Source organism: Hippoglossus stenolepis, chromosome 6 (assembly GCF_022539355.2).
Source record: "Hippoglossus stenolepis isolate QCI-W04-F060 chromosome 6, HSTE1.2, whole genome shotgun sequence".
NCBI classification, from domain to species: domain Eukaryota; kingdom Metazoa; phylum Chordata; class Actinopteri; order Pleuronectiformes; family Pleuronectidae; genus Hippoglossus; species Hippoglossus stenolepis.
The window spans coordinates 19,654,179-19,726,267 of NC_061488.1; the positions used below are offsets into that span (position 1 = coordinate 19,654,179).

Consider the following 72,089-nt stretch of genomic DNA (forward strand, 5'->3'; position numbering starts at 1 on the left):
CTAATAAGTAGTGGTTGAAGTTTAGAATCAAATCATGACTTGGCATACGAGTACTTTACAGTATCATCTAGCTGACAAGTGGTTTGAGGATTCATGCTCTACATGGCACAATTCATCACTGATACAGCTGTATATTTTAAAAACATCCATGTCTCCTAAACCTTAATTTGAATCATTTGCATTGCAACCATTTTGTAGGAATGCTTGATTTTTACTTAAACATTATTTGTTGAGCATATTGAACAAGAATCACTTTCTCTGTTTTACAGCATACTAAAACTAATTCACCTCAAACCCTGGGTCCCTCACTAATTTCAAACATTCACATATAAATGAACATCTACGTTTAAGCCACTGACAAACCACTTCACACAATACAGATTAAGCGCCATATATCTCTCTTATGTGCGTAGCACATTTTCACACTGGCACAATGATAGCGATGCATTGTTCATCAATCAGCAACGAAATGGCCTCCCAGAATATATGAGGGGATGAACCAGTCAAGTAAGACAAAATATGCTTGAAATATTAAAGCTGAAAGTAGACATCACATAGATGATACCTAAGTGGAAGCAATTTCTTTCATTACATTTGATCGAAGCACAGTGTTCACAAATCTAATGAGGCCTGTTTGCATTAATTTATGTTTTACTGCCTACCTATGGCAGCAGCAGGCTATTATCTTTTAAAGATGGTTTTAATGCTCCTCATCGTTTCTCTCATTATTGTTGGTGTGACTGTTTATAATTTACAACGTCTTGAGCTTGTCAAGCTGAGGAGAGAGCAGCTTGTTTTGGACTTTTTCACTCTGAGGATAAAACCTTGGATCTCTGACGCGTAACTGACTATAGCTTGCTACAAGTGAGCTCGTCAAGCTGCTTGTGAGATCACCACTCTGAGATCAGGTATCTTGCATATATTACTAATCAGATGCACAGATGCAGTAGCAGGTAAATTAACAAATTACACTGCAAGTTGTGCACAGATAGTGTGTTTGACAGTCTGGCTGGTGACTGGAGCAGAGTTCGTAGTTAGCAGTGTAGCTCTGAGCTAGCAGTGAATTGTTTGTGCTGTTCAAACTGTTTGTAAACATGGCTACAACTAATCCAGACCCAAATCAAGTTCCTATTCTCTTACTGTTGGCCTGGAATATTGTGGAACCCATGTCGGTAAAATCTAGGACGCATCCAAAAAAAGTGTCTGATGCTCCACATATAAAAGAAACAGCCGACAGAAGAAGGATCACAGTCTAAAAACTACAGCAATCAATGGTGAAGACATACAAATTAATCATACATCGACAGTGTTTGTGTACTTACTCTCATAGCCAGATGGGGGAGACAAAAGTTCCACATTGCAGTTTCAAGTGTTTCTTATAGCTCTCATGTAGCAACACCTAGCATATTCTTTGCTCAGGTCTCCAGGGTCAAGGTCAGCCCTGTTTTGTACTTGCCCACCATCCACTGTGACTGTCAAACTGCCTGAACTGGAAAGCACCTCAAGTGTTGAAGCAATGAACCAATGTGCAAAGTATGGCAACATACTTTGTTGATCAGCGATCTCCAGAATGACAGGTGACAGGTTTGGGTTAAAATAGCTACATGGTTAAGGTTCGGGGATCTTTGTTGTCATGGTTACAATAGTGGTTAAAGAAGGATCGTGGTTGAAATCAAGAAATATTGACAATTGGAAAAAGGAAACAAATAGTGGTCTGTCCCGTTTAAGTGTTTGATGTTGTCCAATCTTTCCAAACCAATATCTTAGCTATACAAACTCTGTTGCTGTGTAACAACAATCAATCTTCCACTGTACATTTGTTACACTGGCAAGACAGTTTGACTGGATTTGAGATGGCTAAATAACGCCCATCCCCATTTTACTGCAAATTCCTTCTCCTTGACAAAAATGCACAAATCAGCTGTGCAGTATATCTGGGTATGTTTAATGCTGAGGCCGCACTTGCCAACCTGTGTACCTGTGGCCACTATCACAAAATCCAAAGGATAACAAGTTTGGTAAGACCACAGGCTAAGACACTGCTGCCTGGAGTCTGTCTCCATTTTCCTTGATGAGGATCCGTCTGATGAGTTAATATTGGATTCTTGAATGTATTCTGTGAGGATACAAGGGTCTGATACTAGCAGAAGAACACTCAAATGATCTTGTTCCTGTGGCAAACATAGGATGACACAACACCCATCATCCTCATTTGCTCTGTGCTGGGATGGTCAGGAATCTAAAGATGCCACGTTCTACAAATATCCTAAACTGAGAGATCTTCAACATCTTTGACTTTTTACTTGATATGCTAACCCAGGTTCTGTTACTGGATTGTATTGTTATATTATAACTCTGCAATCAATGAAGCACCACTTAGAACTCTGGGTTATTGTAACCAGTAGCAAGAACACTCTGTCTAGTAAGCAGTGCCATCTTTCGATATATAACACTGAAGGACCAAACACACGCATTAGTTAGCCTTTATCCTGCAAGTTTATCACGCAGTGACACTTTGGACTCCCTCTGTTAAAGAAGGATTTAATCTTGTGTTTCTCCAGCACAACAGCTTTTGCTGCCCAAACCAACTGGTAACCAGAGTTGAAGTTTCTCTCCTTCATGGCACAAAGTAGAAAATGTGTGGTAAGTTTGCTTCCACAGATGGAGCACAAGGAAACAGCCCCTTTCATTCAGGAAGAAGCAGGGTTTGTATGATCGTAATTAATTGAGGCACTAACACTAGTTATCTCCTAAACCTGGGTAGAGGCTGCCAATCACCTTTATCATGGCTGTTCAATTTCATGAGAAACAGAGCTTTGAGTTGGATAGTTTCGTGGTCTTCTCAGCCCTGCCTTCATTTGTCTCAGCTGGTCCACTCCACGCTGGACAACCACAGAGCTAATTGACTTTGACTGCGCTGTCTGGACTAGGTGGTGGCAGAGTCATTGAAAGGTGCAGGTCTGCAGCGGGAAATTAATCTCACCACACTGAGGTAACTCCCTTGCAGCTGTTGGCATGTGCCGTCCAGCCCATTGATCGGGTCCGTCTGTGCAGGCAGGGCTGGATAATTCTATTTAATGTATGAGGAGCGAAGGGGGCTCCAGGCTTGTCACAGTCAGTGTGGACTGATCCAACTGGCCTCATGCTAATGCGGCCTGGCAGGCCTCCCTGAGGAGAGAGCCGGCTTTAGGGAGCATGGAGGAGGACTCATTCTGCCTATGCCGATTCGTCAAACGGGAGGGGAGAACTTTATCTCCAGGTGATCCCAAAAACATTGAGTGAGAGAGAAGTAAAAGGCGAGACAGAAAGAAAACGACAACGCAGTGGTTGGAGGGATATGCATCTGATCAGAAGATGGAAAGGTTACATGGAAGATTAGAAGGCTGTTAAATGGAAAAACACTAACTGGCTACTTGGGGAAATTAACATTTATTGTTTCATCAATGGCATCAGCTGTGAATGTGTGTGTGAGGAACTGACTCTGTCCATGTTTGTTTGCCCCTTTGTCAAACACCATTGATTGCCTTTTGCATTTACCTTAAAGGTCAGAATGAGTGCAGTCAAAATATAAGGGCTGTTGGCTTGACCAGTTTCTGATTGCTGATTGGTTTAAAAAAGATGGATAACAAGATTGCAGCTGCTGTATGTATTAAAATCTCAATCTACACATTTGTAAATAAGGGCAGCATTGTTGCCTGGTGCAAGAAAGTTCCCGATACGAGTCGGTTTGGTGTAGAGTTTGCATGTTTTCCCCATGTTTGCATGGGTTTTCACTGGGTACTCCGTCTTCCTCCCACAGTCCAAAAACATGCATATTGAAGGGAATGTGATCGTAAACTCTAAATTGACCTTAGGTGTGAATGTGAGAGTGATTGTTTGTCTCTGTATGTTGGTCCTGTTATAGGCTGGAGACCAGTCCAGGGTGTACCCCGCCTCTCACCCCTCCACAATCCGAAAGGAATAGGCGGTATGGATAATGAATACATAGATGAATGAATGAGTGAACATTTGTGAATGTATAAATTCCAATCTCCCTACAAGCTCTCATGGGTTTTGTTGAATTATCTCTGTGAATGTAATATACAAGTGAAACATAAAACATACACGCTCAGATGTTTGTTCTCACATTAAGTCTACAAGCTCCGGCATCTTGCAACATATTTACCTTCACAGATTCTCCACTCAGCCTGCAAAACCATTGTGAAGGGAATACTAAACAAGGAGGGGTTGTGCTCACAAAGCTTTAATCAATGCTATTATTTATGGTTGACTGCTCTAGATAGGAAGAGAAGCTGGCTGAGGAGACATTTCACACTTTAATCAGCTAGAATAATAGCTTTTGCAGCACTTACGGCTCTCTCTACTCATATGTCACCGCTCATTTCGGAGCATTTCATCCAGACGGACCATGGTGCCAGTCTTATTTTTGTCAGTTGTCAAGGTGATAGTGCTTCGGAGCCAATAAACAGATCATAATGACCATAAAAAAATATTGACAATAACATCATATTAAACAAAGTGTTCCACATTTATTAAAGTGCTGATGTTCCACTGTCCACTGAATTAGACCCATGACGTGATGCTCCAAGCCAATTACAAATATAGTCAAATGAATGCACTGATACTGTGCTTTATCTGATTGTGCCACACATAGAGAACCATGACGTTTACTCGTAATTAGATTAATTGAATTATAATACGGTGATTTATGACTTGAGGGAACACCTATTGCTCAGGTTGTTTTACAACATACTTTCACGTCTGCAGGTGGTGCTCTGAGGGGGGGGGGCAGGAGACGGGGAGCAGGGAAGGAGCAATATTGCTATATTCATAGATCCCTGTCATGAAGGTGTGAAGTTACATTTAAGCCATTTTAAGGTCATAAGGGATTTTTTTTTTTAATTGAAAAACCCTTTAAATATATGAGTTTTCGTGGTTGTAAGAAGTTACTGGAGTGCAGCTTAAAAATGAGTAGAAACAAACACACACGGAGCTTGATTTCATATTCAAATCTTTTATTTTGTGCTGTTTGCCCTGATCACTGCCCTTCCCCCCTTCAACTCAGTCCAACAAACTCCCTATAGCACAAGCCCATGTTGTTTTACATTTTATTAATAGCAACATCAGAGTACTAAATGTACAGAGGACGAATCCAATGAGAATCGCATTTACAGTGCTTGCAAATACAGAGCTTAGTAGTACAAGAGTAACCAAATCAAAGTCACCTGGAAATCGAAACGTTTACCAATAACTACAAAAGGAAGAGATGTGGTTCATAAGACACAAAATAAAAGTTATACAACATTTAGCCGTCACAGAGACAGACTGGAGTCCTTTTCGTGGAGGTGTGTGTATGTGTGTGTGTGTGCGTGCGTGTAAGTGTTGTATATACTATAATCATAGGTCTTATACAAAAGTTAACAGAGGTACTCATTGATATATTAAACACAAATATAAAAAGTTTAAGAGTCACAAAGTACAAACTCTTCATTTTTATGGCGACAACATAACTCGAGTCGGTTCCTTCATGGTTGGTATGAATTGTGATTGTAAGTCAGCTTCAATGAACAAATCAATGTGTTCACATGTGAAAATCCCTCCCCTCAACACAAAGGAAAAAAAAAAATCTATAACACTTCCTGTAATGTAAAGTGAATGTATTTTTTACACCTCCGGTCATTTTAATTTTGATTAACTTTTAGAGAATGACCGGCCGACCAGCCGTGGATTGATATTTTCCTTGTTATCCCAAATCTCCTCGCAGTGTAGCACATATCTGTATCCTGATGGAATCGCATTGCATCGGAGGTCCTCTATGCAAATTGAATGCCGCCACAGCAGATTCGGGTCGCACAGCTAGTCACCATCTAGCAAGAGGGATTATGGGAGAATTGAAATGCCGCAAGCCAAGTGTTGTTTTTCCCCTTTTCAAGTCTTATGACCGTATTGATAAGCGCTGACAGCGACAGCGCCTTAGCTCTTGTGAATAGAAAAGTAAAAACATGACCCCAGTGGAGAGTCGGAGCCCTCCGCTTTAGATACAGTAAGCGCACAGTATGTGATTTATCTGAAATGATGAGGAGAGTGAGGAGCTACAGTTTTTTTTTTCTTCTGATGGCTGAAAGATGGATTAAGTAAGATACATATCAGTCTAGGAAGATAAACTTTGTCGTTTCCTCTGAGTTTAAACGTTTCATTGTCACATCTAATATTTTATTCTTGCCTTGTTGTTTGAGCAACCTACAGTATGGATTTATATTAATATCTTCACTGTGTAACCATAGGTGCCAGCTGTGAGACGCGTTTCTAGGTTAATCAGGCGCCTGTAGGCCATGATTAAACAGGGTCGATACACTGATTCCTCTCCCCTCATGCGAACGCTTCCGGTGATATGGAGAAAAAAAAAAAACGAAAAACAAACCTCGGCCTTGGAGATGTTCAGCCAGCATCTAATCCAAACAACACGTATGTCAATAAGTTCCACTCTGTATGTCTGACATGCCAACAGGAATCACAGCCTCTGCAAACGAGTGCGCAGCGCATCCTTCATCTTGACAGGAAAAGCCTCGCTGATTGATAGCTTGTTTGTGCTGAAGGGAGCATAGGTTTAGTGGGTTGCTGAAGAGACAGAAATGGCAGCCGCGAAATATTCATTCGTTGTGAAAAAGGCATATCAAGTCTTTGGTGTCTGTTTAAGACTTCCCTCCAAGCCCCCCCACCCCCCTGTCCCTGCTGCCTTCTCCTCCCGCGCTGCTCTCACATAATGTTTCCTGAATCAAATCTGACCAGCCAAGTGGAATCATTTTCCTCCCTCTTAGCTATATAATACACCACACTCATCAGGCATCCAGAAATATGAACTGAAAAGGCAAGAGAGCAGTAAGGCATTTCCTTACATATCACTTTGATTTCAGACAGAGGAAAAAAAAAAAAGGGAGAAGGCTGATGTGCGCCGATCTCTCCGAATAAATTGAAAAGCTGCAAATTACATTTTTCCTTGTCTGAATGTCCTTCAGGAATGCGTGGTGAATCGAGAGCTGCTCGCTAAAGGCATGTCCACCTTAATGAGAAATGCTAACAGTGCACACAAGGCAAACTGAAGTAAAACCCTAGAAACCCCACTGTATGAGACACAGAATGAAATTCCAACAAAAGGTTCAATGGTGTGATTTTCTAAGTTTCAAAGAATCAGAACTCCGTCTCACACAAACATCATCAGCTTGGTATCAAACCTAAATGATTTTCAATTGGGTGACATTGATATTTTACAATTATTGGGTACAGTGTTAATAGTGCAGAAACCAAAGGTACCTCCTTGTTGAAACACGACAGAAAGAATGTCACAAATGGTCAATAGCCTGATTTCAGGGGAGAGTTCAGGTGTAGAAGGGAACGACTGTACTTCATGATAGAGAGAACAAACCTCTCACAGTCTTCACTCTGAAAGCTTAAAATGATCATTCTGGTTTAATGCAACTTGGGTCTTGTTTTAACACTTAGCACTAAATGCCGTTCCTCATATTAATGATAAAATTGAACTCACTGAGTTAATTGCTGAGATCAAATTGCTAAGATGAAAGTCTGACGAGGCAAGATGAACAACACCAGCAGAGAAAATGAGGGGAAACAGTAAAATCCTTACACAAAGTATCTGTTGTATACATCCGTCACACTTTAAAGGATTAAGTTTGACTCAGCACACTTGCTGAGGTGGCACATACTGTAGGTGTGCGCTTGTGTTTTTACCCTGCCAGACTTCATTTTACCCACGTAGCTAGACTTCACTGTGGCTGAACTGTACGTGCTAACAATTAAAACGCTAATACGCCAATGTACTGTTTACCATGCTCAACATGTGGGTTTAGCCTTTTAGCATGACAGACAGGGGCTTGCTAATGATAATGGAGATATTTCAGTCTGCACCACAGTGGTGGATTGAACATCTGACAGACCAGCGCAGCCTACAGATTAACAATAAGGCCAAAGTCAAAATAAAGCAGAATCATCCTTTTCATCCTTTTGTCGAATGGCTTTCCACATCACTGCATTTCATCTGATCTTGGCGTTTTTGAAATAGGTCGATATATCAGTTGCATTAAAAATGAAAATGCAGACAAAGAGTAATTCACACACCGCCCTCCTTTTACAACTCACCATGTAGACGCCTCGCCCTGATTATTTCATATGCTCATAAATGCTAATATTAGTCTTCACAGTCATTACAGTAAAGTATGAATGACATATCATACATTTTCTGGGGCAGTTGTAGCAAAATGAGAAATATGACAAATGAATGCAACCCAGTATTGATCAACTTTCGTCGGTTTCTTGGCAGCTACTGGATTCACACTGTTTTTGTTTTTTTTCATTCATGGGATGGAGCGCTGTATATTAGAATTAATGTCGAGATGATTTTCAACAACAGCAAGTCATTGGTTTCCCAGCCAACCGTGAATACAGCACAGCCCGAGATATGATAACAACACGCCTTCGAACCAAGCAGCGCTGTGCCTTTCACACGTACCACCTGGAAATCCCCAGTCTCTATTGCAGCGTCTACTGAAGTATTATACTGGTTAGCTAAAGATATAATACAAGTACTGCTTGAAAGTGCAGGTAGGAAGCTTGGCACAAGGTTAGTTTTTGTGTTTTGAAAGAAATTACTGTAGTTACACATGTAAACAAAGACACTATCCCCGACCTAGCTGAGACCTCCCCAAAAATGGGCGGGGTCTTGAAAAATAGAACACACCTGTACACAAATAGAAGCAAATATATAGAAAATACATTTACACGTGTTATAATATACAGTAAGTTTTTGTAACCCTCTGACTAAGTGAGATAACACTCTTCATTCAGAAAAATATATGTTATGTCAAAGAAGCAACTCCGTAGCCTGACACGCGCGCGAGGCTGAACTGGTATGGGTCATTCATGGGTGTGGTTGTCATGTTGTGAACGGGCAAAATCAGGATTTTTGCACCACAGTGTTTGTCCCAGGTCGTCTCGGCACCTCCTGATTGGCTCGCATTTACAGCTGCTGACCTCACTGGGGAGGCCTGTCATACTCAAATCCTTCAAGGGAGCGAAAACCCGCCTTAAACCGCCACCTACGCCAATTCCTGGAGCTCCACATCGATAAATCCCACCTGTTTCATCTGTATATATATTGCTGTCTGCAACCAAGAAACATTTACAATTACAGAATTGTATTTGTGCTTTGTACAAACCCACAGCCCAATAGAAGGTAGATTGAGAGGCGGCTTCCTCAAAAGCTTCATAGCACAAAGGTAATGTGTCTTTCGGAGATTGATAATAAAATGGTGCAAGAAAACAGGAGAGCGTTATTGTCCCTCCCTGACCACGGAGTTCCCTCACCTTGACTTAAGAGATAGTTTGAACCAATTTGGCAGCGGCTGACGGGCTCGTCATAATCCTCTTGCTTCTTCTTGCACTGACGGAGTGTTTTTAATTTTGATACTTTTGCTCTGCTTCCTTCCGCACAAATGTGTGCACTGGCTGTGTTAGCAGAAATTCTGCTATGCTAGAAATATTGTCCTCAATTATTGAGCGAATCTGGGCTCAGAATAGAGCTGACTAACCTTTAACTACACATCCAGTGAGGGAATTCCTTCCTGCCTGCAGCCTGCGTTTAAAACACACGATGCAGATCCCTTTGAGTCCAGATGGGAGCCCCCTTTCTGCAGCCCCTCCGTCACAGCTTCCTTCTCTTCGGTATCAGATGAAAAAACTGGAGATAATTTTATGCTCCATCTTCGACAAATTGGTTCATGTTCTTTATGACTTTCTCACCGTAAATCAGACTTTGGGGTTTCAAAAATAATTTGTCTAAAGTGAACTAATCTGGAAGTTGGGAGGAGATATTAACGTGCTATCTTTGAAGGGATTAGTTTTTTCAATCTCTTTCCTATTAATGCAAATTATCACATGAATGTGGAGCTCAAATTGAATCTATTCCGCCCTTTTTTTAGCGTCGCAGCTCAGATATGAATCATAAAAAGTCATTAGAATTCATCCCAAACAGCTGCCGAGGCTAAGACCTACACATACGGTGCAAAAGAGCTAGACAGACCTGAGGCAGTATGTGTGTCCTGTCCAGCTCCGTGCAGTGTGTTTTGCGGCCGTGTCCTTACTCCTTCTGTACATGAATGTGCTGCATTGGGATTCATTGAAGCTATGAGCCTGCGCCACAGAAGCCTTTTGTGTGTTTTTCGATGAAACCCAAATTTAGGTTTGGAGCGTACACAAAAAGCGATTGGAGCAGGAGTTGGTTTGGCTCGCACCAGGTGTATTCAGATGATTTTCTTTGTTATAATCTAAGCCGTGGGGGTGAATGGGTAGGTGGGGGGGTTATTTAATTAACAGTGTGGAGTACCAAGTGCTTCAGACGTCCACTGTTAGGGCTGTGGCAGACTCTACTGTGTAAAAAAATAGACATAACAATTTTTGTTCCTAAAATGGGACCTGTAGAAACGATGTTTTAAAATCAACTGTTCGATAAAGCATATACCGTTTCTGTTTTTTCCACCATCTCTCTTCCCTCCAACTAATAGAATAGTGCGTTGTATAAATATCTTTAAGACTCTTTTGCAACACAATTCTTAAAACTATTTCAAAACAAATTCAAATACATCTTGAAGCATTTTTTTTTTTTTTAAACTGTCACATTTCTTTAAAAAAAAAAGGACCAAACAAAAAAGAAAACAATGCAGTTGGAGTCAATACAGGGTTAATATAGCGTTCTTTGTTTAGTCCATCAGTTGTTGAAATGTCCGTCTATCCAGGTTGTGGCACATAGTGGCATTATTGGCACATTGTTCATAAATACAGTTTGTCTTCCAGCCGCAGTAGCTCCTTTTCAAAACGTCCTGTGTTTTTTTTTCCATGGGACATCTGTGACGACCACAGTCTCGTCCCAAACGTCCTGTAAATATACCTACATGTAATCTATATCTAAATGACTGCACGTTCCTGGAAATATGGAGGGGCAGCGTCGTAGCCGCTCCGCTTGTCATCTCTAGAAAAATAAATATCTTCACCAGTGTCCAAAGAGTGATTACACTACTTTACAAAAGAAGCTGTTGTTGTGTTTCTCATTTCCAGCTGGATCCTGTGGAGATGCAAAGAACAAAAACACAATTATCCCTCATTGTGGGCCCGGCTCAAAGAGACAACACTGCAATACAGACGGGGTTTTCAAAGCTAACCTACTTTTGCACTGATTTAAGGGGGGGGACTGGTATCCAGATCAGGCCAAAAACATGCAGCTCCATGTCTTACTTAGACCACATGAAACGACGAGGATGTGTTGAGAGTGGGCTGTTTTAAGGTCTGCTGTAGAAATACATTAGGTCTGGTGAGATAATAAAGAATCTTATGTCTTTTAAGACAGCAGCACTGGGAGTGTGCGGTGGAGAGCAGCACTGACTGAGACTAATGTGTGTCCAGACAATGGAGAGACGCTGTCCTCCCAGTACGCTACCTGCAGGCAATCTGTTCCTTTTAAAATCTGGGTCAATAGCAGACGTTACGCCTCCCTCCGGGCTTCCAGCAACACTGTGGGGCCGGAGCATGTGCTTAACTTTCACACTTTGAATTTCAAATGCAGGCTGTTCAGGCATACATTAGCCGTATATAAAAATGTGTCACAAGTCAAGTGAAAGCGCTCCTTTACTCCTTGAAATGTTCAAATCAATATGCTCTTGGTAAGAGAGAGTGGCAAAATAAATATTAATGGAAATGTTTCACAGATGAGGAGTGAAATCCTGATGATTATGTACTTTATTAATCCTGATGTATACATAATTAGTCTCTTATCTTAATCATAGCCCTCTGATCCTGCATTGAACAGGGTTTCTTCATCACTGCACTGAGGATGGGAGGAGGCCATACTCAAGTCACAAATAACAAACATATGCCAAGTTCCCTTCTATTCCCAAAGTGGGGCAGCATCACCACAGGGATCGAGGTGGCCACTGCTCATATGATGGTTTTGCGAGGGGGGACAGAGTGGCACAGTACCCACCGGAGCGTGCTTTCAGGGAGTCCCTTCCACCCACACGAAAAAGAACAAGGCCTTTCGGCTCGTCAACAGGAGATCTCGAACCATTTCTCCGACACGAAGGCCACGGGAATCAGCTGACGTTCGGTGGGGGAGGGCCTGTAGGGTAAACGTGCCAGAAGTTAGAATGAGACTTTGATTAACATGATGCAGTTTGATCTTATTACATTAAGGCTTAGGCCTAACAAACTCCCTGGTTAGCTTTTACTACCACTGTCAACACTGTACCATTGGTCACAGAGAAACACACAGAGGTAATCACTTCTTTCAGGAGGTCCTTCTATCCTCCCACGACTTTAAACTAACAAGCCCAGACTCTCAGGACTATCTAAAGCTATTTACTGCCAGTGTAATGAGCTTAGATGACTGCTACTGTTATCCCTCCACATAAAAAACACTTTATGTTAAGCACATAACATCAAAACAAATATAATTATGGTTTAACCCCCACAATAGGCCAGATCATTATGCAAAACACACCTGCCTTGTCAGTTTGAATGCCGAAGAGCAACGCGTCCTCATCCTCAGACAGAACAATTTAAACTCAGAGTGAAGGGCGGTGTATTGAAGTTAGGATTTCCAATTTCCATATATATAAAGTGTATATACTGCAACAATTTTCTTTCTGAAAGGCTGCCAGCAAGATTATTAAGAAAATGGCACCGTAGAGACTTCGCATCCCATTGGCTTCCATCTATAAACTGGCCCTTTACACAACAACCAACGTGTGATATTTGTGTGTCGATTGAGACTCGGACAACTGGATAAAAACAGTTAGGATTTTGACTGTAATTGACAACAGCATGGTTAAAGGATTCAACACTGACTCCTAGTGTTGACTGGGGTTGGGTTTTACTACACAGCCGGTACCTATAGCAACGAATCACAATGCAGATACTGGAGCCTGAGCTCTGTACTGAAATAGCTTCCCTTTTAACAGGCAACATAAACATTATAATTACTTTAAATATATAGCATCAAAGCCAGGCTACAAAGTGCTTCACAAAATACACGGTAAAAAATACACAAAACTAAATTAATCTGACTGGCTACTGGCTTGTATGGCAGTACCATTACTGCATGTGTCCAGTTAACATTATATTTAACTCTGGTGACAACACACACTCTACATGGCTCTGGCATCACGTTACGTTAGCCTACTGTTAGCTAGTAGCTACCTGCAAACTCGTGTCGACATGACAACGAAATGCCTAAAGCTAAACGGTCAAACATGAGGCTGGATTTCACGTGAAAGGATCCAACACGGTAAGATGACAACAACGAACTTAATAAAGCATCTGGTGACACAGAAACATTTGAAATCAGAGGGATGCTCCGTGTTTGGCTCATGACAAACACATTAGCCGCAGTGTGGGCGTGACCCCGTCGCTGAGGAGACAAGAGAGTTTGGAGTATTTTGTTGTATTAAACACTGAAACTGTTATTTCTTGTGAAATTGTTGTAGTTTGTTTGTGTTTTATTTATTATCTTGGTATGTAAATTGATGATAGTTTCGCACTTATTTATATTTTTTATATTTAAGAAAAGTATACTTTCAACTTTTAACAGTTAATGTATAAAATTTCAACTTCCAATTTGCCTGAATAAGAAAAGGTGCTGTAATCGTCAACTGTCCTTTTCTGGGATGTTTAGGCACCAGTGCAGTTATAAAATGATCGGTTTGGTAGAAAAAAAACCAAGCGATACCAAACTCGTGTGCATCCACCTTTAGTGCCACAGACGTTCCTGGGCCAGCGTACCTGTTTCCGTTGTATGCACTCTTGTAGACAGGTGTCTGCTGAATCATCTCATCAGTGTAGATGGGCACGGCAGTCCGAACGCACTCATGTGAGCACTGCAGGCTGTCATTGTAGGCAGTGAATATGTCCACCTTGCTGGGCACCCGGGCCGGGGTGAAGTCTGTCAGATTTTGGCAACTCTCCTCCTGCTGGTGGATCTTGCGCTGATGGCTATTGTGGCGACCATTTCCCGACTGTGCACAGCTACAAAAACACGCACCAAAGACAAGAAGCAAACATAAAATCATACCTTGTACCTCTGTCTGTGTGTAAAGATTTGTGACAACGGGCGAGTACAGTAAAGTTGGGATGTGTGAATGAGTGAAAAAAGTCAAGGAATCTTTCCTACCAGTTTTTAAGGACGAGTGTTGTGATCAAGGCTGCGATAACCATAATGAGAGACACAGTGATTGTGATTATCTGGTGAACTGCCAAACCTGCGACACACAAACACAAGAGCAAAGGATTACAGTCATTTCGTGGAGGAAATATTTCCACTCGTCCTGCACTCAACTTCTCTTCTCTTTCATTCTCTGATCTGTGCAAGCCCACCTCACTCCACAGGATCAAGGGCAGCTCACTGTAGAAAGTAGAGGATGACACCCAGAGCAGTTTTCCTCTTTGCTAAGTATTCATGACAGTGTCATCCTCTGCTATGCATCATGTAATAGTGATATCAATTATTCCATTACAGTACAGCCAACTGTAATTGATGACTAAATTCATGTCCAACTTTTCTCAAAGTACTTAGAAGCTATCATTCTTGTCATTACAAGAGGGAACATCACCAAAATTAATATAGTATATCATTTTTACATATGATATATATTTTCCTATTTAACTGCTAAAATAGCATATTATATACCTTCCCTATTGTCCTCCCAAATGACTCCTCCGCCAGCAGCCTCACACAAGAGGAGCTATCTTTTTTATAACCTGTATAATCTATATCGAGTTTTACCGAAGGCTTTTATTTCAATGTCAAATGCCAGCAAATTATCTAATGTGGTGCGTCACATAAAATGTTTTATTGAGAGATGATTCTGAGTTTGAGTGGGAGGTAAGGCATGTAAATGCAGGATAGAGGAATGAGAACACATACAAGCAATGCAACTATTTTCATTGGGCAAATTCTTTTTATATAATGTTGTTCTTAATATTTAAGGAGGGAAAAAAGAGACGAAAAAGAGATGTTAAACTAATTTAAGACACTGTCAGTATTTATCCATACTTTAGATTTAGAAAGACTCTTTCTATACCAAAATAAAGACCCAAATATTTGACTTCAAACTTAAAGCAGCCCCATCTCCCATGACACATTCATTCATTCATTGTGAATATAGAAAAAAATGTAACAATGTGGCTTAAGGTAACGTGCCCTTTTACTTCCTGGGAAGGCTTATTCCATTCATTATTTTGTTGGTATACAATGATCTGCCTTTAAACTAAATATCTGAAAAACAGCAAACAGTCAACAGGGCCTGAACTTCTCACCTTGCATTTCTGTGTCTACTCTTAGAAAATCATTATAGGAACCCAATCATGATGCACAGCAGAGACACTGGTTGAAAAAAACGATCAGATCCACAATATTTTATAAACCCTGTGTATAAACTCTTGGAGGGTTTGGTGCATTTCATCAATTGTTGTTTAATTTAGGGATTTTTAAACCCACCCATCTATGCACAAGTGAAACCAATGTAAACATGCATGTAACCAAAATGTGAAATCTTCCAGGTATCGAAGTTAAAGTCTTACTTAGTTATACTGAGATTTCTAGACAGAACAAAGTTGTGAATTTTCTTTGAATGCAGTGTTTTGCCTGTGCACTGTATCTTACCAGCTTACAGATATGAATGTGGACCAACTGTTCTCTGCCCGCTCCCTTTGTTCTGCATGACTAAAGTACAAAAGCATTGTTCTTATTTAAACTCTGAAGACTCCCCTGTGTGCTGATCTCTCACTTTTGCCAGAGACGAGTAATCCACAAACAAAACTGTGCTGTACACGTCTAAAGTGAGGATTAGTGCAAATCTATTGCACTGTACTGAATGGTTAGTGTGCTGTGTGTGTGTGTGTGTGTGCGTGTGCGTGTGGGTGAGTGATAGAGCGTGAGAGGGACTAGGACACAATGACACACTGCAGCAGGTGACGTGCCGCAGCAGGGAAAAAGAAAAGAAAAGACTTCATGATGAAAATGCCCACGTGGGCCTTATACATCTCACCTCTCCATCAGCCAGCTGCCTAACTGCTGATCCAAGCCAATTTGTCTTCAGGAATGCTTAAAAGGAAGTGCCGCTCAGTCATTTTGGAAAAGCACATGGTCTCTCCTCAGCCTCCCTGCTGCCTGGACAGCCTCCACTTTTATAATAAACTTCTGTGGGCAGGGCCTCGCTGAAGACAGGCCAGGTCAGCCTTGGATTAATGCCGTCTCAGGGAAGCCTTACCTCTCCAGAGTCTGTTGCCACGGCAAAGGCACATTAACTTATCCGGGGAGTCATTTGCATTTCCCTCCTATCCCCTCTCAGCCCTCTGTCGGCCGCTCTGCCTGTCTCTGGCCGACATCAAGGCTGTTAAGTTCGGTTAGAAGTTAACATCTGTCTGAGTTCAGGCATAATAGAGCTCGCCCCTGACCTTGATCAATAGCTGAAGTCTCTGCTGAGAATCGTTTCATTTTAAGTTAGTGTCAAAGTGAAAGGGGGCAATTCCACAGTCAGTAGGTTTAAAACCCAGAGCTGCACTTTGTCCTCCACACCACAACTGATTACATCACATTACGAGGCTGCATTAGTTTGTGTTCCGTCCGTGCCGCTTGCAGACACGTCTCCTCTGTCCATGCAAAAGAGACCAGCGTAAATTACAATTCATTTAAACATCAAATTTCCACCGACTGGTGAATGTATTGTCAGTGAACACACAACATATGTTCAGTGGCCTTGCCAGTGTGTAATTTTATACCAGAGGAATCCAACTGGCTCTTTACTGATGCTACGTCCCAAGTTTTAAGGGTATTTAAGTCTAAATTGCGCTTTAAGAGTTATTTCATTCTGCCATTTGGAGCCAAAAGTGTGCATCCATTCCAAGTGCAGTTCTTTAATGAAACAAATGAACCAGAGAAAGTGAGGCCCTGAAACAAAAACACCAACATTAAGTCTATTATAACCTCATTTTCAGGGCATTACATTTAAGGGTGCGAGGATAATAGAGCAGATAATGACATCGGTGACAAATCTGAGTGCAAGAGGCCAGTGCTATTTTCATCCACAACTGCCAGTTGGAGGGAGGAGAATTTGGCATGTCCATCTAAAACTCATTGTGTCCTGGCAGCCAGGTTGAAAAATCACCTTTGGCAGTCACCTTGCTTTAGAGATACCCAGTTCGGTTTTGTTTGGTCAAATCCCTGCCAAACAAAAGGAGGATGAGAGATAGATAGAGAGAGAGAGAGAGAGAGAAAGGGACAGATAAAAAGGGAGTGACAGAAAGGGCTGCAGAGAGTAGGGACAGCTCACTCATGACCTCTATGGCAGCAGGATTAGAGACCACATCAGCGCTCCCAGCAGGGAATAAATGAGATTTTTCACCTTCTCCGCCATGACAGTTTGATGAACATGTCAAAGAAAAGCATAGCAGTTAGATTAAATCTCCCCTAGATACCTACTTGTACTAAAAGATTCCTAATTTAGACACGAAAACTTGCCATGCATTTGATAAATGATTTTGACTGGTAATATTAGGTTTGTAGCACCTTAAAAACTCTTAAGTATGTTTTTACCGCCGTCACATCAAATTATCTTGGTATTGTCATAAATATTGCCTAAAAAAAGAATAATTAATTCCACCAAGGTGGTTATGTCTCCACCCCTTTCCGTTTGTTTGCAAGCAGGATTACACAAAAACTAATCCATGGATTACCACAAAACAGGACAGAACCCATCAAATGTTGGTGCAAATTTGGAACAGGAGGTGGATCCAGATCATTTTTATCACTTTCTCTAACATTGCAAGATAGTTTTTTATATATTTTTTCAACATTTTTGGCCATGGATCAATTCATTGATCTTTATGAAAAATCTGCCATGTTTAGGAGACTGATAATTATAAGTGTGTGTAATTTGGTGCAGAACCAAATAAAACTCTGGATCTAGGGAGTTTAAATGTGGTTTCATGAGGAGACTGTCGGGCCTTGGAGGAGGTATGTCCTCTATTGAGTGGCGTTCTGGTTAATGTAATATGTTTCCAGAAACAGCGGGCAGGTGTTTCCAGTGAAAAAGCTCTGATAATCCCAGTGTACACAACCTGCTCAAACAGCAGGCACACGAAGTTAAAGAGTAGCTGGTGAGCGTGGTGGAGAATTTAGTAGTTCGAGAGTTGACGGACACCAAAACGTTACTAAAAGAAGCATGAATATTGAATTTGAGTGGTTGGATGTGTACATTTTACTAACACGTTCACCCTAATGACTTAATGCGGTGATAAAATGTCAACATTGTATTTACAGTTTGTTCCGCTGCCCCCAAGTGGCAAAGAAGACAAATCGATTAGTACTGCTGTGAGCTCAAACCTGAGCCTTCATAACTACAGTCACAAATGAGCTCAACACATTTCCTGAGCTGTCATGCGGAAATTAGTACAGTGCTTATGAAATGTATTAAATTGTTGCTGTGTTATTCCTGTACCTGGTTCATTCTCCTATTTGTGAAGGTATTTTATGTGGAAACCTCAACATTTTTGAGCTGAAACTAAGAAAACTTCTGACGTGAGTCATCAACCAGTCTTATGGTGGGAGCTTTTACGAGCGGCAATTACTAACCTGCAGTATCATCAACAGCTTGAGCTCTTATTTCCATACAGAGCACTTCCAGTAAACCAACAACATGTGAATTTGTTGTTGTTATTGTGATGAGGAGCATTTTAATGCTTTGAATTAGAGACAACTGAACTTTTTTTTTTAACAGCAGACGTTTTAAATTGTCCAAATTAATGACGGATGTTATATCCAAGTGTCCCAGTAAGCCATTACACGATACCGGGTACCCTGAAGCGGCTAAATGGAATTCAGCCATCATTCATTTTATTATTTACACCTGTGCTTTGTCTACTGTGACATGTCACATGAATAAATACTATTGCTCAGGGTGCACTAATGTATTTTCTCACCCTGCCTGAATACATACTGGCTGCACGAAACACGAAACACCCCCGTGATAAAACTGAAGCAATATCTGTCAACACACTTATGAAGTTTGACAATATTTTAGTTGTCATGACAGGCATCATCCTGCAATTAAAACTACTACTATAAAAATGATGTACTTGAGGCCACATGTGGCATGTTCAAGTAACAAATGAGTACATTTTGTTCTGGCCTGTTATACAGTAACATTTAATAGACAATCCATCCTTGACACTGCAATCATTTATAGTTTGTCTGTACAGTTTGTGACTTTGCTGAATTCCTGAATGAGTAGTTGCAATTTACCTGGTGAATTATATGACACCATCCGAAGCACAGGCAGTTTGTGCTCTGAAAAATGCACAATATGACAATACTTATTTTATACATGTATACATGAGTTATTGTCAATAGCTTAAGAGTCTTTATTGTGTGTGTGTGTGTGTGTGTGTGTGTGTGTGTGTGTGTGTGTGTGTGTGTGTGTGTGTGTGTGTGTGTGTGTGTGTGTGTGTGTGTGTGTGTGTGTGCATGCAGTGTGAAGCACATTTAGGGCTAATGGTGCCTACACCCATTTAGCGTTGGCTTAAAAGCTCCTGACAAATGTGGGAAAGGCCCCTCATTAGTGCAACAGAGTTACAGCTTACAAAGGTTGAGCCACTCGACTCCCACACGCCACACAGCACATCTGTACAGGAGTATTCAATGCACCCTAATACGCTGCATGACCAATCCGAGACAGCCTCTCCCACAAGCAGACACCTGAGCAGGCCAGGTTGAGGGAAGACTTCCATCAAAGGCTGCTGATAGTTTGGAATTGGCAATTAACGCTGGTGTCAGGGTGTCAATCTGGGCTGATTTCCACTGAGTAACCAAGCAATCTAAAACACTTATGGAAGAAGAGGGTGCTGGGCGAGGGTGAGACAAGAGCTGGACAGAGGGAGAGAGAGGGGGGAAAGTTGAGGAGGGAGGGATCAGAAACAATTACTCGACATGCCTTTCAATGTCAAAGGCATCGCTCCGTAATGCTGGACAGCAAACGCCAGAATGGCCAAAGAAAAGAGGAGGTAGCCCGAGTGTACAGCTTCAATGATGGCGACCCATAGGATGTTTCCACACCTGCACGTTTTAATATTTTGACACTGAGAAAAACTACCGCAATGAGACCCTTGAGAGGAGGTGGTCTCGGTCCACTTTCAAATAAACTGTGGTTTGTTTGTGGTGGGATAATGATCTAACCTCGATCCAAGCCAACTACTGCAGCAGTGTGTGTCGTGGTAGTAGCAGCGCCAAGACCTTCCTGCCCCAGACATCTCTAACCATAGACTGTATAAAAAGATGGACGAAATGACGGCTCCCAAAAGTGAAGACTAAGCATCTCGATTGCCACCTGGTGGCTGGCTGGAGTATGGGTAATGAATAAAAATCTCCATGTTAGCAGATGGGACGTGGACCTAAAAAAAGTCAAAGCACACATCAAATAAACTTACTTCAAAGATGGTTTCTGTCATATTAGGTAGTTCTTATTGCACTGAAGTAGGTGTTGATTTTTACAATGTGTTTGGTTTTAATTAGTTATTTAATAGTAAAATGATCTAATTCCATAAAAACAGGTAACCCATTATGATTGACAGGTGAGACTGACTCGAAATGGTGTACGTGTATTGCTCTGTGTCGTCCATCTTTCTACCCAGTCTGTGTGTCACATCGTTACAAGAGGATTTTTCTCTGGGTAATAAGAAACAAACCAAAGTGGAAAAGGCATTGAATTTGCACCAAACTCATCAATTTGGACTAACCCTGATATGCTTGTCCTGTGTGCCTGCCTGTGTAAGAACAGCTCATCCTGTTAACAGACAAATGAAAATCACTGCAATTTTCAGGTGGGTGTAAGATGGCATCGCTGCTGAGGCGGCTTCAATCAACCATCCTGAAATCTGTGCACTGTCATGTTGGTGACAGGAAGGTTTTTTTTCTTCTCACCAGACAAAAGCTCAGTTGAATTCTTGTGAACAGGCTCTGCAGCACACTGACTGCCTGCAATGTTTCTGAGTCTGAGTCTGAGTCTCGTCTCCATACTATATCTTTTTCTATGTTCCCTATCAAGTAACACATTACAAAAAAAGGGGATAATGTCTCAAAAGCTGAAATAAATGAATATTTTTAAGAGGGTCATATTAAAATGCAGCCCATCACTTCAGACTGACAGAACAATCTCCTGTATCCAAAATAGTGCCTCAGTCAACATCTGCACTTCCTTTGGGCAGATGTGTCAAGCCATGAAGAAAGAGCTGAGCAGCGGAGAAACAGAAATTGAAACAGCATCTGCTCAGTCTGGCCCCTTCATCTCCTCTTGGCTGGGTTTTCTGTAAATCAGGGAAAGGGGCTTTGACTCTGCACGCCTGTCACCAGGCATCAGCATTTAAGCCCAGATTTAACGCTCTAGAAAAGGAGATTCATTTTTACCCACTTTATTGAGAGTCAATACAGAGAGTAATGGCACATTTATTGGATTGCCATGGTAACCGTTGGGAAAAGTGGTTTCTCTCTGTCTCTATGTGCGTCTCTCACTGTTGAAGAGGCTGCATTACGCCTCTACAGGTCTACCGCAGGTCAATATGATGCAACACAATGTTCGCTTCTTTAAAAATAGATTTCTGAGACACTTAACATACATTTTACATGCGCTCACTCTGCTCTACGGTGGATATTGACTTACTTATTTACTCCATTCATTTAACCCTCCACTCCAGGTGAATTGCTGCCAGATGGATCTATTTGTTAAATACCTGCTTACTCCCTCACTGCATGTTAACTTTTATTCCAAACTCCTAACTTGTGTCTGTTTCATGACGACAGTTATTAAGGCTTCAATGCGTCTTTAAGAAACACTGGGTACCTTTCACTTACTCCGAACTAACCTGCGATTCACAGACCGTCAAGCAAGACCCAAGTTATCAGTTGTGGCTTTGCTGACTGCAGTTTTAATCATCTCATATCCTTAATGGAGCTGACAGCTCCATCTGTGTGGAGTAGAGGGGGGTCACAGTTACTAGCAGCACAATCACCGGGAACAATCAGCGAGCATCTGGAGGCATCACAGCTATAACCACCACCACCCGTCCCTCCCTCCCGCCCGCCATCTGAGAGCTCCTGTATGGCGGTCAGAGCGTTGTGAGAACAGGATCAACAGGAGTTGTCCGCTCAGAGCTGCAGCATCCAGACAAACGTGTTTCCAAACTGACTGGGATATGCACAAGATCAATTCTGATGTTGAGGATGTAGAATAAACTGGTGGCAAACTCACTTAACAGGATATTACACATTAAAACTAGAGGGGCACTCTGAAGGTGCAGTCCTCCACTAAGACTAAGGCCCAATTTCACCATGTCAAATTTGGTCTAAAGTTTTTCCCCCAATAATAATCTAGACTGTGGCAACTCGCAATATTTGCATTTTGAACACTTGAGGTCATACACCTCCACAAAAATGTACGTAATTCAGATTAATAGTTTTTCTGTGATTGCCAGAAAAATAGAGCCACTTCAGGTTGAAAGCCATTAAACTTGAACTGAGACCTACAGCATGTGCGTACACTAACTAATGGAAAGCTATGCATGTGTATAGATAAAAAAGATCCATGTTAGAAAAGATGTATAGGGTATTTGCTAAAGGCCTTTCAACCTGCTATATGCGACGGTCTTTATACTGTGAGAGGAGATTTTCCACAGTAGCCGAAATAATTGTTCCTTTTGTTGTCCATCGCTATCACTGCAAACAGCGAGTGGGAGTTAAGACACATAGCCCTCAGTCAACACGTGCAACACAGACAAGCTGTGAATCTCTCTGTGTCACTACATAGCGGGTTTCCAACCGAGCCAAAATGGTCGGCAAAATGTCACAGTACAAGAAAAACAAACAGGCCAAGCCAAAGACAGCCATGAGAACACTGTTTAAAGTCAATGGCTCATTTCTACACGCTGGATGGCCGCAACCCACATTTATTTAGGGAGACAATCTTTCTATCTAAGCTTGATCATCACTTCGTCCTTTTGACCTTTTATGTGTAAGTTAATACGTGGTCAGTGTCAAATAACTTCCATCAGCCATCATTTCTGCCAGAGAAAAACTATTATATCTTCTGTGTGCAAAGGAAAAGTGAATAAATGAGAGTGATTGAAAGCCCTGAATCACAGCAGTATTGATGGTCATGACTGATGTATCTGTTGTATTGGGCCGAGCTGGTAAAAAGCAGGTAATTTTTTAAGGGAGGCTCAAAATGATCAAATTCTTGCTGCTGGTTCAAAGTGTGTGTGAGAATGTGTACGCTGCAGAGGCAACAGCTGGCTTAATGTGAGGAGACGTTTCATTTTAGGAGGCAGGACACTTCGACAGCTTTTCCACTGTGCTCTGAAGCTCGCGTTTCCTCGTTTCCTTTCTATCTTCACGTTGAAACCGGCGCAACAGGCTGTCAAAGACGCATCATGACTTTGTGTATTAACAATATTTGAGGATCACAGTAGAGCTGGAACCTTGAAGATTCTGGATACTGTTCTCTATCTTCTTCCATGTTAGACAGAACTTTTGGAATCATTCCCTGTGGTCCTCTCTTCCTGTCTGCCGCCTTACACAAAAATCCACTTGCATCCTTGCATTGACAGTGATGAACGCGCGCACACACACCCACACACACACACACACGGCATGAGTCGATTACGGTCATGATACACACATGCCACACAGGCCTGAGACAAAGTACACTAATGGCCTGTATTTGTGCTGGTTGCCTACAGTATTCATGAATCATAGTGAATTAATTTACACAGCCCATTTATTGCAAGGGGTGAATGCACATACTGTAACCTCATCGTTACTGCAGGGCTGACATTGAAAGATACAGTTTCTGACCCATGTAAAAATAATGAGTATTCTTTTCTAAAAACATATATATTTTCATTCTATAAGGAAACACAGGATCTTTATCTATGACCCCATATTGGAACAGTGCTCACAGGATAAGGAGTTAAAGAAAACAAGCAAAAGGATGAATGACACAAACAGCACAAATATTTTATTAGCTGATAATTGCTTCTGTAATTTATCTGATACAAATTCAACTTTTTGTCATTTGCTGATGCAGCTGATTAAAAGCTGTCATCACATAAATTTGGGCTTTGGTAACTTGACATGCACTTTTCATTATTTTTTGACATTTCAGAGACAAGCTATTTTCCCCAATTAACTGAATCCACAGTAAAACGAAAAAAGAAAACAATAATAAATCTTGGTCTCAGCTCTGTATTTAATACAGACATGAGCCAACTGTCATTTCTGCATCAGTGCTTTGAGATCACAATTAGCTGTGAGTGCTGTGGATGTTAGTGTGACTGGGTTCATTTCCCCCAGAGGTTTAGTCTCAGCACACACTGAATGAGAGAAACCGAGGGAAAGGTTTAAGGAGACAAGGATACTAACATGAACCCTGAGTTTAATAACATTGCTACTGAAGGTGCCCCAGGTCACGGTGGCACAGATCACTCAGGCTTTCATGGAGTTGCATGATTTGCAATCTCCCCGGCTTGTATGCGAATGCTCAAATTGTATCAGATCTTACATCATTCACCTGAAATCAGTTGTGCATTTTTCTGTGTAATATGTCTCTATTATCCTGACACTGCATGAGCACTAACCTGGTGGTCTGGTACAAAATACACTTTGAGCAGTGCCAAAGGCTGCACCTTTGAGTTAAGCACTGACATATTTTGTTATGAATATATTATAGAATTTGGAAGTCAACTCATTTGGCCACTACATTTAACATTGTGCTCTTTAAAAGGAAGTTTATTTTAAACAGTTTTATGTGCAGCTCTTTGGGAAACTAACACTCTACAGTGATGTCATGAGGATGCAATGGTACTAAATATTTCTCTTTGATCCAGTTAACACTTCATTTTCTTTGTGGGTGCGTCAGAATGACAATAGGTTATTAAAAAAATGCAAATGCTGCCAACAAGCATTGAAGACTGGCTGAAGGCCCCTTTAAATGGAAACGTTCAGCACACAGCCCTCTTGGTCTGCACTATGCTGGCCGTAAAATAGTTTTCTGTTTTTTGGCTTATATATTTTCCCTACCTACAACAAGCTACCTGACTGTTAAATCACACCTGACGTGGCTACTTGATTTGAAATGATTTGTAAAAATGCGTACGTGTCACGTTAACTAGTGGAACTCAGTGAACTCTGAGAGACACTAGAGTGTAGATATTCGACCTGAGCCCATTGGGCCAGGGCAGGTTCAGACAGAATGTTATCTAGGTCGGGTCAGTCAAGTTGGCTGTGCTGATTTTTTTTACACTGCACATGTCTGTAGTCAGGGAAAACCAGCGATAACCATGTGTGTGGGACAGAATAACACAAAGTCAATGCAGCTTATTTAAAGTGCATTGGGTTTCGGATTAGGGTTCAGACACATAAAACAGGAATCCTGTCAGGTTTGGACCGGGCTCGGTTAGTTTCCTCTTGGGCTTGCACAGGTTCAGACATAAAAATGTGGCCCATGCTGCACTCTCACGCACAATATCAGCTTTTCCTTCATTGAGTATTACATGCCCGGCAGCAGCAGTCAGTGTTTATCAATGACCTTTGACCATGGTGCGCAAGAGAGCTTCCTGAGCGTCAATGTGGTCCTAGTGCAGCACATGCCATTGAAAAGAATGGGACTTCGCAGTGCTGTTGTGTTTTATCCGAAAGGACCATGAATGCTTGTTGCTCAAACCCTGATGCAGTCATGTTCCCAGATCCCAGCAATTACTTGTGCATGCAATCTATTCTTAAGTGATAGAGGTGATCAAACAGAAGGCCTATTTTAACTGAATGTAGGTGAGTATAATTATGTGAGCTCTGAATTACCTTGATTACAATAATCAGTTTAAGGCATTTGCATTTGTTTTTCCTAATCTGAGTTTGCATTAATCAGACAAAAGTTGAATGCAATGTATCAAAAAAACGCTCAAAGACAAAGCAGGAGAAAAGAAAGTAAGAGACAGAGACAAAGTGAAGTACCTCTCCTTCACTAATAGCTTCATTTCATCAGCAATCCAATGATGTGCCCCCCTCGCTCTGGTAATTATATCTTGCCTTGGGGTCAGTATGAGGCAGACACAGGGCAAAGCAAAGTTGGAAAAAGCTTTTGAAAGTGATTCTAATGGGACACAGTCTGCTCATATTATTGATACAACAATGTGCATCGAGTCGGAACAATCTGACTTATATTTTCCCATCATCAACTGAGGAGCGGCGACTGATTTCCTCCCGGATACAATATCAAGCTATGATGTTGACTCACAGCCGGTCTCTGCTATTACATTCCACATTCAATACGTACACTTCATATTGTCTCACTTAAACATACTGTATGTATATGACGAATATTAAAACCTACTTTTTTTTACCTTTTTCTCTGCATTCTTTAAATAGAGAGACACTAAACACGCTGAGATCAACAAACAGATCCTTGTTTGCTTTAGGCACCAATCCAGGGCCTAGTGCTTGTATTTTTAACTGAATAGTAGCATTAGGGTATGACACATTTCTTAAAAAATATTTTGCATTTAGGACCACCAACTACAGTCACTCTCTACAGATCCACAAAGCCAGAATAATGAAGTGAAATGATTAAAAACTGCACAAATTAAATGTCTTGTGACTTCGGCTAATTGAGTTAAAATAGATATTTTGTTCTGGACGTCTGCTCTACATACTTCCTCCCATTCCTCTGTGCTTTAAAAAAATACATTTTAATGTAATTGAATAGGAAGTGGCCAAGGACTTCTGATCACCCTCACTGTTGGCTGCCTAATTTTATGACATTTATATTAATGCACCAAATGGGAACGGCTCAATTAGCATAGCGCTTGTTCAGAAGTTGTTAAACATGACTTATGTTTTATGACTACCTGTATGGCCCATTTAAAAAGCCACGTCCCACATGGACTTAATGAAATGGTAAATCTAATATCCTGGCTCAGTATGTCCACAGCACAGAGGGACAGTCCATAAAAATCACATATGCCCACATACAGTATTTAAGGCTACAGTATGGTCGAGGATAAGTTGCAAAATCATATTACTCGAAGTCATTCACTGTAGTCAAAAGGTAAAAATGGTTAGTTCAGGAATATTATTACAGGGAACAGGTACCAGAAAACATATTATTATAAAATTAATAGTAGTAGTAGTCTTAAATTTGATCTGATCTTAGCATTTTCCCCCGATATGGAAATAATGTGTGTTCTGCCACCTCCACGACACATATGATGTGTCTCTTTGCCTGCCAACATAAATGACTATAGATATACGACTACAGACCATTAAACCATGGGCCTCTGTGGTGATGGTGGTGGCTGAGAATTCTGCATCTATGCAACTGGTGTGCATTTTATCTGATTTTATCTTGTTCAGCATTAAGGTCTCTTCTTATATCTAGACTGTCCTGAGCTTTCTGACTACATACACACCTACACAACATACTTGAATAGATGTCACATTTCTAATCCAGTCAGTTTGTTTTGAGCTTTCATACATTACTCCTCGGGTCCATCTGGGCTGTTGGCATACAGAGATGTAAGGCCAATTTATGAATTTGTTAAAATTATTAGATTTATTCTTGTATATATCTAATGTAAGAATAGCCTTAGAAACTTCTGTTTATGTAGATACCCAAAACTTGAGACACCACTTTTAATCCATAGTGTTTCTTTCTGTTCCATGCAGGTTTCTTATTGGTTTTATTGTTTATTAAATATATGCTTATAGATGAATTTAACTATTGCTTAGTCAAAATGACAACATGCAGAACTAAACCTTAAGCACTGTTGGGCAACTAACCAACCTAAGGCAACCAAACACTGTTGACTTTGAGGGAACATCTTGACAGCACTGTATCTGTTTTGTATCAAAGACACAGGGTGAGTTTGCACATGGCACCTGGGGGGGGGGAATGCACCAAAGGTGAATAAAACAAGGATTTCTGTAGCTCATTTATATGAACAATGAAATTCACACTGAGTGATCAGCTTTGCAGCTGATTTCAATGTCTTACCTGGTGTGTCCCCATATGGCTTTGATGGTTTGACAGTCCCCGAGCTGATTGGGGTCTTGGTGGGGTCTGGCCCTTTGGGCTTGTGTGTGGTAACTCCAGTGACCGTCCTTTGGGAGGGCTCGGTTGTCGCACTAGTGGTTGTGGTCACTGTGGTAGATGAGGCCCTGGCGAACAGCGTTACATTCGGCCCCGGTTTTTCATCGCCATCTATGCTATCTGTACCTGTGGGTCCCCAGTCGATAAATCCGGCCACCGTGGTAGTCCGGCCCTCCTGAGACTTGTCAAAGCTGTCCCATTTCAGCTGCCTTCTGGCTCTAAGTAACAACCTCATTGTGTCTCCTCTGTTCCCACTGGATAAAGCTGCTGGAGCTTCTGCTATAACAGCTGAAAGACCACCTGTCTGCATTTGAGAGTATCTCAACTGGCAATCCTTACACGCTGCTTTTCCTTTATGTGTCGGTTTCCGATGCTGTTGACCCTTGACTTTTGGCCCTATCCCTGCCCTGTTGTCTTTGGGTGGAGGGATAGGGTTGAAGAGCCGGTGGGCCAATGGGCTCACTGTTCTCCAGTGAAGCTTATTGGGTGTGTCCCAGAGGGGCTGCAAGCGAGGCCTTGAGCGAGGCACCGATTTGGGCGTGAGTTTGATCCCCGGACCCTGGTTAAGGGGGCTACACACTGAGAAGTCCAGGGTGAGGTGGGTCATCGCCAGCAGGATCCACACCCGGTGCCCCACACAGCTGCCTGGCCTCAAAGCAGACGGACTGCAGAGGAAAGAGAGAGTAAATGAGAGAAACCGTTTTAGATTCAAACACAGTAAGATACATGTTCAAACAATACAAATCAAGTTCCCTTCATCCCCCACCTTCAAGTTAAGGGCCCATTGTAAAGATTCACATCTGCATTCACCGTCCATTTGCACTGTCGGCAAAGTTGTACTCCACAACTTCTTAGACTCCTACTTAATTGAGCTTCGATGATAATTATCTTTGCAGAGTGCCTTTCAAATTACAGTATAAAGGTCAGACACAAAGTAAATGTTGTAAAACATGGGAAAGATTATGGATTTGCACTCTTTGCTCTCTGCTGTCAAAAGCAGTAAGGACTTATCCTTGATGTTACAGATTCATATCAATCCACAGATGATTACACTGACACACAAGGTCAGACCTGGTTTAGCTGATCATCATATTGTGTATTATCTCCCGCAGACACAAAGTCATCTGATTCCCAAAGGGCAATTAGATTATGCCGTGCAATGATCAGGAAGGTAACACGCTAAGCCAGCAGAAGACACAGCATGACAGGTTTATGCAAGAAATCTTCACCCATACATCAATGGCATTGAATTATTCTCTAACAGAGTGTTTCCCGAAATGCCCTTTGTTACAATGCGAACCTCACTTCTTCTCTTTAAAACGATGGATAAGTGATAGATAGGTTGGCTGTTCAGGCCAGGAACCTGAAGTAGAGTGATTTTAAAGACAACCTTCGGGTACAAAGCTACACATTGATTCTTAAGGAAGAAAGCTCATTATGGGCTATCTTTCATCTCTGCTGTCCTTGGCCAATTTAAGCCCACACCGAGGACTCATTTTAGCAGCATCACAGAGGTGATGATAGATGGGAAAGTGTGAATGGGTTCATCGACTGTCAGAGGCAACATCGCAATGTCTATCGATCGTATAATTACCAAGTTATGTTTTTACAAGTCTCTTAAATATCATCTAGCTATAATGTATTAACAGTTGACAAGACAAAACGTATTCTATTCATAAGTCACTTGCAAATCTATTTGAGTTTCAGGGACTGCACTATGCCGAGTAAACACAAGTAATCTGATGAATTATAATGGCTCTGCCAAACCAAACCTGGGATTTGGGGTTTGATGTAGGAATAAAGATAAAGCTATGGCTCTTTGCAGAGTTCATAAAATGACTGCCTGACAGAAATGTTGACTTGTCACCTCAGTGAAGTGGCAGACCCTAGTCCTATAACACACTTTAGGATTTGTGGGTTGCATCGTAATGAATTCAAACTCAATTCTTCTTAAAGAGCGACAGCCCTACTTCTTGTAGCAATGACTCTGATGTTGTTACAGGACTTTAGACTCTTTAGTCAACATCTTCACCTTAAACTGGTTATGAGTATAAGTAATTCTGATCCATGTTTTTATTAATCACCCCACATTTAATTTCAGTTAATTGCAACCTACAAACCACTAACTGAGAAAAAATTTACAATGGTAAATGGTGACTAATGTGGTCGTGAAAGAGCTTCTACAAGGTCGGTGCATTATTGACAGTTAAAATGTGGGTAATAATTTGTCTTGTGAGTGTTAGGGCCACAACCTGCGATCCTGGAACGGCCCCTATCAGCACACTTGAGGTAATTAAATTTGAACTCCCCAGACACATTATTTCAACATCTGATAAGAGACGTGTTTGTTACTCATCATGAATCATATGATTCGAAGGTGGGAAAAAGATAAAATTGTGATGACCATAGTCGATAGTCAAGTCATTAAAAGTATTAATAAAGCTGACTTCCTAAAACTGGGTTTATGTATGTAAAAACGTGTCACTTCTCCTCTCTTGCACACATCATAAAAATAATATTTGGTGCTACAGAATTCCAAATAAAAAAGTGACACTTCACTTTTTGCCGTGTAAGCAGTGATGCAACTGGTTTTATGGGAGTTTTTTACTGCTGCACCAACGTATTCTTTAGTGTCACAATCAGGATCAAAGCTCTCAAGTAGCTCACCCTTAAAGGATGAGGAATGTTTCCAAAATCATTAGAGCTGTTGGCCGGCACGGCACCAGTTTGCAAATATAACAGCTTCTGGTTCACTCTTCAAGCCAAACATCATCAGTTTTAAATGTTCTTCACCATGTACTGTATGGTGTAAGCTTTTTCCATTCCTCTGTTCACAACAACACAATTTTTAAATCTGTTTTCATGTTCAAACTATGTCTGGAGGATGATAACATTTACTATTGTGGTTTATTTGTTCAGCTTGCACCTTAATTGTAATATATTGTTACTGATGTAGTGCAGCATTTACACAATATGGTGTTAATTAGCTGATAGTCAATCCAGAGTAAAACCCAACAAGTTGAGGAGTAAAGGAACCTTAACTGTGCACCCATTAAAAGAGGACATCGAACATCCAGTCCCTGACATGATTCAGCCAGTAGATTGCTGTATCCAAAAACCACCGGGTTGCAATTTATAATGTTTAACATATCAACCCATTTAATTATAACTGTGAAAAATGCATTGTTTATTATTTAATTACTTTATCAATCATGTAATTTAAGTATGAAGTAAGTAATTAAATGATTTATAGTCTAAAGCCTAAACTCTTGATAAAGCAGATTGGAAAGAAGTTAATTTTTGGCTTAATAGAAACAACCACTCAGTATCCCTGCTGTGGATCCAATAATGATAGAATTTAGCTGCCCACAAATGACTGTGGCTGAGGGTAGAGGTAGAGCAGTTGTCCTCCAACCAGAAGGTTGTTGGCTCGAAACCCAGCCCATGCCGAAGTGTCCTTGGGCAAGATGCTGAACTCTGAAAACTGATATTGATTGATTGATTGGTTGGGCAGATGTATTGACAGGACCTCGATATCGCAGCTCCACTCTGTGACCATTACCCCACAAACTCTGGCTTCAAACAATGTTACCAGCGCAAAAATGGCGGCGCACATATTCAGTATATTTTGGTTCCATTTTTGCACAGGGGGAGGATGTATGGATGCGTCGTCCATCTTTATATATAGACATTGCTACAAGCTAGAGAGTAATAAACATATAATCAATCTACAGGTACTGCAAAACCCTTATATTCTGAAACTGGTTGTTAAACGAATGTAAATTCAATTTACAATTTGTCATTTTGTACTGTTTAAGATTGTTGCGGGATGTGAGGTGAAGCGAGTATGTTTTGTCGTAGACTGTCTCAGTGATCCTCGTCATGCCCACAGTAATGTCTGTGTGCAGAGTGGTTTTAGAAGAGTATTTAACTGATGGCGGTAATTGGTAACATGCTAACATGTGTTCTATCATATATGCATTGTTGGGGCGTAAGCCAGCCAGTAACAAGTAGTGATAAGAGCAACTTTATATAAGGTTCACATTTCCAGTTCCTCGACACCATGTTGTGCCATGAGCTCTGACCTGAGCAATATGCTCACTGTGATCCCCACTCTGTCAGTCCACAGTCCAATGTTTTATATCTTGGCTACACAGTGCTCCCTTGCCTGCATGTCGCTAGCTGTCAGTCCAGATTTCCTCTAAGTCTGGGGCCAGTAAAATAAGACGCTACAGTTTTTATCTGTTAGCCTGTTTTGAATAATGTTAAAATAAGTAGCTCAACTATTTTCTCTTTAGTCTTAATCATGAATTATCAAATGTTTGTTCAAAATACAATCAAATACACATATCTGTAAATTATTAATAAGCAGTTATTGCATTGTTTCTAAAATTCATTTTAAATAAGTCAGCAAAGGGCATGTAAAACATTTACACTTGGATGGTCCAGTCTTCATTGTAAAGTACTCTCTTGGTCTTGGTACTTTAACAAACACAAAGAAACGTGATGCATTTCCAGCACATGGGGTGGATAAAATGGACTGCCAATAATATTCCCTGAGACTTGTAGTTTCATAATGTAAAAACTCTCTCTGTAATTCACGTTGACATCCCACATAATGAAAATATAATTTGGAAATATATGGCACAGATGGCAGATAAAGTGCAGTATTCACAGCATAGCAGATTGCTTTCTGGTGGGAATGTGTGTCTGGTGTCCTATTTTATGAGCACATGCTGCATCATACCATCATTACTAACTTCGGAATATAGTTAAGCCCTAACAATATGGCAAGAAATCCCGTTAGTGGAGATTCCGACGTCCCCTGATGCTGAGCTCCAACAACCCCCACCTCACATTTCTATCAACACAAAGCATCGTGATTGTACATTCACCCCTACAGTGAATCCAGGCTGATGGATATTCATGGAGAAAATGTTGTGGAGGAGGGAATATTCCTGTGCGTATGTTCATTGGAGAACTGGACAACGTTAAAGTTGACTTTAAGCTAGTTTATATGCAGTATATATGGATTCAGTGATCCAAGGGGCTATATTCAAGTCCCAGATCTCAGTATGCCAATGCCATTCCAGATCCAAACGTACAATTAGTTTGTGAGGTTGAGGAGGGAACCGCTAATTAGCATCTCTGTTGGCCTGGAGGACTCGGTGTGAAGGTCAGGTTAAGACGAGCCTGAGTGATGTTTTTAACCTGCAGTTGACAGACAGCAGATGAAAGAGGCAGCCAGGGCTTCTGCTCACAGACACAAACTGAAATCTCAATGCATCACACGCATATACACTCCTGTAGTGTCCAGCATGTAATTACACACACACACACACACACACACACACACGCATTTATTCCAAGACAATGACAGACTGTACAGTGTTCAGTAGAATACTTGGAAATGTACGTGTGTGTGGTTGTGTATGTGTGTACTTATTTTTGTTAACATTAACACTGACCTTGTCAGGACCAGTGCACCTCATGGGGACCAGGGCTTGGCCCTAATGAGGCAAAACGTCATTTCTGAGTTTCTGGTTAAGGTTAAGGTTATTTAAGGTTTGGGATAAGGTTTTGGTTTGGTTGTCCACAATGAAAGGAAGTTAATGTAGTGTTCAATCAAGGATAGTGGTAAACAATTCTGCTCTTAGTGATGCACATAGCAATCGTCCCGCCTCCTTTCAGATCAACTTTTAGACAAGTTTCCCAGTAAAATGGATAGTTGTAGTCGTGAAGAAAAGGAAAGGTGGAGAGAAGAAGAAAGAATAAAAGAGAGAAAGACCACAGACACAGCTCCATGATGCAGAATATGCGACATGTTAACCAGTGGCGGACTAGGTAAATCCACAACACTGGCTAAATCTACACTGTTGTTCCTTATGTGTTCCATATCACCAAATGTGTGTGTGCTTGCATGTTTGTGTGTGTGTGTGTGTGTGTGCAATGTACTGTATGTTTCTGCTGCCCTTCATCAAACTAGAGTTTCAACAGAGACCTAGTGATGTAACAGTATGTGTAAGATGTGATATTTCGGAGCAATATATTTGGATTATACTTCTCAGTCCAAATACGAAAAAGCGCTGGAGGAGGGTTCACCAAGCTTGACTTCTCTCTCTCTCTCTCTTCAGTGCCAGTTTAAGCTGTACTATATTCAGTAAATCTACTTCCAACTTATTCTGCAGCTTCCTACAAATGCCACTGTCAGGGGGGTTAGGATTACTCCTTGACAGGCACTCCAAATTAAACACATGAACTTCACGGTTGAGAAACGCAGTCTGCAGTACATAATTAGGGTCCCCCGCTTTATTAAAATATCATTGGCATATGACTCAAGCTCTGATTTATACAGCTAAATTGCATTTCAGTGTTAGTCATAATGGACAACATTCTGCAACAATGTTAACAACATGCCTATGGCCAAAGAAGGGCTGTCCAAAAAGTGCAGGCTTGCACACGGGGATAAAAACTTTTAAAACTAAACTTTTAATACAAGATTTAGACCTGGAGTGTTTGTTGGTGGTTCGAGCACACGCTGTCCGTCTCGCTAATGCTGCAAACAAGTGGACATTTTTTTCTGCTTCCCTGTCACTTTCCTCTTCAAAACCCACGCTGTGCTTCTGTGCAAACAGGGGGGAAAATGACTGAGTAATCCATTGCATACAGTACTTAATACCATTTACCTGCCCTTGAAATTGGAAACCTCACATAACCAACATAAAGCCATCAAAAGACCAAAATGAAAAGTAGCCTTTGAAGTGTGTGAAAAGACTCTCAGCATAGTCCTGAATCAAATGCTTGAGCAGAGAGTTAGCGGATTAATGAAAAAAAAGGCCGTTCATACTTCTGCCTTGAAGATTCAGGTCGCTTTGCATGAGAGAGATTTTGTCTACACCTCACATGTCACATTGTTGACATGTGAAGAGCTCTACTGCTGTTGAAGTGTTGCCCGATTCCAAACTCTTCCACTCTTTCATGATGTGTGAATTCAGCCAGACCAGCAGCTGAGGGTTCTTCTTCCCGGCAGCACAATGACTAAGGCGCTCTTAATGAAATAATTACCCAGCCCCCCCCAACCAACCACCCACCCAGCTCCTCTGCTATATTGCTTCGTGACAGCAAAAGGCCGTCTATACTGTGCAGTATGTGGGATTTACGGGTTCAAACACTCCCAGCTCTGATAATGTGAATCAAGTAAGCAGAAAATGCCAAACAGAGCGTGAATTGGTTTGAATAAGATCTGGTTAGGTGTTAAAACCAAGCTGTTATGAAAATGACTTGGGTTATGGGCACTAGTTCCTACACGACCACGACTCCAATTCCGGTGCCTCATTGCCGTGCCTGATCTATGACCTGAAATAGTTGCCCTGCGTTGTGTGACCCCATGGCAAGCACATCAGCTGGGAGTGTGGACGTCCCTGGCCCCGGCATCGGGGACACGATCGATGACGAGTTTGTAGGTTGAATATTTTGTTGTATTAAGCGCTGAAACTGTTATTAAGTGTTAAATTATTGTAAATAGGTTAGCCTTTTTAGCATGTGATTTTGTTATGTCATTTTGTATTATTATTCATAGTTGTTTATTTAAATGGTTTGTATTTATATAGAGCTTTTCTAGTCTTGATGACCACTCAAAGCACTTTACATTACAGTTTGCCATTCACACACACATTCATACAGTGCATTAATTGGCAGCACTTTTTTTGTTCTATAAGGGGCAATTCGGGGTTCAGCATCTTGCCCAAGGACACTTCGGCATGCAGGTGGGACCTTCTGGTTGGTGGACGACCGCTCTACCACTCAGCCACACCGCCCAGTTTAAAGTATACATTAAACTGTTCACACTTAATATGTTAAATATTAACTTTGTCGACTGACGTTTTGTGCTTTTTTACGAAAAAAGTATCAGTTCTGGCACCATTGGCACTGGTACCGTTTTAAAAGTATAAATTTAGCACTGGTATCGAAGGGAAAAAAATGAAAATAAAAGCCCAACCCTAATAATAACATGATGACAAAGGACTTATTCTTAATCTTAGTCAAGGTTTAGCATCAACACTGTTTTCTGTGTCCAGTATCATTTTCTACTAATAAAGCAAAACAGGATTCTCTGTGTATTAACTCAGTCACTGTATGACTCACATCATGTGTATGTATGTAGTCATCAGTGATCTGATGCAAAGCTGACTAATCTTTATATGTGCAAATGCTAATTCATAGAGGATCACACATGTCTCACTGCATCATTCACTATAGATCTACTGTATATTCAGGGCAGTCGATCAGGAAATAACAGCTGAATATGAAGCACCAATGTAACATAACTGTTACTGATGAATACTTTGTGCTATGTTGAATATTATATGCTTGCATCTATTATTATTTTCACTGTAGATTAATCTGCTGCAGCTGCAGCTACATCTTGGATTTATCCTTTTTGTTCTATAAAATGTCAGAAAATAGTTCAAGATGTTTGTCAAAGTGACGGTTTCTGATTGCTTTTTTGGTCTACCCTAGATATTAATTTTACTAACACATGAAAAATAATGATATCACAGCAGTCGCAGAGTCTGTAAACGGATGATTTATCATCTCAGAATCTCAGCTTTAATATGATCTCACATCTAATAAAACATATTTTTTCGGTGGAGTGAGCAAGGAAACAATATGTACAAAAAATACAAAAATAATCTAATTAATAATAAAAACTGACTCAGGTATAATCACATGACTTAAGTGCAGAATGTCAGGCTTGGTGGTTGGTGGTATAGATTGCAACCCTTGTCTTCCTTCAGAGATGGTATTTATTGTCAGATGTGTATGGCCTTTTCTTTTATCAGCCATCCACTGACTTCAGAGCGCCCTCAAGTTATTAATATTCTCATCGTGTTTAGGACTGGAGGATACAATTGTAGTCACTATTGGTTCTAGGGCTGCAGTTTCCCATTGGACTGGTTGAATTGTTTGTTATGCTCTTGTCCTACCAATGAGAATTTGGTCAGACAATCACCAGTGTTGTATTGGTATGGAGTAAAGTGCTGATTAGAACAGAATTGTTTCATAACTCAACCCAATCTAAAGGAGACGGCTCAGACTAACTGATTAACAGAACTGAGCAAGCAGCAATTTGCATATCACAGCTCAAGAGCCAACATTAGTCATACATCAAAAACCAGTGAGCTAACTTGTCTGCGTTAGGATCATCCATCATCTCTCTCAGAAGTGGCATATTTCAGTATGTTAGGTTTACTAATAAAGTTCACATTAATATGCAGCAAATTCTATATATTTATTTATAATTAATTCACTTTGTGCACTGTTGCATATTTAAATGATCTGTAGAAACTGTGAAGATTTTCTTTTTACCCATAACCAATTAATGGGAATATTTTCTTTGGTTGACTACAGGCATAACTTTATCTCCTACAATCGGAAACGTATCCCATACATGTACTTAAAGGGGACATAGCATGCAAATTCCACTTTGTTAGTGCTTCTACAGGTTAATGTGGGTATCTGGCATGTCTACCAACCCAAAAACTCTGGGGAAAAAACACTCGCGCGTTTTGTTATAGTTCCTCTAAGTCAGAAACGTCATGCTTGAGCGACTCGATTGCGCTTCCTGGGTTTTGTGTCGTAACAAGGAACTGGAAGTCTCCCTACATGGCCTTGGCCCACCCCCCACCCCGTCCCCACACTCGCTACGCCGGGTTTACACCGGAGGCAGCGAGGCTGCGCGGCAGCGCAGCGCCGTTCCCAAGCACGCCCGGGCTGTTCACCGCAGGACGAGCATTTCTCCGCTGGTCAGCCCGCGATTCACTCACATGTGGCATTTGTCTGGATCGTTGGGACTGGGAGGCTGCAGCAGCTGCTCGGGAGCGACCGCTCGCTCTCCCATGCGTGAGCTGGAATTTGTGTCAGCGCCACACAGCCAGCAGTGTGGAAGACTTCCGCAGTGTTCAGCACTACTGTACGCCGGGTTACAGTAGTTACGCCGGGTTACAGTAGTTACGCCGGGTTTACACCGGAGGCAGCGAGGCTGCGAGGCAGCGCAGCGCCGTTCTCCAGCACGCAGCCGCCTGGCTGTTCACACGGGACGAGCATTTCTCCGCTGGTCAGCCCCATAGACTGTATATATAAGGTCAGCCCGCGATTCTGCTTTCTCCGCTTGTTGTTGTACCCGTTGAATGTCGGGGTTCGGGGTAAATGATGGTCTTCATTGTTCTCTCATGTCTGTCTTCATTGTTTTATACAGGGTAAAAGGGTGCTGTTTTATATGATCCTTGTGGTATTTTGACCAAAGTATGTTACAGACATTTCATTAAGACCCCAAGGAACCATATCAACTTGTGGTAAAATGGGCATGCTATGTCCCCTTTAATGCTTGCATCATGTCAAGCATCTTGAAAAAGACCAGCAACGCCCAGTAGCTGATGATTCTGCTCTCCCCCCACAGAAGATCAAAGCAGTCGAGTGCTGTGCAGGCTATTATGCAGAGCAGTTCCGCAACCCATGTGCCAGTGGGGCAAAGATAAGCAAAGAAACAAAGGGCAGGATACAGTCTGTGTGTGAACGAGGTCAACTTTAAAGGCTCATCTGAAGCCTTTATAAAAATGATTCACAGAGCCTCCATGTTTTAGTAATCACAAGATGTCATCCTTAACAAAAAGTGGCACAGCAGTTAAGAATACATTAAAGCAGCACTACACTTGGGAATGAAAAAAAAAGTCTAAATTTAGAGCCAAAAGCCTTTTTTCCAGTAAGTACAAGCGGTTGATGAAGGATTATCTGACTCCTTGAACTCCTTTGCATCATCTTAGACCCAGTAGAACAAAACTATTATCTCTGCAGCTAATCAGATATTGCACCTAATAATTGTCTCCTGCACTGCACCTCTGGCCCACTTCTTGTGTCATCATCACACTGTGATCACTTGTGCGAAGTAGGTCTTAATTAGAACTTCTTGGGAGTTTGCAGAAGTGAAGCCTCAGCAGATGGGCCTCCCACCTGAGGGAGGTGAAGAAGGCATGCCTCCTTCAATCCCCACACCCTGCGTCCCCGTGCTGCCATAAACACAAATTCTATCAGCACGGTCCCGACAGCCCTGCCACTGAGTACACATCATTTTCCAGCCATTGAAAAAGTGCCTTGTTGAAGGTGACTCCACCTCTGCTGAAAAGCTGCGTGTGATGCCAGACGCAATCTGCCAGGCAGGATTTAGACTGAATCAGTGGTTGGCTTTTTTTAACCTCTCAGTGGGGTTTTCCCTTGCCCTGGAAGAGGTGCTGCATCTCAGCCTCAAGTTAACAATATCAGAGTACAAAAAACTAACCAGAGTTTTTTATTCAGGGTGGCACTAGCAATTGATGGAGCATTTACGCATTGAACTATGGTATCCATGTCTCTCCCACACAATTCTAAAAATGGCCCTTGGTAAAAAAAAAAAGATCCTGCGGGGAAAAGGTTCGCCAACTGCAGTTCATGAACTTTCATGCTGCAGTGGGTGTTTTTCTCTGGTGGGTCCAAACAGAAACAGCGAGAGGTTAAAATGAGACTTTATGAGCATACACAGGCAGATCACATCCCAACAACAAACTTGTTTTTTAGGGACTTGACTGACTAGTAAATGCATCAGCTTTCTGGAGTCTTTATAATAAATTTGAGATGAATTTGCCAAAAAATGTTACTGCCTGCTTTCTTCATCGCAGTCACATTTATGCTTTTAAAGACACTGATTTTTGGCAGAGACAGTGTGAGACATTTTGAGGTGCTCCTTAGCTGCAGGCATACAACCTTATTCATTTTTTTACCTGACACAAGGACGTAAGCAGACACATGCATTAAACTCTAATCCATTACTTCATTTGATCTCAACAGGGGTGTTTGTAAGTCATGCAACAGAAACGCAAAGTCGCCATGTTGTGAATGCACAAACAGTAAAGAGCCGACAAATCCACTCACTGCTGCTCATCACTGCCAGTGCTACGGACAGGGATTCAGTAAGTATGTGTGATACTGCGGTCAGTGGTGTAGTGGTGCTTGGAGAAGTGGCTATACTCTTCTTCTTTTTTTTTTGTATGCCCATCCACCAAAGGATAAACGTTGTGGGTTATAAGCAGTGACATGTAAAACTACTCTTGCATATTTAGTTCCCCCAGAAATGGTCAAATTGTCACTTAATTTCTGATGCAGATTCTGCATCACTACTGGCCTACAGACTTCAGGGTGATGTAAGTACATGATGATGCATTTTGAGGCAACTCAGTCGCCTATGGGCCAGTAGTTTCTGTTGTAAACTATCACATGGATCAGTTGATTTGATCAGTGTAGGGCAGACTGTGCCACCATAATAAAATAAACATTATTAGTTATGGGGCAATTTGGAAATATTATTGTGTAAATATTAAAGTTTGCAAATATTACAAATATTATTGAATAAGTAACTTGTTTACATCATAATTTAAAAGGTTGTGCCATTAAAAAGTTCTCACCATGGTTGACGTCTTCACTCTAAATCGTTTAGATGCACATATTAAAATTTAGTTGCGTTTTTGTAATGAGTTTGGTTAATCAGGAGGTCAGGTAAAGAGCAGGGGATTTTCTTTTTACCAGGAAGACAAACACAGACATGACCCACCCCTACTCAGCCTCTGATTGGCTTACTCTGACTTCTTATCATCACTCACCAATCCGAAGCAGAGAAAGGCGTGTGATGCTTTCGCTGTCCTAGGATAAAATTGCCTTGAAGGACACTATACCCCATAGACCTGCGTATATACCTGCACTACACTACTGACTGCGAATGTTCTGTGGTGTTTAGTTGCCAGTGGTCACGTAGAATATTTTCTTTGCAGAGATGGAGGGGCTTTTCCTGCATACTTCTTTTCATGGAAAAAAAACCCTTCAAGAACAAACCATAAAGGAATTCTCCACCTACCCGTGATTCATGCTTTTGTGTTCAACTGTTGTATCATAACCACTTTCAGAGAGTGAAGCCTCTGGGCTTATCCAAACACTTGAACAGAGCCAAACAGACTGCTGGTTTCAGCACAGTGAGGATTAGCTCATCAGCGGCTCGACAATGGCTATGTTTACAGTGGAGATAATTTGAAGGTCCTAATTCTACTTTAGACGGGGGGGGAACTGTGAACGCACAGTTTCTACATCTACATAACTTACAGTTGTGGTTAATTCTAATAGAGCAGAACGTGGGGGAAATTATGCATATGTTTCCAAACCCGAATTTGGGAATATTATGCTGAATTAATATTTTTTATTTATCAAGCATCTATTCACAGTAACACCATATACTTTATATAGACTATTGGGAAGCTCTGTAAGAACACAATGTTCATCTTTTCTTTGATAGTGTCAGCGGAGACACATGTTTCCAGCTGGAAACATTCACTCTGGCTTCCAGTGCCTGTGTGGATCATTGTATGAGATGTTATTTATAGCTAAGTTGTCTGTTAAACATTACACTGCCATTGCTTTCCTTAAAAGCCTCGAGGGGGATGTGTGGGTTGGTTATGTCTTTCTTTAAATTTATACATACACTTTGTGATCTACTATTAAGTATCTCCAGTAGCTGTGTTGCTAGACTGAACAACTTTAAAGGGTCATGGATTAAGAATACATAGAGAGACAGTGGTATGCTGGTGGGAGCTCATACAATGTGTTTTCATTCATTCCACCTTCCCTGATACTGCCAGCCCTAAGCACAGCCCGTTCACACTGGGGAGAAGCTTCTTAAAATAGAGATGGGGCGGGTGGGGGGTTACAGAGTATGCATTTGCATTACCCTATGAGAGCGACAGAGACGGAGAAAGAAAAGAGAGAACAGGGAAGAAGCTGTGTGGCAGTCTTACCCCTGTGGGGCGTAAAAACTCTCTGATAACATCCAGGCCATAGAACAAGGACACTTCTCTTCTTCCAGATGACTCACTGTGAGGGCAGTGCACACAGGAGTGCAGATTGGACCCCACTGGCAAAGCAAGCTGCATTTGACCGCTTCACACACACACACACACACACACACACACACACACACACACACACACACACACACGCTATACATTTTCAGATTTTTGCTCCTTAGACAACAATGATGTGCTGGAAACTTGAGGCACAGTCATATATTTCAGGCGAACATTAGTTGATGACACAACTTAGTGTCATCAGTCCGACTAATGGCCTAAATTTCATATATATAGTCCTAAATAATTTCTTAACAAGTCATAACTTTGTTGTGTTTTTTAATTCTTATGAATGCTCAAACGTTTTGAATATTTCCAGGTTTATGTGAAAATATGACAGATTTACAATGTGGTCTCAGAAAATCTCAAAAAATTGCATTGAGTCTTAAAAAGTGCATTTTGATGATCAAACTACACAAGATGTTGTTGAATGAAATTAGTTTTTAGTTAAATTCTAGCTTATTGCAAATGTCAATGTGATTTAGAATACGATACGACACAACATGTTACGATACAAATCGTATGTGGCTTTCTTACAACCCTTGACTTTTTTTTAAGATCAAATTAATGTCAAATGCAATGGCCTGTGTTCCATTTTTTTATATATGGTAAATGGTCTGTTTTTATTTAGCGCTTTTCTTGTTTTGCCATTCAACCATTCACACACACATTCATACAGTGCATCTGTGTGCAGCACTTTCTCTATCATACATCAATCATACACTGCTGGCAAAGGCATCAGGGGGAATTTGGGGTTCAGTATCTTGCTCAAGGACATTTACTGTAAGCATGCAATAGGTGGAGACTTGGATTGAGCGGCCGACCTTCTAGTTAATGGACCACCCACTCTATAAAATGATCTTGGAACCATTAAGTTGGACAGCAAATTTAATAAAGTGAAAGTATGACTGTATGATTCTACTATTCAAGTGTTATCTATTGACAGTGTATTATTTTAATGCCCTAATTTATGATTTATGCGTGTCTATGTCAATTCACCCAAATGCTCTACATGCAGCTATCAATAAAACATAGTAGTTATTTTACTATATCTACAGCTAAGAACGATTTTTCACAATCTAACATATTATTGCTGATTGCAGAAAATAAAATCCATGTCGCAAGGACTTCTCTACAGCAGGAAGCACATGCATCTTCTGCTCTGCAGATCACTGCTCACTCAACTGAGACTGATGGATGTACAGTACATCAATGACATCATGCACTGGCACACTGAGGTAACTGACCTGAGCTTTCGATTAGAGGAGGGTTCATCGTGTCTTAGCATCTGCCTTTGTGAGCTGTGCTGTCCAATGTCCAAAGACTATACTGACCTCTAAAGTAAACATGAACCAACCCTGAAACACACACTTACATCACTCTCACTTTTTGCCAACGCCTTTGATAGACTGGTAATTGCCTTGCTGTCCTATAGAAAACATAAATTCACATCTCGTGGAAATTGCTCTGACCCCTCTGGGATTAGTGTGGGAAAACATTTATTTATTTATTTTGCCTCGGCTGCAGCATATTGAGAAAATGAGGGCATGATAACAGTCCTTCTCTGCCCTTCCCACTTCCATTAATTCCAGTGTGTAGCTCTACGAGAGTTTGACCTAGAATAATCACTGTTTTCAAGAGGAGGGCGGCAGAGATGTGCTGTAAAGTCGAGACAGACTCAAGTAGGGACGCTCTAAACATTTGATCTTCACTGCAGCTCTTTTTTTTAAGAGAAGCACTACAACCAAAGCTACAATCAATATAATCAGGATTGGCAATGTGTTCTGATGTGTGTATTACAATGGGTTAAAGTCATAATTTAATTTACAAATGGATACAAATATTGTTTTCTTCTGGCAGGAAAGGACAGAAAAAAGGATACTTTACTTTTTATTGCACATTTCTTCTCCATTTGAGCTTCATATACTTTCAGTAAATCAAGTTTTCCCTGTTGAATGAGCAGAAAAGAGAAGCATGCTGCTCGCCTCAGACAGACTTTTCTTCCAAACCCTTTGCTTCTTTAGAGGTTGGAAGAGAGGCTGACAGATCCACTGGTCAGGGATTACAAGGACTGGGTTGAAGCCGAAGCTTGTCCCGGCGGTCTCACCCGAGTGGGGTTTGGCTGCAACTGCGAGTCCCTTCCCAAAATACTAACCCCAGAGGAAATATTGAACAGCACAGTCAGAGTCAGACAAGAGTCATACACAGTTGTTTACTAGAATACCTATATCTGCGTTTTGAGGATCAAATTAGTCCAAATTAGAACAGGGACTGTTGATGACTGGTAACAAAGGAAACTGAACCTTACCCAAAATGTTGAGGTACTTGTACTTTACTTTCCATTCCTGTATTACGCTTCTTCCACTCCAAAGCAACAATCAAAATAATCAGCATGGGCAACTTCTAAACATCTCACGTTTTCATTTTACTGAATTTATAAATAAAATCTATCAAACCAATCAAATATAATGATGTCATATTAATTATATATCAGTCTATCAGGCCAAAACACACTTATACTTTCATAATTTAACTACATTTTGCTTCTGATAATAATAATTTTACTTTCACCCAGCATATTAAAGTGAAAAACTGAGAGAGTTATTTTATTTACAGTCAGATTGCCAGGTGCTGCTATGAACATCCTAAAGACAGAGATTAAGATCAGTAGAATTGACAGACATCTGTTATCGAACCTATAACAGATATTTGAGCAGCATCAGGGGTAAAGTACTGTATCCAATCTAACCAATATACCGTATATTATTATTTAGACTGTATGCTGTGTTCCGCACATTGAACATTGTATGGAAATACTCTGGTGTCCATTTAATACATGTGGCATTCAATTTGACACAGACTTATTTAAACATATTTTGCAGTGCTGCTTTATTGCCTGTGTGCACGTGTGGGATAAAGCTGATGAAAGTGCTGCATGGGGACATTTGTGACTTTTAGGTTACAGAGAAAAAGTGAGGCACTTAAGAAAAAAAAAAAGGTCTCAAAGGGGAGTGAGGAGAAGCTTCAATTCAACAAGCTCCAGAAACGCACTTGCTCAAACACACTCCCTGACTATTCTGCTGCTCTTAATCCACCTGTCTCTCATGTGCTCCTTCCTCTTCTACACTGACACGCTTGGGACAGCAAACAAATAAAACCACAGAGGGAGCAAACTAACTCTAACCCTAACCCTTATTTGTAGCGGCACCATATTTTTTTCCAGCTGTTTGAAAGTTTTCTAACCTCACATCATCTGTGTGCCCAGAGAACTGACTTCCAAGACCTATGGTATAAAGCAATGTTGTTACTGAGTGTCGCTTACTGCTTTACTGAATCTGCATCTGATGTTTCACCAATAATGTGCTCCAATGCTTCCCCTTTTCCTGCGCGACATTATGACGCACATTGAACCTCCGGGCGTTGGCGCATAAACAGCAATAAACATTTATGTACTTATTGTTTTTTACATCTTGGTAACAACATGCATCATCAGTTTCTTTCTTCATATTGTGCGAGATGCAAGCGTTCAAAAACCACTCAGTCGCCCTTGAGTTTAAAAGAGGGACTGAAGTAAAAGATACAACCAAAGGGTAACCACGGTAACATTGTCACTGGTCTCCATGGGGCTTTCTTCTGATGTGAGCTGTGTTTCCCACTTCTCCCGACACATTGTTTTTTCCAGTGCATTTGTGCTGTCGATCAGGACTCACCGGGGGGGAAAAAACAAGAAAAGAAAACGGGCAGAGGGAAAGCAGTGACTTGCTTTTTTTTAAGGGTGTTTACTTGTGTTTTAAAAAACCTGCATATAACTGCCGGTGTAAAACATGTCACAACTGTACAAGTAATTGCTAATCATAGTGGTCCAAAGTGTTCAGGGATGCTACAGCATCTTGTGAAGTTTCCTGACCTCACCTCAAAACCCTGGATGCCCTGATGCATTGATCACTGACACCTCACATGTGGATCAGAATGCTGTCTTGTATAATGTTGTGATCTCTTGAGATATAATCCTAAATTGACTGGAATCATCTCCACTTGCTCACGACAGTAAAATCCACACAGGGGAGAGGACTCGTGCCTAAAGTGTGAAAGAAACACCAGACTGTCATTTAAGAAAACAAACAGCCATTAGAAAGGCCCAACTCCTCAGAGAAATGTGTTATTCACATGAAAAATATGGCAGGGCCGCCTTTCCAGTCCAATAAACTCAATAAACTGTTAATGATAAAGCAAATTGAAAATGTCCGAAAGTATACAAAATGCTGAAAGCAATTCTCTGCAAAGTTGATGAATCGTGCTGCATATTGGATATTTATGAATTATGTGGCTACACGGTCCCTTTTATTCCATTTAAAACTCATTTTAACTGGCACCTGGCCCGCAGTCCTGGACACAATAGAATCTGTTACGACACTGAAAGCAAACTTTCGCACAATGTTGAAGTAGCGCTTCACATTTTGCCAGACTCAAAAGTGAATTATTCACAAAAGGAAATCAAGACCTGATTCATCACAACCGTCTGCAGGCCTTAATGTTTGTTAATAAGTTTGAGAGCAAAAAAAATGACAGCAATTCTTCTGTTATCAAATAGGAGCGTTGTGACACAGTGCAGCAGGCAAAGCATTAGGACGTCTTCAGAGACATCAGCACCTTTCTTATCCACGGTAATTCTCACACACAGTATCATATTGTGGCAGAAGCTCAAAAAGGACCATTAGCAAAACGCTCCATTGTTATTTTAATCCAGTTCTGCTTATTCTTTTCCCTTCACTTGGCACTTCTTTTTTTTTTCAAACCTCTCTTCTGTCATTGTTCATCACATTTTTCAGTGATAAAGCTCCAACAGCCCTTTTATTTCTGGGGGAAGATCACAGGGGCAGATCGGGGAGGTTAAGGTCCTGATGTCTGGAAACTGTACTGGTGTTTGATCCATAGATGATGAAATTCATGTTCCTTGTTTTTCAGAACCAGGTGGTAATTTAGCAGCACTTCAGATATTGGTCAAAATGCATTATAGGGTTATCGCTTGTTAGTAACACATAATTATTACCTCAGCTAAGGAGGTTATGTTTCCCCCCGTCTGTTGCTTAGTAGGATTATAAAAACTACTGGACAGATGGAACTTGGTGGAACGATGCGTTGTGGGTCAGGGGATAAACCATTACATTTTGGTCTGGATCCAGATCAGGGGGCAGTTCCAGGATTTCTTTTTTGTCACTTTCTGTAACATTGTGAGATCGGGTTTTCAACGTTTTACTTCATTTTCCAGAGAATAATTCATGGATCCTGATTTAAAAAAAAGACTGGCATGTTTATAGAACTGATATTTATGAGTGTGTACTATCTGGTGCAGATACAAATAAAAGTCTAGTGAATTTATGTGCTTTCATAAGGGGACTGTTATGGCCTTGGAGGAAGGAGTGCACAATACTGAGTTTTTACAGCAGCAGGACGTTGAATGTATATGTGACTCAAGATTAAGTCCTGACATTATTGCATGAAGTAAAAGCCGGAGAATGTGGTTCAATAGTGATTTTTGGAATCAAAGTCAGAATCTTTTCGAATCCCGCATTGAAACATATTATCCTTTACATTTCAACAATTGCACGTTGTGGAAGTATCCGAGTTAATCACAGTGTAGCTGAGGGCGTTCGTCATTGTCCGTCCACTAACAGGAGGAGCTGTGATACCTCAGTCTCTATTTGCAGCCTGTTGAATATGCAATCATGTCTTTGTCTGAACTGGAGGGGGCTGTGTGCTCAAGCTCTCAGACAAAGAGACAGGGCAAATATAACCCAGCATGTAGACACGTACCCACACATGCAAATGGCTCTGTGGTGGCGAGCTCGATTGCCAAGATACACAGGATCCAAATCTCTTATTCCCACTATGGTGTGTTTCTAATTTGTTGATTATGGTCGCTAAACCCTCCTAGATCCTTCTGCAACTAAGTGACATGCCACTAATATCACTGGCTGTGATAAGCATTGAGACTGGCCAGGTGTTCACAATCCCTGCTCTCAGCGATTAACAACGACACACGAGGGGCAGATGTGTCGCTCTGAATTTTTGAACAAAATCCCTTTTTGCAATTACACACTTCTTATTTCAACTCTTATTTTGAGTACGAGAAATTGAAATGCAGCTTTAAGGATTTACATCCCTCCCCAGGAAACACATTCACACACGGTGTGACTCAGTTGTGTGTTTGTGTTGTCGTAGATACATAGTCTTCCAGTGTGTGGCAGTACACATTCTATGTTCCACTGGAATTGTGCAAATAACTTTGACCTCTAAACATCTTTTCATCATAAATCACAATGCGCTGGTTGGAATTGTCTCTGTGCCTTGCTTGTGTTTATTATTTTGCTCCCAGGATATCAGCTGCCTGTGGTTGTGTTGTTGAAGGATGCAGGCTCTGAGGTGTAGGAGTTAAGCTCTCCTCAGTAGATATCCAGCATTAGGGAGATAAATACCAGCTGGCTCTCCAAAGAGTTCCACAGAGTTATGGATTGCTTCTGTGGTGCAGGCCTCTGGAAGGCAAATATACTATGAAATCTTCCAAAACGTTTTTCGACTGTGCAAAACACACACACACACACACACACACACACACACACACACAAATCGCATCCACTGCTGCTACGGCTGCATGTGTCGGAACATAATTCATAGAGGAAAACAAACAAAAGAGAAAAAGGGGTGTGCACATGTATGTGGTGTGATGGTCCAAGATGCAACAGCCAAGGGTGCTGCATCATCCCATTAATTACTTCCACTGCACACTACAGAGTGCACGGCCCACATGCTCAGAAAGATAAACTGAGTTCAACAGAGGATGGGAATGTGGAGAAAAGGAAATCGGAGAAAGAGGACAATGTTCCAATCAAACCAGGCCCTCACTGTCAAATGTTTTAATTTTGCCTTGTGTCAAAATTCATACCAATTACCTTTTTTTTCTTTTTTCTTCTCATGGTATATTAAAAAAAGTGTTTTAGTAGAAAACGGCCTGCTGGGAGACGGCACCCCCGCCCCACCCCAGGCCCGGAGAATGCCAGTTAGTGGAAAGGGCCATGACGGATAAATCTGATCCTTTGTAGAGGCAGTATTGATCCAGCAAAGCTCACTACATGAATCAAGTATGAGCTCTGTGCTGTTGGTTCCCTCGCGCTGTGGGATGGATGTGCTTCAGTGCAACAGAAGAACACACTTTCTCCTGTAGCTCCAACTGGACACAGCCTGTCATTAAACCCAAACCAGCTGATGGGTTTTCGGAACTGTGATGGGATGTTGTACGTCAATTTCATGAGATCTGAATGTGGGTATGTAGGTTTAGAAAGTGTCATTATTAACCTTAACAGCTCACAGCCCAAATTCAGGTATTTGGGGTTTAGTATTTTTTCAAACGCTATACAAGTCTTTATCCCAGTTTTTCATTTGAAGCATCCTCTATGCAGTTATGCGTAATGGTGGGAAAATGAACTGAACGCAGGTATTCTGTCCTCATCTCCTCCATATTAACTACAATGCCAGTGAGCAGACAAGTCTTTGAACAACAGCTACCTTCTCTCTTCTTCTCTCGTCTGTCTCTCTCTGTGGTATTTTCAGGATGGTCAGATGAACCAGCATCCTCGTCTGTTTCGTCTCTTACGCTGTTTCACAGGGACAACCTGTTCTGGTCCTTCTGGATTTAGCAGACTGCTGAGCACAGGGTGTTTACCGCCCGCACGCACATGCACACACACACACAGAGACACACACATGCATCTGTATCTCCAGAGGATAGGTTCTCAGAGAAGCAACACAGCCTATTTCTCCACAAATTAGGCTAATCACGCTCCAGAGAGGCCCAGTTAATAAGCCTCATCGAGGCTATTAAGATGGCACCTAAATCACAGGAATATCTGAATATCTGATGGCCCCTTGCACAGCAGTGCCACTACTGGTGTTCTTAGTAGAGCGAGCTGTGAGGAGGATGACTGCTCGTACACACTGGACAGATGATGCCGTGCAAGAGCAGTTGTTTCTCACTGGAGAAAACATCTCAGCATAAAGTATAATGCATCTGAGGCCCTGCTCCATTAAGCCAGTGATATTATTCAGAATAGACTATTAGTCTATTTTCTCTTTAACACAGGGATAACACACAGAATACTAAGTATATGATCACCAGGAATATTGACATGAAGATGTTGTTCCCAAGCTCATTATTCATCAAAGTCCCCCTCCCTCTTGTTGTGGCAGTGTAGACTAAGATTCCTCTTGAACAAACAGTTTCCCTCTCTTCCCCCATTTAATACCAGAATTGATCCAGGCTCGAAAAATCTGGACACATGAAGGAAACGGCCACCTGTCCTGAACAGTCCTGTTGGAAGCGAGTGGACACAGACAATTGAAGCCCTTCTGAAAGGCAACTGGTGTCTGTGCCAGTGCAGTTTTGCTGCTGTAGCGGACCGAGGCCTGATAGCATCTCCAGTGTCTCAGCGGAATGAGAGCTCCCCACAGGGAACATAAAACCGTGTGACGTCCATGAAAGATTGAGCGCGGATACTGCGAGCCCGAGAGAGACGAATCCCGACCGGGTAACTCTCCAGTGAGACCCTCCCCGGTTCAAGCTCATTATCATTTTCTACCATTACAGGTGCTCGCATCTCAGATCAAATCTAAATGTATCCTCATTGAAATGCATGGTGTATTCATGAAACTAGAGAAAACCCATTACTTTGACTAAAAAATGTCACATTTAATTGTACTATTTTACTACGATTTACAGGACATGCTGAACAACATATCACAGCAAGATACGAGTTTTTCATTTTCATCCCCAGTATTAGCTTGGAGAGATGACTGAAGTACTCACACTATTCAAGCCATTGAACAAATGATGAACAATCCCATGTGACTGTCGAAAGGCCAACATTTTGATTTATTTCTTTACCCAATATCATCTATCTGCTGACACCCTAAATCAATATTTAAATGTCAGTCAACGGCAATCATCCACAGCTTTCGCTATTCTTATCAGTAATTCATAAAGCAAAAGTGCTATTAAAATGTTTCAAGACACTTCAAATATAATTGATATAATAAAAAATTATAATTCATTGATTATTCAAGCTTATGTGCAGCCCTAAAGGTCAGATTATTAAAATTACTTAATCTCGCTATGATAGAGGTAAACATCACAATGTAATTAACAAATTAATTTTTACTAATATGTGTACTGCATTCGGAAAAAAGTTCACATATTTAAATAGAAAACCTGAACAACTTATTTCTGTTTTAATTACAATTGACAAGAATGGTTGTTTTAAATAACAAGAATTGGTAAAACAATGTCAAGATATGATCAGATCACTGAACACTGATTTACGTGCGGTGTCTGTTTGAGCCTCACAGTACATGAAGAGCCACAACAGCAGCACATCTTTAAAATCCTTGCTTTTTAAAACTCTTCGGTTATCTCTCCATCAGTCCTCCTCTCCAGTGTTGCTGAAGTCAGGGCTGTAGCATTCACGCCCACGTACACAGGAGCAGTAGGTGGTCTGTTCTTTGTCTGTTTCAACAGGAACATTATCTTTCTCAGCACATGTTCACTGTCCCATTTCTTCTCTTTAATTTGTCTTTTATTAATCTCAACCCATAAAACGACAACAATTTCAGCCCAGCAATGCCCCCCCCCCCCTCTCCCAAGTGGCTCCATCAATGTGTGGTGATAAATGATAATAACAATAACAATACAAGCGTTCAGCATGAATCCAAATCTGCAACATCGTGAATTGTAAGACTTCAGTCCCTAGCTGCAGCTGCTGCTCATCACACATCCCATTTTGACATTTGTCAGGGAAATTCCTGCAGATGGAAATTGGTTCCTCTGGGCCTCTGACCGACGCAGGTAGAGATGTGGGACCTGGGTGCATTTTATTTGAACCTCCTTTTACAACTGCCCTGTGTGTGCTGCCATTACCCTGCGAGGTCAGCCCCAAGATGTACAGTGTGTGTCTCATGCATAATAAACACACCACTGCGAAACGGGCAGGAGTTATGGCTTTCGGTTGGGAATGAGATCCAGCAGGTGGCAAGAGAATCTCACCGCTGGCAGGTTTGGTCTCATTACGCGGCGTGTCATTCCCTCCCTCTAAACCTATTTTACGCCAAATGAATGGGCTCAATTTGAGCTTTTGTTTGCAGACTTCCTGACTGAGTCAGAGTCAGGAGGATGGTCTCCATCCTGCTGCTTCAGTTTAGGTATACGATTTTATTTGTCATATAAAAGTCTGTCTGTTGTCTGGTTGTGTGACACCGTCATTGTGGTGCGAGCGCAGGCGGAAAGGAGGGGCAGAGTGAGTGGATTTAGTTGAATGGGGTAAAGCTTATACCTCTTCATCCACCCAGTCTACATGCCATCCTCTCCTCTTTCTCGGATAAGCACTGCTCCGTGTATATACACCCACTCCTTCCATTATTTATGTAGCTGTGAGTGAGTGTGTGTGTGTGCGATGGTGACGACTTACTTGTGATTTATAATTTGTGTTCATGCTTTCTATGGCCTAAGTTTTTTTCAATTAATTAATTGTGGGAGCCTATGAGGGAGCGCGTGCATGTGTTTGTTCTCACAAGTAGGGAGAAGCTGACAGACACTAAGCTTGAGCCTGTGCTTGCGCGTGCATGTGCGTGTGCGTGTGTGTGTGCGCGCGTGTGTGTGTCGCCTGCGCCGTACTACTGGCGACCCCCAGCGTACAGGATGAGAATTTTTCCTCATTTTCTTTCCTTTAAACATGATAAAAACGTGTCTATTATGAAGCCTGCGCTTTCATGACCCACAGTGTCAACAGTATAAGAGAAAATAGTGCGTGTGTTTAAAGAGCTCTGGCGCCCTGACACCCACCGTTACATGTTTTTGTTTTCTTATTTATTACTGCTCCATGTTATCCAATCCCCAGTCTCCTGCAGACTCTCATAACTTGCAGTGGCGTAGATTAAAAACGACTGGCACTACACGTTGTCGGACCAGCGGAGGGAAAACGACGCGAAATATCTGTGTTCGCTTGCAACCACAGGCGCGTGCGATTCAAAGGCGACAACATCAAAGTCAGAAAATGAAAGATGTTTGGCGTCTTACCTGCGCGCTACGCTCCGTTTTATCCACATTTTTTTGTCTCGACTGCCCGGATCCGTCTCAGTCCTCCAGGTAGCCTCCCATTGACACGGGCTTCCACCAAAGTCGACAATAGCTCATAAACAACAAAATAAAAAACACCGAAGCACGCGCACACTCAAGTGACGGACCTTACTCCAGCTGTCTTTAACGCAAACATCGTTTACGGCACATATCCTTCGACGCTGCGCACATCAAATTCCTCCGAATGTCGCGCACAAATCCCACTGAACAGAAACAGATGCCGGAGCAACAAAAAAAAAAAAGAGTCAGGTCTCAGTGAAGTTGATAATTGTTCTGGTGGTGATGGTGGCGGTGGTCTTCCTCAGTTTGGAAAAAAAGAAGAGGGGGCGCACAGGTGAGCGGAGACCGAAAGAGGTGCCCTCAAACTTTGCCTTCGCGCATATCTGTCATGTCTCCCCCCTCCTCATCATCATCGGCTGGAGAAGCACGAGGCTGCTGTAGTTGGCATCCTCTCGCTGGAATGACCGCGCACCTTCTTCTACATTGCTGAAAGGCAAGATGATGATAGTCCCAAAAAAAAAAAAAGGAAAAGAAGAAGAGAACGAATTGGGGAGGGGGGCGCAGAGGATGAAGATGTTCCCGTTCTCTGAAGCGCGCGCGGGAGACAACTCACCGATGGCAGGGGGTCCTCATTATCTACTCACATTTCTGGAGGTGTTGAGGAAGAGGAGGGAGGCGGAGAAAGTGAAAGAAAAAGAGGTGCAACTGAAAGAAGAGGACGAGGGGGAAGCGGCGGAGGAGAATCCTGGAGGATGAGAGTTGTTCCAGAGGAGTTGGAGAGAGAGAGAGAGAAGGGGGGATAGAGAGAGGCTGTGTCTGACAGAGGAGAGGAGGCTGCTCCGTCTCCCCCTGCTGCTCCTCTTCTTCCTCACACTGACGAACGACCTGCCTGCTCAGCCCGGATCCGCCCTGACGTCACTTTAAAGCCAAAAGATATGTCATGTGCCGGAGGGGCTCGCGTGACGCGTCCGCGCGCGCTCCTCCTCAGGCTGGGTGTGTGACAGGAGGTACATCATCATCATCATCATCATCATCATCATCATCATCATCATCATCATCACCAACATCACCATCATCCTCATCACCATCCTCATCATCATTTTCATCATCGTTATCATTATCTTCATCCTCATCATCACCATCACCATCATCATCATCATCATCATCATTATCATCATCTCCATCCTCATCATCACCAACATCACCATCATCCTCATCACCATCCTCATCATCATTTTCATCGTCATCATCATTATCTTCATCATAATCTCCATCATCTTTTTCATCATCATTATCATCATCTTCATCATCGCCATTATCATCACCATCATCATCATAACCCCAACAATCACATCATCATTGTCTTCATTACCATCATCATCATTATCATTATCATTATCACCATCATCACCATCATCATCGCCATCATCACACTCCTCACCATCATCATCATCATCATCATCATCATCATTAACGTCATCATGATTTTTATTTTCCTCATCATTTTCATCATCATCATCATCTTCATCACCATCATTTTCATCATCATCATTTTCATTTTTATCATCCTCATCATTTGCATCATCATCATCACCATCATCATACTACCACCATCATCATCATCATCATCATCACTACCACCATCATCATCATCCTCATCATCATTTTCATTTTCATCATCATCATCTTCACTATCATCATCATTTTTATCACCATCATTATCATCATCATCACCAATATATTCATCAGCATCAGCATCATTACCATCACCATCATCACCATCACTTTCATAACCACCATCATCATCATCATCATCCCATATATATAAATCGCTGTTGGCGCAGTTGTCAGATGGTGGGAATTAGTAGTGTGTGACACATCGAAGACCTTGATTGACAGCCAGTGTGAAGGAGAGCAACTTAAAAAAGAGAGAAACGTAGCTAAAAACTGATGATAACACGGGTTTTGCATGATAAGAATACAGGTGTGCCTTGCTATTCTGGCTTTCCCTTTGGTAGAAATAAGTTTGAAAACCACAGCATTAAACATATGACAACCATGATTTTGCTAAATATAACTCCATCCCACTCCTAAAAATTGAAGTGGAAAGAGCATAGGCTAATTATTATTATATTAATTATTCTTATAATTGATGCTGGCAGATACTAGCCGTGGCATTAGCAATGGCTGACAGAACAAACCAGGAAAAAGAGGTTTTAATATCGGTTGGCACAAATAACTGGAAAAAGTGCACAACAGGAATCAATTGAAAGAACAGTGAGGAACAAAGTCAATTAAAAACACAATAAGTTTAATTGCCTTCAATAATTAAACGATTTTTATATTTGATTATAACAAATGGTTTCCACTTAAAACTAGTGTCATTGCTACACAGGATAATATTTTGAAGGACTAAAAAAAGATCGATTTATTTATTTCATGTACAGACAACATACGATTTTAAAACATCAAATATTTATCTGTGGGCTGTTATAAATGTTTATCTCAGTTCAGCGCATTTCCATATTTTGTCACCTTCTATAAAATGTGCGAGCCCAGTTTTTAGAGAGAGAGAGAGAGAAAGAATTTATACTCTGGTTTACAGTATATTTATAGATGCATGTGTAGTGATGTCAGAACTCAGGAAAACGTAGACATCAGGATCTATCACATCACCCTGAGCTTCAGAGCAGCGATAACTCCCTGGGCAGAGGTTGACTGTGTTCTCTGGTGATGTTCACCAGCTGAACGCTGAAGTGAAAGGTACTTAGGGGGGGGGGGGGGTGCTCGCTCATATTTACCATCGCTCCCACATGACATGGGTTTGACATTAAACTGTCATCCTGGAGGCTTTTTGCACACCTGTACTACATGTTGTCAGCGGTAGGCAAAATCCCGTTTCATTAAAATCAATGTGCTGACGTGACACCAATGACAGGATCAGCTATTACGTGAGAGAAAAGAGAGAGTGTGGCGGCCTTCTTACTCCCCCTCGGGGTCAAAGTGTCAAAACAATGAGCACCTAACACCTGCTGTAGCCCCCGTGCTCTAGTCTTTTCCTGAAAAATAAAAATATTACAGGGCCACACAGTTTATGTTTGCAGTGTTTGAATTTGGGTTGTGTTCAAATTCTCAGATTAAAGTTTAACTTCAGCCCTAAATTTTGGCTTCAAATAAAACAATGCCTTCAGAACCTCCTGGGCTGAGAGATGAAGCAAGCCAATCCCCATAGACTCCCATGTTAAAACACCCATTTTTGCAGCAGAATTAAACACAGTCACAGCCTGGTTCTAAAAATGGTTTTGGTCTCAATGACTAAGTTCATGATAACTGTATGTAATTTATTTTTATAACTCAGTCATTTAAATTATGTGAAGGTTTGAAGTTATGCATAATTATTACTAATTGCTAGGATGACGTCACCGTTAGCTTGTCACTTACCTGTCAGCCGCTAGTTGTCTGCTCGGTTCTCACACACCTTTGCGACAGAAATGTGTCATGAAGTTGTGCGTGTGAAACGCTACCACAGGCGGTCGGCGCTGAGACAGTCGGGGCTGAGGCAACCAGGTTCCAAATAGCGCAGTGGTCCTGAGCTGATGGAACTGCTGTCACAGGCGGCCGTCACAGCCAGCGGTTCAAACGCTGTGTGTGTGAGAGACAGCCGGTGCTAAAGCAGCCGTGTCTGAGGACATGGAGGGGTGGGAGAGGACGTGGGAGATATGGCGGTGAAGGAGTTTCCGCATTGATTTGAAAAGTAGCAACGCTTTCTAGATTCCCAGGAGCGGTCACTGGTGGCATGGGGCCGCTCACCTTTGATCAGAGGGTGTTCACCTTTTCAAATGTGTATGAATATCATAACGCAGAGATAACCCAAACTGTTGACTCTACGTAAGCATTGGCCCTGACAAGTCCAAGACAGTTTGACACACTAGGTGGTGCTATGAGCCATGATCCACACATAAATGTTTGTTTTTTTTCATCAATTTGGTAATAAATGTGATATTAAAACCAGCATTAATGTGTTTCATTAAGAACAGTCTGTGCAGCATCTCTTTGTATGCATTGGAGTTCGTTGGTCCAACACTGATCCAGATGAAAATACTTAGAAAACCACTGTGGTATCTCAGTGTCTCTTTAAGCCTCCAAAACTGAGCCCTCTCTCACCTCAGGTGAGGCTGTGAGGCTCTGTCTGTTTCACACTCGTCACTGTAGTTATGAACACACTCTTCTCCCAATCAGATGAATTGCAGCTGTTTATGAAGCTGATTGCTCTATACACGATGAGGCAACTTTCCTCCCCCACTAAGTGTTGCCACGGAGCACACTTCTGTCAAATACCATCATTACTGCATTAGAGTGTATATATACACACTGATCCAAGTGGGTACCTCTGTCTGAGGAAACTGTCGGCAGCTCCTCAGCAGATGGAAGCTGTCACCACTCTCTCTCTCACTCTCTCTCTCTCTCTCTCTCTCTCGTCACCTATTCCATCTCCGTCCCCCTCATTCACACTCCCCTCTCTCACACTCAATGTTTTGCATGTCGTCTTCCCACCTTGCATGTTCGAGTGTGTGTGAGTTCCAGTGTGCGTGTGCAGTCTTCCTCACATGTTCTCTGTTGCTTCATGCAAGCGACGCAAGTGTGATGCGGTGTGTGAAAGGGGCCCGTTCTGCCCCAGAGACGGGAGTCACAGGTTGTCATGCATGTCTCAGACAGCGGAAGGCTTCAGCTTACATAGACCTAAACGCAAGCATCCTAAACATCTGCTGTGTAAGCCATTAACACCCCCGCCGCGAGAGTGCGAATTAAAAGGAAGAGGGATTTGAGCGTTGCTATATCTGCTAAGCTGGACTGAGTCACTCTGAGCAGAAGTTGTGATGATACAGTTCACGTGTGCAGGGCGAGCGGGACGCTGCGGAGGGGGTTTAAGGCCGTGCTCTCGCTGGGGTCACGGACAGAGGATAGAGTGAGTTCATGTGGTTTATTATTGGGAAAGAGAGTTCAGTCTGTTCTCTTCTGCTGTCAGCAAACTGTCCCTCATGTCATTCTTTTAAAACCCATTTATTTTACTGTGGGAGACACATATGGAGGGGCTAGTTGGAGGCTTTATTTTGCACTGCAATCTCAAGTACACAGTGTCAGAGCTTCAATGTCTTAAAGACTATAGCAGAAAAATACACATTTCAATATGTTTATTAGGGGCCTCCTGTGGTTAGAAGCACAGTTAATGAGAGCAGAGTTTGAGGCCTTTAAAAGGAGAGGCTAATATCTTTAGTGCTCGGGTGAATTAAAGTTCCTCTAGATTCGTCATTATGACTCACTTCTCTAAGATAACACATGGTCATATAATATTGTTTATGTAAAAAGGGTCATCAGTGCAACTTTGTGGATGAGACACAGTCTTTCCAGATATAGGACTGCACTGGTAAACAACGACCTTTTCCTGTTTTTGCTATTTTCAGCTCACCCCTCAGTTTGTTTTTACCTTTCTTCTTTGACCTACAGTCAAGGGGGGGAAAAGACAAACTTTTCATGGCAGGTGATTGGACCGCAGTAACGGAGCAGTCAAATAAAATCAGACTATGCCACCCTGGGAATTTCCCCTAATAAACAATATTTACTACAGAGTAGTACATCATCAACCCAAGAGGAATTTGGGTTTGTTATACTAAGAATTTGGAGGTGTTATTCCATCTGTTAATACTATTTATCAATTAACAACGGAAATAGAAGAAAACACAACCATTAAACACACCAGACAGACTTATAGAATAAGAAGGGACAGGGGGAATTGTTCAGAGCTGCAGGTTTACCGGTGGAGAGGAGGGCTAATGAGGGAGGAGAGGTATCGCACAGAAGAGTCAATTCCACTCACATTCAAAAAGTAAAACAGCTCAGTCTAACAGGGGCTAAATTAGGTACAGCCATGGTATATTCTGATAATAAAAAAAACAATCCAAACACTCATGTTGGCTATTGCCACAGCAGCAGCATTCGTGCAGCGTGAGAGTTATAAAGACAACTAAAGAAGTAAAAGTGGTGCAGTAGTCGGCCCCAGGTGAATCTATTTAATGAATATGAAACACCAAGCTCCAGCTACGCCGGGTTATCCATGACTTGTGAGGTGGACCAGTTGAGGGCAGAGTTAGGAGTATTTTACAGAAGAGAGGCGGACAAATATGTGACAGTGAAAGAAGCGGAGCTTGGTTTGGGTCCTGAAGAGTTGTAGCATTTATTTACTGACAAACACGTTGAACTTCACATATACTTACTTCACTGCTAGTTCACAGCTGCACTGCAAACTCTCTGCTCCAGCCACCAGCTCTCTCTCTCTCTCTCTCCCTTGGTTCCTTGCTACACAACTGAACTTTCCATTAAAGCAGCTGCACAAACCTGCGTAACAATATTTTGTCTCAAATTTCTCCAACTTACTGCAGACCTTCAACACAGAGATGATAAATCTGTGTATTTTGCTCATTTACTGCTGCCTCTTAAAGCTTAGGAAGAAAATACCATTAATTAAAGTAATTTTCTAATGAGCAACTACAGTTACCACACACATCTGCACATGGGTATGATGGTGTGTGCAAGATTCAGAATGGTGGAAGCTGAGTCAAGGGTCGACAAGTGCACTTGTTTGTAGTTCGCTATAGTTAGTATCCCCATCAGAGATTCCAGACTTGATCCTGAATGCAAAAGTGCAAAACATGCTGTCCTCTGCTCCGCCTGACAAGCCCCAGAGTTGAGGCTTGTCGGTGTTGAGTTGAGTAAAAGTGAAACAATTGATGCAACGGCCGAAAAGTTAAGCTAGTTTCCATAGACAACTGCCAACTTCTTCCACAAGAGGGCAGTAAATTATAAAAAGAATGCAAACCGGCAAAATCTGATAATTTGAAGGACATAACTTTTTTGAGTTTAGAAGGAGAGACATGACTTCCACTTGGTATGGTGAGGTCTAATAGATGTATACTTTTAGCTTTAATAGGCAAAGCACTGCTAGACTTTCTCGCCCTGATGGCTGCTACACACCGATCAGCCAGTATCGGATAACCCAGGGAAGCAGCGAGCTTGTGGGATTTATTCTGCTTCTGTAGTGGATAGAATGCACCTCTTTATTTATATGATCAAATTAAATCATTAAGAATTTGTGTATCTTTCCTGAGCAATTAACAAGAAGGTCACTTCAGAGGGAGGGGCCGTTCAAAATCACAAGTGGTTAAGTTGAATCACAGCGTTAAAGAAAGAACTAATTCTGGAACAAAGGAAATGTGTTGTTCATTCAGACCACCTGCCTTATTCATACACAGTCCAAAAACAATGATGAGAGACGACTATCTCTGATTAAGTAAGAGACCATGACCAAACAGGACATATTAGGCCACGGAAATATAATAAATATCCATTCTACTACAATTTGTATTTAGTCAACAGTAACTGTAATAAATACAAATTCAATTACACTTTTTTTTTACCTGACAACCAATCAGATTGTAGTACTAGTACTTCCGAAAGGGACTGTGTTTACCATTACACTTACACATACATTAACACACAGCATCTACACCGTGTTAATGAAATGTTACCATAATTAACTACAACAGGAGATGTCTGAATGTTTAGATGTAATTACACTCACACTGCACTGCTCATTTGGCTCTTCTGAAACTACACAGCTCCTTATTATACTGTGTCATTTATAATGCAAACATGTAGTTTTGATTGAGTGTTTGAACCTCGAGGCAAGGATTGGGACTAATCAGGTCTATCTGTTGAACATTTAACACAATTTGTAATCTGTAATCTGACTTTATATGATTATATTTTACTGATATTACAGTAAAATTGGCTTTTAGAATGAAGAAAGCAGGTTTTCATATTTCATGCAAGATAATGCAGTCTGCCCTTACATCACAGGGTGAACTGAGCACACTCAGAATGAAACTTATAATAATGTTAAAACGCATCGCGATTGAGTTGATTCTCGTCGAGTGATAGCACTACAACAGGTCCATGTACTTCAGTTATAAGAATCATTTAATCCAGTGTTTTGGCAGCTTTTCAGGTTTGCTTTTGCTTGATTACACAGCAGCTATATCCTCTGTTTGTATATGCACTATTACACAGTTTAGTTACATTTAAAATACCACTCAGTACATCGCTCCTACTTTTAGAAAGGGAATCCAAATCATTTGATGGACAGGTTGGTCTGTATTTAATGCTATTCTTCAGTGCAACAGCCCATTTCAGCTGAATTGCATTTGAAATGATAATAAAGATTACGTTCAAAAATAATTGTGGATTGATGTAAAATGAAAAACGGTTTGAGGCGCTATAATTAAGCTGAATTTAGAATTTTAACTCCAGGTTTTAGTCAAAGCAAAAAAACACACACATGTCATATTCTTTTATTTGATTAATAATAATCAGCAGGTTAAAACTACTGGATAGTTTACAAGCAAACCTCATAAAACCTCTTGCAACGCATTGTAATTATTCTGTATCTGTGTTACGGGCTTCTTGCCAAAACTTGAGAGGCACTGACTCAAAGACTTTTATATTGTCAGGTTTCCAACTTTCAAAGTCATTGCTAGTGGGAATTTTAAACTGAAATCACAAGCGCAGAAAAAATATATTGCAACGGCAGCAATACGAGAAGTTGTTAGTTTCTCCTTTATGCTGCTGGTATGTAAGGTGGTGCCAATCACAGCAGGATAGGATCGCAGACGTTTTCTTCCTCAAGCCCAAAAATACTGTGGTTGAACGGTGAAATCGCTATTGTCATGGGAATCTGTGCATTTCTTTTTACTCAGGTAGACTGTTACTTTGTGGAAAGTTTCCTTCAAAAATGTATTTAGGTCAAGTGTAGATCAAGTTACATGTTTTATTTAGGTCAGATATGCAGTCAGTTATGGGTTAATAAAAATGCCCTGCGAACAGAGCTCAAGTATCGACATAAATACATTAATAGGACTCAATGATACTTGTTATACTTTGATATCTAGTTAAATTAGTCAGGGGGCAATTTGACAACGCGAATCACAGAGTCAGCAGCTCCAGACTTTCTCTGGGGTTTCTCCTGCCGGCCCTCGAGTAAAAACTCTGATCATTTCTGAGTGAGCCCATGTGAGAATATAGCGGTATATTCTTAAGAGGATGTGAGGTGTTGATGACGTTTTAAACACATGACAGACGCAAAACTGAGTAAAACAAAAACAAAACAAATATCTCAGGATGAAAAAGAAGAGGTATACAAGCAGAAGACACTGGCAAAGAATTCAAGTTGGAAAGACAACAAGATTCAAGAGCTTTCGGTGATAAGAGTCAATGCCAGTGTCAGTGTGCTAGAGGCATAAACACATGATCCCTGAAGTCGAATGAATACGTTATGTCCAGCCTCAACATGCCACCCCTCACCTGAACGCTCCCGGACATTCCTGTGTTGTTGTGAACGCTGCTCAGCGGAGAATCTCCTGCTGCTTCATATGTTGAAAGGCAAACTGTGCAGATAGTCTGGACCCCATTGTGTGGACATTCTCTGGACTTCATGTCTGAAAACGCCTGTAGGTGATGTTTCCACTCGTAATGTACACACAGCTCTGTACACACTTCTCATGTTTGTGTTGAGTGGCTGCAGCCACATTATACGTGAGGCCAGTTTAGATGAAATACTCGTAACTGATCTAGCTCCTGATTCGCTCATATACCATTTAACCATACACCACGTCATGGAAATTTGTCACATTTGCGACATCTCATGAGAAACTGATGTGTTACTATGGCAACGTCATTTGGATGAACATTTCAGTGGAAGCTGGGATGCACAGTTAACATTTTGGGGATTGTTTTTATCTTTTTTTCTTAGAGAAAAGCCGCTTTGCTGCGGTTGTGCAGACGTGAACGTGCCATGATAAAGTCCACGTCCTTTCTATCTATTCATGTCAACTGTAGCATTGAGCTGTGAATGTATGAATGGTCAGGTACATGGTTCAGGGATTTATTGAAGCAATCATACTGTCCTTTGGTTCTTCACTTCTTCAGTTCTGGATGGGAGCTCTTCTCGGGTCACGGTTGGCTCTCAGCTCATGACTCAGCGAATTCAAGGAGGAGCTGAGGGATCTGTGCACTACTCTTTTTCATCCGATGATTTGTCTGACTGTGTGTGTACATAAAATATAATTGTTGTGCTAATTGGTGAGAAACACAAAAGCAAGCCTTCTACCTTAACTTTGAATAACAGCAGGCATTACCTGCATCATTGGGTTTTCATTCACTGGTCTGTTAAAAAAGAATAAATGGAGCTTACTGGCAGTCTAGTCGGGGAGAATACTTCATGTTAAATATTTCTTCCTCTTACTCCCTCTTAGCCGTGCCTCTTGGCTCACACTCATTCATATAGCTTCATTTATTTCTTCAGCTCTGCCAGAGTGCGATTTAAAAGGCAAGGCCCTCTTCAATGATATAGTCAAATCTAAATTAAACCTGCACAAACAATGAAAAATAGAACAAATTGTCTTCCAGCCTATACAACCATGTTGGTCATTTGTCCCTTCTGATACAACACAACTAATTCAAAAATCACTAGCAACAAAGCAGATGTAGAATGTTTCCAAGAGGAATGTACCTATTATCCTTGCTACATGACCCAGTCTTATGATAATCCGGCCCACCCAGCTGACCCTTCTCTAGCTGCCCACTCGTTGCCCCTACAGTCCCACGACCATCTGACCTGACGGACTCCTCTCTGGTAACGGCTCGTGCCACCGTCTCCTCTCCGCATGCCTTTGGCCTAAATCAGGCTTCTGGTTTGCCCTGGTATCCGACTTGCTTCATCCCTTTACCGCTCTTCACACCCACAACATTCATTATTGGCGATTCCATAACCATAAAACATCCACTTCTGCAGTGCAATATCAGTTTCTCCCTGGAGCCACATTCCCTGACACCTTGGATCAACTTCTGGCCTTCTCTCTGAAAGTAATAGTTAATGTGGAGAGAAATGACTCTCACTGTACGGTATCTGAGTGCACCAAAAATAATTAGAATTTCCTTTTAAACTTTTTAAACAACTGTGGAAAGACAGTGTTTATCTATCAGGCCCTATCCCCACCCTCGGTTACAGAGCTACATCGCTATACATACAACAGAGCTACTGACAATATTTCTTTGGTTGTCATTTCTCTTTTAACAATAAGCAGGTTAGCCAAGTGACATTAGCTAACTTGTAGCAAGCGTTACAGTCCCTCCCCTTCAACTGTTAATATCTCACACACACACACACACACACACACACACACTCCCCGGACCCTCTCTCTCTCCCTCTCTCTCTTCATCCCAGCCTCATGTAACTGTTTCCCACGAGAGCTTCTCCCACAGTTCCCTCCTGTCTTCTCAATCCCTATCCAATCATACCTACTCGACAACAGGATTACATATCAGTCACTGATTGTGCTCTTTTGTCCCCAGTGACCTCTTCATCTCCGGATTTTACACAGCTCCCCCTAGAGCTTAAATAATTCTCGACACAGAGAGACATAATCTGGTTAGGCCTGATCAGTCAACCTGGTCAGATTGGGTTTGCTAAATGTTAGGTGCCTCTCTAAATAAGACATTTGTCCTAAATTACTTAATTTTGTCCCAGAATATAGATTTATTTTTCTTAACTGAAACCTGGCTAAAAGTCAAATTCCATGCTCTCCTCTCAAAGCTAGAAAATGTCCCAACTTTGAGTCTATCATGCTGCCAATCAACTGCATTCTTCCTGCATGTTGCATTGTCATTTACGGTCCGCCTCTACCGAACACTACATTTTTTATTTGAGTCCTCTGAGTTTATTGCTGCTGCAGTCGTCAAGTGTGATGAAGTCATTATGGTTCATGATTTTAATCTTCATGCAGATGATGCAACAAAATACCCTGCAAGCGATTTTATTAGTGTAACTGAGTATTTAAAATTTTTTACAACACGTCAAGTGTCTCAGCCACAACCGCGGCAACTCTCTTGACCGAGTATTCACCTTGGACACTCAACTCGATAACACTGATTTTATCTAAGGTCACAAATGTTTAACTCTTGATGCGGTTTTACATCCAAACCTTTAAACTCAGACTACGTTATGTTTTCTGTGTTGAATCGAAGTGGCTCATCATCGTCACATAATAATGACATGGGTAACTGTTTAAATTAAACATCTGGGTATGTCTTGGAAGTTGCTGCTCCACTTAAGCCCAAACCAGTTTTTAAATCCACGTCATCTCCCTAAATAAACAATGACTTGTATGTGAAGAGATAATGTAAACACTCAGGGTGTCTACAACAGTCAAATGGAAAACTTGATGGTCCTGCTGAATCTGCTGAGCATGAGCATGTCCTTTTAAGTTGATAAAATCAACAAAATAAGAGCATCCATCGTGTCCCTCACCATCCCTATCCTCCCCATAAAGAGCCTGTATTACTGTCCTTCTACATCTTCTCTCCCTTCTCCCTCAGTGGTTTGATTGATACTGTATCCCACTCTCTCACATCTTCCATGTGTACCCCAGACATGGTACCTCTCAAATTACTCTCGTCAGGTAATGTTCCGACAGACCCGGGTTAGGGTATCTGCTTTGGCACTAAACTGGTTCTTACCAGTGCAGTGCCCCTTTCATCATGTCTGTTTGGAATGGGCTGTTTGCTTGGCCTGTGGCGATCCTGGTTGCAGCTTGTTTTCTGAAACTGAAAAAGTGAACTGCAGTGATTCAGAAGGTAAAGAACAACTGCAGGACTGGACAAGGAACCTTGATGCTGCACCCCCCTGCTGCACAAAGAGCTGTTCACCTGTTTATTCAAAGTTCAGTGAAGCTTGACTTAATACACGGAACCCCGAACTGGAAGAGCAGGTGTTGTTACTGTGAACATTACTTAGATTGAAGAGTCCCAGATGCCACTTCTGCAGAGCACTGGTTATCTGTTCATTCGGAGTTTATTGATACTGAACGTATCACGTGTGTCCAAATTGCACCAAATTCGACAGTGCGCTTCATTGGGCCATTAAAAATACACATGCCAATTTGAGGGTGATAAGATAAACAGCTCTTCAGATATGCCCCCCTCACATTTTGAAGCAGTAGCAGTAGAAGAAGAAAAACTACCATCAATATAAATATATATATAAAGTATGTTTGTTGATTTATTTAATATATGTGTCTTTAGCCATTGCTCACAGATATTTCTGTCTCGAAAAGGATATGATGTACACAACTTGGGATGAAGCTACGTGCGACCCAACTCCTGTCGAAGAAAATGAATGAACTAAATGTGCACAGCTGGGACTGTTTACAAACAAACAGGACCTTCATCAATAAAAGACTCCGAAATTAATAGGATCTGGGTGCCAGCTGTTGCAGCAGTTCTTCAAACTGTCCGATAAAGATCCTCAAAGCTTCCCCTCAATTCTCTCAATTCCATCCTGATGCTTAATATGTTAACAGTCAGGTAAGTCGAAATTTAGATGCAAATGATTTGCTATTTCCTGCTGTCTCTTTGTGTCGCTGTAGACGTGCGAAGTCATCAACAGAAGTTGAGGAACCTGTCGGAATTGTTTGCATTTACTTTGAAGGCTTATTTTACTTCAATTGCTCCTGGAAAGCTTTAAATTAATCTGTTTCTTAATCCCTGAACAGGCCTGTTTTCTATAATCTAAATGTTTTTTTTAAACAATTTTCTTTAGATTTTTTTGATCCAAGTAAAATAAACTAAAAAAACATGTGTCGATCATATTTTGTGCTGTGATTGGGTCGATTGTGGAGATGAAATATAAATATGAATGTAATATATTACAGATGATTAGATTTTAATACAGCTATAATAAATCTTCCATACATATGATTCCAGTTGTCTGCACATTGCGCTGCCCACATGACGGCATGGATGGGGTGTTAATGAAGTTTATCCCATAAAGGTATGATGTAATGTACTACGGTATGTAAAGGGCCTAAAGTATACTCTGTGTACTATGTGAAGCAATACCACTGCGTGTCAGTGCTGTTTACCAGATTGCATTTCACTGGATGATGTCTAAAATTAAATGGCCTCATATGTTTATACTGATATCCCAATAATAATAATAACACAATTCACTTAAATTGTATAGTACTTTTCAATAAACTCAAAGGCAGTTTACATAAAATTTAATAGAAAGATACAATCATTTTTACGAAAGACACTTAAAAACATTAAAATAACTACTTAACTTAAAAAATAAATGTAAGTGTATTTCTATTCATAAATGGGTCTTTTCTGATTGAGCTAAGTATAAAGTTGCTGCTTGCTGGGTAAATAAGAAATATCCTCTAGGCACCTGTATTGTGCACTGTAAGTCTCAGCCATACTGAAGGTGAACTGCTGATTGTGGCTGTGAATATGAAGTGGGCTTGATGTTGTTGCAGCATGTTTGCTGGTGTGTGGTCTTCGGGCCTATCTGACGTGTTTGGATGAAAAGCAGACTCAACAGAGTCAAGTCAGGTGAAAGGCTTTTCCACTTGCTGGTCTTTCGTGTTTTTTGTTTTTTTTTTACCGGGGGAGTCAAGTCAGGCAGTAAGTGTGATATGACAAACAGGGAGAGCTCAAACGCTGCATCAGCTCCACAACACAGTCAGACGAGCATTTGCGGGATTCTGCTTTGTGGAGCTACTGAGGAGCGAATGAGCAAATGAGGAACAGCTGTGCAGGGAGATGGCTGACAGGCGCAGTCAGGTGAATCCGTAGTGGACAGGAGCCGAACCGCAAACATACAGAACAGGAAGAGACAGGAGAGTGCGGGGAAAAGAAACAGCATCATGAAAGGTTGATCATACTGATATAGGGGTATTATTGAGCCTTTGAAAGCAGCAAAATATCATCATTAGTTACTATGGAGGAAATTTGGCAGTTTCGAAAAAATTGGGGAGTTCAAGAAAAATGTGTTGCAAAATAAGTCAGCTGGCTGGATATGTGTTGATGTAATTTTGGCTACTTTGTTCATCTGGGAGGAATTTAATCTGAAAACAAAAGACAGACATTTGCCTCTGACCACAGACTGGCCTCTCTGGGTTTTCAAGGTGTCCTATGGAGATGGAAGGACCAATAACCAATATCTCAGTAGGAAAACACCAATCATAGAACGTACATGAGTCCAAGCCGCCTGTTAATTCTCAGCGAATTCAGCACTTCACTTCCTTGGGTCCTTAATAATACACATGGCAAGTGACGAAGGCAAGTTGATGACGGTTCTCAAGATATAAGGGACTGATTTTTGGTTTCAACTGCAAGCCACCCACATTGGGTACCTGAGGGGTCAACCCTTGGACCCTTCCTAGCTCACTCTACACAATATTTAGCCAGATTTGATCATGTAGCTGCATCTATGGCAAGGGTCTTTCTCTCTTTAATTCTCTTCCTTTCCTCAACCTTGTTTTCTCTGACGACGACAGCCGTCCATTTTGCCAAGTGACATGTCTAAAAGGTTTTAGTAAGGAAGCAGGTAATTGATATGTGAGGGTGTTGCGTGATTCTGAACGCTCCATCAACTCATTCCTTCTTGCTGTATTGTCACATTGTCAAGCTGACTGTTCATGGCTCAGGACAAAACAGCCCTCAGGCCACTGGGAAATTTCCTCGGGCTCCTGCCGGTTTGTCCGCCCCTGACCTGGGTGATATTGCAAGCCATAGAAATAAACTTCTTATGTGGTGGAGAGGTTTTAAGAGACCAGTCAATAGCTCAGGTCACCAAGAAGGGAAATGTCCTCACAGTCATCTGTCACTATGTCTAGACGTTCAGAAACTCTGCTCAAACACATCCCACAAGGGCCAGTAACCAGAACAATAAAAGGTGAATATGTGCCCATATTACTTCAATGTCAGCACTTGTTATATCTTTCTGTAGCATAACTGAAATGTGTTCCTGTATATAAAGTGGTACTCTACCATCGTATTTGTGCCTGTCTCTTCTCATCCAACCTGTATCCTTTGACAGCTGACTGAGAATCATCAGGTTTAGTGTCCATGGGTGTCTAAAACATGAATATTGTTTAAGGAGAGAACAGATCCTTGGACTCCCTTTAACCATACCTGAGGCTGCATTAAGTGAACTATAGTGCAGTGCCTGTTCTAAACCTGCCTGTTTGGAATGGGCTATTTGCTTGGTCTGTGTAAATGCTCCGGAGCTAATTCAGAATTCTTGTCAATAGTGAGTCCTCCTGAAACAGTTCTACAATATACTGTCACATTTTATTGTTTGTGTGCTGGACATTGTGCTTAGAGCTTTTTAATGACGATTTTATTGTTTTTAAAAAAATAAACTGAATTACTGCCGTGTATATATGTTTGATTATTAACGCGAGCGCTTAAACAGCTTTAAAGAAGTAGTCTGTCCTGATAAAATTTCAACTTGGTGATGACTGAAGGCGCACTACCCCCACTGACTGCTACAGAGCGCTGGTCGCCTGTTTATTAATATTTTATTAATATTAAATATATATAGTTTCCAAATCGCACCAAACTCCCTGTGCCACTAAAAATACACATAACAAGTGAGAAGTTGATTAGATGAAGAGTTCTTGAGACGTGCCTTCCACATACAAACAGATTTCTCCCTTCAGTTAATAACAAAGATGTAGGTTTGTTATGTGGACACATAAACAAAAATCAAGAAAAAGATGAAACCAAAAATCCTGAAATAAATAAAAAATGAATCTTGAGGCGTTTAAAGCCGATGATTGAGTCTGTGCACTCGTGGAAATGATGACCAACTTATCTTACCTCAGAGAGAGTTATATCGTTCCCAGGCAGCTCTCAGCTCAGCCAGCAGCAGCAGCTCCTCCCTCCTCCGTTGCCCAGCTCCTGAGAAATCTTAATTTATATAGATTTGTGCCGTTTAATTTCTTGGCAGCGGAAAGGATACTCTGTCTGATTCTGAAGCAAAAACGTTTTGCAACAACTTTCCTGTAAGCTTTCCCCTCCTCTTGCGACTGGCCAAGTCTCTGGACACACTCTGCATCCATATTTATGCTTCTAGTCCCAGGTTGCATGAGAGCTCTGATTCTCCCTCTCCTTTCTCATCTGCAATCCCATCAGTTAGACTATTTGTCCTGCTGCACCGGTTTTTAATGTAGTCCCGCTTGGTCAACAGTCCATCAATTTCCTGCCTGGACTTCATGATGTTGTTTTCAAATGACTTTATCTTTGTTTCAGACTACTCGTTTCCCCTTCTTGTCTCTACAAACTTATCTTGGATGGAATCCAAGTTGTTCTCCAGCTCCTGTGCATCTCTAATAACGGCAGTCCGTCTTTTATTAGTCCTCTCCACCATCAGCTGAATAAAACATTTAAAGTTCTCCTGCTGCTGAGGGATATGGCTTTGTCTCAATCATCCTCACAAGGGGGATGTGTTAGCATGTTTAAGAGGCATGATCCATTCTACCAGGATGTAGAAGCAGTGAATAGATGCTGAAGACTTACAAAAGGAACATGGTTGAATTAAAGGTTCCCAGGGAGTCTGAGTTGTAACTGTACAATTACAGTTGTTGAACAGTTAAATGGCTCACTGAGAGCACTAATGAAGGTGTTCATCTTCTTACTAACACAGAAATGCTGGCCATTAACATTTTATTTAAGACCTCCTTCAAATAATCCAATATATTTAACCAAATTAAAACAAAATCCAGCTACTTATTGTGTGTATCATTTGTTCTACCCCTTCAGGCTTCCATACGTTTCAACCTTGTTTTGGCTATAGAACATGCTAAGGAGGGTCATTCTCTACCTGACTTGACATGAACAGCAAAATGTTACGCTAAAATATAATTTTTATTTTACTGGGTAAGGGTTAGGGTTAAACTATGGTTCCTCAAAGAGTTATATTTGTGTGTCATGCAATAACCACTGCAGCCACTACGCAGTCCAAAGTCCGACTTCTAATGGGATCGCATGAAAGTCCAGCACTAACAACTGAATGTCAGGATATCTGGGCATCTGATGCATTGAAATGCCTTTTTATATAGAAAAAGTCAGTTTATCTTTATTTTGTGCAATTATTAATTGCTATAGTAGCTCTTTAATATACAAAAAACTACCTACACTGTCCTTTACACACAAAATAAAGATAAACATGACTGGTTTTCTTAAACGTTATTACTTCAGACTAAATTTTAAAATAAACTCTTCTTCTTATTTGTCTTATTAATCTACTAGAATAAATAATGATAATACACTTTATGCAGCACTTTTCAAAACAAACTTACAAAGTGCTTTACATGAATAAATAAACATTTCAGGCAAAGGCTAAGGCAAATAAATTCAGGCAAAAATAATACAGAAAACAAGATAAATAAACCACCCAACAATAAAAAACAATAACTGATAGCCTAATAACACAGAATGGCACTCAGAAGAATGTTTACCTCCGCCAAAGCCCAACAGTCCCCTTAAAATCAACCAAGCTGCACCAAATATGCCCACACTTATAGAAATTACTTCTCTAAATACGAAATGACAATGAATAATAAATTTGTGGAACAGCCCCTTTGTCCCAGTCTGCACCATTTGTCCCATCCTACCACCAAGTGTTGTGGAAATCCGTTCTGGCTTTTTCCTTCTGCTTACAAATAAACAAACAAACAGACACGAAGGCCTCCTTGACTGAGGTCAAAAAAATGTTGTTCAATG

General features: G+C 41.3%; 1 protein-coding gene across 1 annotated transcript; it reads right to left on the bottom strand.

Moving 5' to 3' along the window:
- Positions 1-4,998: 4,998 nt before the first annotated feature.
- ajap1 (adherens junctions associated protein 1) lies at positions 4,999-54,270 on the bottom strand. The gene is made up of 6 exons (XM_035160451.2): positions 53,349-54,270; positions 28,152-28,912; positions 14,231-14,318; positions 13,843-14,085; positions 12,047-12,181; positions 4,999-11,131 (listed from the first exon to the last, which is right to left on the bottom strand). The coding sequence occupies exons 1-5, from the start codon at positions 53,375-53,377 to the stop codon at positions 12,109-12,111; spliced, it is 1,194 nt and encodes a 397-aa protein (XP_035016342.1). The 5' UTR covers positions 53,378-54,270; the 3' UTR covers positions 4,999-11,131; positions 12,047-12,108.
- Positions 54,271-72,089: the final 17,819 nt, after the last annotated feature.

Coding starts and splice junctions, on each gene's coding strand:
- ajap1 (XM_035160451.2), bottom strand. CDS start 53,377: ATGTGGATAAAACGGAGCGTAGCGCGCAG. Junction 14,319..28,151: donor GCCATATGGGGACACACCAG/GTAAGACATTGA, acceptor TGTGTGTCGCAG/GTTTGGCAGTTCACCAGATA. Junction 12,182..13,842: donor AGTGCATACAACGGAAACAG/GTACGCTGGCCC, acceptor TTTACCCTACAG/GCCCTCCCCCACCGAACGTC.